General features: G+C 43.8%; 1 pseudogene; it reads right to left on the bottom strand.

The window, feature by feature from the left end:
* Positions 1-12,740: 12,740 nt before the first annotated feature.
* Positions 12,741-65,522, bottom strand: LOC121531207 (annotated as a pseudogene).
* Between the last annotated feature and the right edge of the window lie 6,567 nt (positions 65,523-72,089).

Raw genomic sequence — 72,089 nt, 5'->3', positions numbered from 1 at the left:
TGGGTGGTCCCGGGGATCGAACCCACTACCCTGGCATTACAAGCGCCATGCTCTACCAATTGAGCTACAGGCACCATCCCTACGGTGAAGCATGGTGGTGGCAGCATCATGCTGTGGGGATGTTTTTCAGTGGCAGGGACTGGGAGACTAGTCAGGATCGATGGAAAGATGAACGTAGCAAAGTACAGAGAGATCCTTGATGAAAACCTGCTCTAGAGCACTCAGGACCTCAGACTGGGGTGAAGGTTTACCTTCCAACAGGACTACGACCCTAAGCACACAGCCAAGACAATGCAGGAATGGCTTCGGGACAAGTCTCTGAATGTCCTTGAGTGGCCCAGCCAGAGCCCAGACTTGAACCCGATCGAACATCTTTGGAGAGACCTGAAAATAGCTGTGCAGCGATGCTCCCCATCCAACCTGACAGAGCTTGAGAGGATCTGCAGAGAAGAATGGGAGAAACTCCCGAAATACAGGTGTGCCAAGCTTGTAGCGTCATACCCAAGAAGACTCAAGGCTGTAATCGCTGCCAAAGGTGCTTCAACAAAGTACAGAGTAAAGGGTCTGAATATTTATGTACATTTATTATTTCCGTTTTTTATTTTTAATACATTTGCAAACATTTCTAAAAACCTGTTTTTGCTTTGCCATTATGGAGTATTGTGTGTAGATTGATGAGGGAAAAAAATAATTTAATCAATTTTAGAATAAGGCTGTAACTTAACAAAATTTGGAAAAAATCAAGGGGTCAGGATCTAGGTTAGGCTACCATGGTGAGCGAGTTTTGCGCCTTTTCATTTTCAATAAGTATGGATTACCCATTTATTTGTCTCTGCCTGCAAATCGTCCTCCTAAAAGGTAGGCTATAACCTATAGGACTATGCAAAACGTAGCAAGTGTCACTCTCATCATTCTTGCTGCTTCCAGTTCAGTAACCATACCTGCAAGATCAGGTCTCAGTTAAATAGATTAGACTATAGCCTATGTATACATGGGCGGAGAAGCACGGGCAGTTATCTTTCCAAGGAAATGTACTTACTAAATAGGCCTAAATATTGATCACCCATATTTCTCCATCTGAAAATCTTCCCATTCCTAAAAGGTAGGCTATAAAAAATTGCTCAAGAGAAACTGCAAGTCTTTAAACTACATCTAGCATTTTGGCTGATATAGCCCAGTAATACAATGTAAGGGCCGTGTGAGAATCTCTGGTAATTTAACCTATTTCTTAAGTTATTATTGCGCATTTGATATTGCCTATAGGGCGCAAAATTGCTGGGACCATGGCTGGCAACTGAGCTCCGTCACATACGCCTAAAATAACATTGGGGACTGTGGTTGGGTTTGGGACCAGTTCTTGCGGTAGCGGGTGGGAGTCAGACAGAAAGCCAGCGAGTGCTGGCGGGAGCGGGATGAAGAAATCGGTCCCGCGCAGACCTCCACTGTGTACCATGACAGTGAAGCCTGTAACGTTAGAGCTGTTTATTACTCTGTCAGTGTGAAAAGTAGGGAATTAGCAGAGGTGGGACAAAGTCATTGTTATGCAAGTCACAAGTAAGTCTCAAGTCTTTGCCCTCGAGTCCCGAGTCAAGTCGAGTCAAAGATGAGGCAAGTCCCAAGTCGAGTCAAAAGTCAAAGCCATCAAGTCTCAAGTCGAGTCCAAAGTCCTACCATTTTAGTTTCGAGTCATTTCAAGTCCTCTTACCACAGAAATAAAATGTATACAAATCATGTATGTCTGTAAGATTTGTATTTATTTAAACCTTTTTATACAATAACATTAATCAAATACAGCAAAAAACATAACATTTAATTTTCACAAAAAAAAATGCTTGTATTTGAACAGCATATTGCACTAGAACAATGCGAGAGAGAGAGAGAGAGAGAGAGAGAGAGAGAGAGAGAGAGAGAGAGAGAGAGAGAGAGAGAGAGAGAGAGAGAGAGAGAGAGAGAGAGAGAGAGAGAGAGAGAGAGAGAGAGAGAGAGAGAGAGAGAGAGAGAGAGAGAAAATGGTTTACGGGGAAGGACAAACACCAAAGCTCTGGAAGTAAAAACAGTGTGGGAACCTGCACTGCAAATGAACAGATCTTACTCCATGTGAAACTCCTACCACAGGAGAGAGAGAGCTGTGTGGACAGGTGATGAGCAGAGAGTGAGTGTGTGTGCGCGCATGCGTGCTGTGGACAGGTGGAGGGAGGCCCCTATACTGCATTGCATTTGCAAAGATCAAATTGGCCAAAAGTCTGTCAGTCATTTGTGCACGATGGGGACGCAGAATGATGCCACCATGGCTGAAAACTCGCTCCACTGGAGCACTAGAAGCAGGCACTGCCAAGACTCGGATGGCTACTTGAAAGAGTGAAGGAAGAGTCTTACTGTTCAGTGCCCAGAACAAAAGGGCATTCTGTCCTTCTGCCATGTCAATGTAGTGACTTAGCTGTACTGCTGGTGGGGTCCCAACATCCCTTTTCTGCCTCTTATGGTATGCAGCAAACAGCCCTTCTCCTTCCATGTCCTCTAGTTCTTCTTCAGCAGGCACCGGCACAGGCTGCTCTGTCTCTGCAGCATCTTGCAGGATCAATTCTAAAAATAAAAATAAAACGTGTCACAACAGCAGAAACAAAAGAGCCCTTATTTCTGATGTTGATGATACTGTTCAAGACTGAATTTTTTTATTATTGTTAAAGTCAGATTAATATCACATTAGATCCTATATCAGATTAAGATCAAATTATTGTACGTTGCATTTAAGTTGCATTGCAAGTCAATAATATTTACCTTTAACTCGTTGTGCCACCTCTGCCTTGATGTCACGGTTGACCAGCACATGGGGCTCAATCCACAGCAGACAAAAGGCTGGATCCAAGGCAGCTGCTTTCAGGTAGACTGTGTCTGAAAAGGGGGCAGTGATCCCTTCTTGAGACTGGGCCATTTTTACATTAATGAAGATCCCAAGAAATCTTTTTTTCAGGGATGCCTGCAGACCTCTGACCAGGCCACTCAGGAAACGAACTTGAGGCTTCAGCTTCTCAAGATGGTGATTGAGGGACAAGATGGATGGAACAACTGCACTGATTGTAATGACTTTCTCCCCCTGTGTCAAATCAGTTGCTTCTCCGAACGGTTTTAAGATGTCCACCAACTCCTTCAGCAGATTCCACTCTCGTGGTGTGAATGACAGTTCTTTATGCCCGGCCTTCTCAAGAACTGCGCAGAGCTTTTGCTGATCACAATGAAGGACTGCTTTTACCTGCCGCAGTGTGGAATTCCACCTCGTGCTCACTGCAGCAGGGATGCCTCTGTGCTCCCCAAATTCACCATCGAAGATGTCTTTAAACGTTGTGCTTGTGTGGAGCAGGGAGCTAAGTTTTGATAACTTGGAGAGAGAAGGACATGCCGCTTTTGTTTCTTTCAAACCGTCTCCCACAACCAGCTGCAATGTGTGTGCAAAACACTGCAGGCGCTGTTTCTTTGCCATAGCAGCATCGACGGTTTGCTGGTCTTCTTGGGTTAAGTCATGCCATAGCTCAGGATCATCAAGATTATCTCCAGCATCTTCATCTTCCTCCTGTTCGCTGGGGAAGCAGACTGTAAATGCCTTGCGCATGTTAGCAGCATTGTCACTAATTATATAGTCCAATTTAGCTTTGATGTTGTATTAATCACATATTGCCTCAAATTGGTCACAGATTCGCTCTGCTGTGTGAGAGCCTTTGAAGCGGTTGCAGGCCAAGAGATTAGTCTTTAGCTGTACCCTCTCTGCATCTCGCTCCATCCAGTGCACAGTGACACCAAGGAATCCCCTCATCTTTCGATCAGACCAAATGTCCACAGTGACTGAAACATGGTCAGTGTTGCTCAATTGAGTTTTTAACTTTGACCGTCTCTCCTCAGCAAGGCTCTCTGTTTTTGTGGTCAGCGTTCGGCGACATACTGGGGTATACTTGCTGTCCAGCACAGCCAGAAAGTGACGAAAGCTCTTATTTTCCACAATAGACAGAGGGAAATTGCAATCAATAATCAAGTCAGACAGTATCGCATTGGAGATGGCCTTCTGCTGTGGGTGGGTCAGGCTGTAACGCCCTACACGAGTGTCAAGGAATTGTGAGATTGAAGGCTGTTGTGGTTCATCTACGATGATTTTGTTCATCTGGTATTCTTCATACCTGTAACAGAGAAGAATATGAAACAGATGTCAGAAAATCCTTTACAGCCACACATGTTGTATTTGAAACTACTCTTTACTCATATCAATGTTGTTGTGTTAATATTCATTGCCTATTGTACACTACGGTTTACGATAATACATTTCAGTTTCAGTGTATGCAATATTAAGAATATTTTCACTGCTTCAAAATTCATAAGAAAGCCCTTTCCCTCAAGAAACTGAAGTCATATGCTTTATAGCAGTGGTTTTCAAAGTGGGGACGGGGACCCTTGGGTGCCGCGAGGGGGTTCTAGGGGGCCATGGCAAGTTGGCATGAAAAGTATAGAAAAACAAAATAATTGAATAAATTAAATAACTAAAGTAAACCAAATTAAACCAAAAATAAGCTAAACAATATTCCCATTAGTTAAGAACTGCACTATAATAATCTATTGCATCTCTGAACATTACTACTATAATCGTTATTATTTTATTATATACTGTATATATCCCAGTGGTGCGCTGCCTCACAGACCTACTGTAGACTACGGTAGCACTCTGTCCATGCGCTGTCTGCTGTTTGGGCATGATATGAAAAGGGAAGGCTAATGGTGGATCTACTGTGACTGTGTTATCATTTTCCTCTTTACAATGTATACGTCTTACTATGTTTCCTGTTGTACTTGGATGGGTTTAGGGATGCACCAACTACATCCGAGTTGTGAAAGGGGGGTGCATTCATTGTTTAATTGTGATATTTTGTCTTCAGCGACAGTTCTGCTTAGTTGTGATTAACCAAAAAATTACATAAACGACCTCAATGAGGCAGCACACCAGCAACTCTGAAACTGAATTCTAAAACGCTTAACGTGAAAAAACGCTAACGTTGCTTAATGCTTAATATACTAAGACAGTAATATTATAAGACCAAACTCTGCAAATATCATATTAATAAAAGCATACTATGTACAAAACATCAGATGAGCCCAGAATATGAAGCAAACACGTTTAATAACACGTTGCGTTTCCCTCCCATAGAAAACCATTATAAGAAAAGGCTTAACGTGTCTTATGTACTAAGACAGTGTTATTAAAAGACCAAACTAAGTAAATATCATATCAATAAAGTATACTATGTACAAAACATCAGATGAGCCCAGAATACATAGTAGCCTACATAAGACATGTTAAGCCTTTTCTTATAATGGTTTTCTATGGGAGGAAAACACTTAACGTGTTGTTAAACGTGTTTTGCGTTCATATTCTGGCCTCATCTGATGTTTTGTACATTTAGTATACTTTATTAATATGATATTTATAGTTTGGTCTTTTTAATATTACTGTCTCAGTATATTAAGACACGTTAAGCCTTTTCTTATAATAGTTTTCTATGGGAGGAAAACGCAACGTGTTATTAAACGTGTTTGCGTTCATATTCTGGGCTCATCTGATGTTTTGTACATAGTATACTTTATTAATATGATATTTACAGAGTTTGGTCTTTTAATAACACTGTCTTAGTACATTAAAGAACGTTAAGCGTTTTTTCACGAAAGCGTTTTAGAATGTCCATATAATAGCAGTTCAAAAATCCATATTTTTGTAAGCATGAACCAGCAAGGGAGACGTACGTTGTCTCGTTGATACAGTAAATATGCAGCAGCTAGCTAGTAAGTTACGGTACATCCGATAAGGTGCGTAGCATTCGTTCAAAACTTACCTTTCTTTGTGCAACTTCAGGTGTCGAACAAAGTTGGACGTTGTGGCAGCTCCGTCTGTAATCTTCGATCCGCATGTTTTGCAGATTGCAACTCGTTTTTTTGTCGACTACCTCGTAATTTTTATAGCCAAACCAAACTATCTTCGGTATCATTTTGACAACTGGCGCGTTGTTGCTTGATGTGCTTCATTGGTTGTCTTGCAATGTGCCTGCTTAGATGCTGTCGAATCAAAACAACGTGGGACTACAGTGATTGGATAACGTGCAGGCAGCGCGCGCTCTCTGTATGCATACAGGTGGATGGTGCACATTTTTTTCACAGATGCAGATAAACGGAGAGCGGCGCGGCCGTGTGAAAAAATTTTTCCCCAGTTTTCATGGGAAGTAGCAAGTCTTCTCGAGTCATAAGGCGCAAGTCCAAGTGAAGTCACGAGTCATTGATGTTAAAGTCCAAGTCGAGTTGCAAGTCTTTGTACATTTTGTCGAGTCGAGTCTGAAGTCATCAAATTCATGACTCGAGTCTGACTCGAGTCCAAGTCACATGACTCGAGTCCACACCTCTGGGAATTAGCTAGGGAAACTGAAAGATCAATAACGTTACATTGTCATACTGACTAATACAACTCACATTGCACTGAAAAAACGTCAGAATATCAATCGTCAGTCGTTTGGGCCGATTGTTTCATTGTTTGATTCAGGTCTAGTTTGATTGAGGCAAAAATAATAGCTAATGTAAGCCACATTTTGCCCAGCTCTCTCTCTAAGGGTACAACAACTGGTGAAAGCTTGCCTAATTCATTTACTTCTGAAACGGGACAAAACAAAGGCTACAAACATTTCCATATAAACAACTGCTATTATATAGTAATAATAGCCACCTCATATCGCTATCTGACACATAACTAGAGGCTAGAGCTGACCTGGCTGTGGTAGCTACTCACTAGCATAGCTTATTCATTCCCCTCAGTCGAGACGGGATGAAACATTAGCTAACGTTACATGTTAGTTACAATACTCGCTCAGCACTGAGAATAAACACTAGTTTGACCCATTTCCACTTTTAAGTTGTCTAAAATACTAGTTAACCTCTCTTTTTCTCCATGAAATTAAATGACTTTTCCTCATTTAGGTTCATGAACCTAACTGCAAAATGTGGACACACTGATGTGTTGTGGAATGTCTGTGTAGATGTTGTGGGTCATTTTGACCCGGAGGCTTTCATGTGTATAGATATTTGCATAGGTCCAAAATAAACAAGTATCTTTTATGTATTGTGATTTGACTGGTTCTGGTTGCACTTTTGTAATTATGTTTGGGTGAAAAGGAGCTTTCGCAAGCTTCTCCTTCTCAGTGCGAGAGCAGCAGATCTCTGACACAGACACTCAAAAATGGGCTCCAAAAGATTTTCAGTCAATGAAGCCTCATCACAAATTCTGGACTGTGACAATGAAATAGAAGAAGAGGTTTCAGAGACAGAGGACATTTCAGAGATAGAGGACACTGCTGTTGATGATCCAGATTGTGCATTTTTCTTTGGATTCAGAGGAGGAGTCTGCCATACCATCCCCTCTATCAGATGAGAGAGAGAACATGCAACACCCATCATCCAGAGACGAGAGGACATGGAAGTCTAAAGATGGTAATATAGAATCGTCACCGTCACCACAACAAAGTCAAAGTAGACTGTCATCTGCAGAAAGCACACACGTACATTGTGTTCAACATATGGAGAGAAAGACTGAAGGGATAATTCTGACCAATAGGGTAAAATCACACCTAAGTGTTACTGTTACTGGGAAATACAAAAAAAATGCCTACTTGGGGATACAGAAAATGCTTGTTTGTGAGAAAGGAAATATGTTTAGCAAATCATTCTTAAATATAGAGTTTTTAAAATCAAATGTTCTGGTATTTCTTCTTTCTGAAAGGTCTGACAAGACAAAATAAAGTTTTGGCTGTTTTTATTTGATTATTTGACTGTCTTGAGTGTGTTTAAACTGTGCGGGTCAATCTGACCCATACCACAATGGACGTATTTTTTTTTCTGCTAAGCACCAAGGTTAAGTTAAACAGCAGTTACCTTGCCAGCTACATCCGTCAACTAAAGAGTAGCCAGTTTTGGTTCTGCTTCCTTTTACAACTATGTGAAAGAGCACAACAAGTATACTATGTTTAACTCTCCCGTGCTGGTCCAGCCAGCCTTCCAGAAGCGTTGCCTTCACACAGCCTGTCAGCCCGCTCTGTGGTGTCCGCTGGGTCCTAAATCCAGTCATAAACACCCCAAACAGCCTACCCGACTGGTCGGAGGTGTCCGCATGGTCCTAAAGCATGGTTCCGCATTTTGTATCACATTCCAATGTTAAAACTGTGGGGGACAAAAATGCAATTTCAGAATGTGGGGGGGGGCCCTGTCCCCAGTGAAAGTTGCGCCCCTGTGTGTGTGTGTGTGTTCGTGCAAGTAGAAAAACATGTTGACTCAACCTACTTCTATAGAAACGCCAATGCCATCCTCCTCTCTTTCATATTTACGAAACAGTCTACCACTCTGTCATACAGTACACGCTTTTATTTTTTGTTGTCCTAGGCTACCTGGCAAAAATGCTTGCTCGCTAGCCTATCTTCCATTCATGGGCAACATTAGCTAGTTAACATTAGCCTTCTACATCTAGCTACATACTGAACATCCATCCTCTCAGGCCAGGGGCACAACAATGTATGAATTAATGGTTGGATCAGAATCGACATTATAATCATTGGCCAACGCCTCCCGAGTGGCGCAGTAGTCTAAGGCACTGTATTGCAGTGCTTAAGGTGTCACTACAGACCCGGATTCGATCCCAGGCTGTGTCACAACCGGCCGTGACCGGGAGTCCAATAGGCCCAGCGTCATCCGGGTTAGGGGAGGGTTTGACCGGGGGGGCTTTACTTTCCTCCGACACACTGGTGCAGCTGGCATCCGGATTAAGCGGGCGGGTGTTAAGGAGCGCGGTTTGGCGGGTCATGTTTCGGAGGACGCATGACTCGACCTTCACCTCTCCTGTTGGGGAGTTGCAGCGATGAGACAAGATCGTAATTGGGGAGAAAAAGGGGGTACATTTTTTACATAATAATAATTCAAAAAAAATTATTGGCCAGTATGGAGAATTGAGTGAAACCACAAGTCCAAATCCCTATCTCCATCCATGGCTAATTTAGGAAAGGGGCAATTTTAGCTAGCTAGCTAGCCACTGGAGGACAACAACACAACGAGATGCAACAATTCAAGTTTTCTGTCAATGACGTACGCTCTCAGTAGGATTTGATAGGAGTGACGCCAAAATCCAAGTTGGCTTCTCTTCACACTTTTTTTGGTGCGCCAGGACCATTCACAGTTGAGCTCGCTCAGTTTAGCTCAACGCTGATTGGCTATTTTGTATTTATTGTTTTTATCAAGGGAGGCCAGATGCTCGCTGAAAGGACAGCATGCACACATCAACATTCCACCACAAAGCAGCTTCAAAATGCTCTCGATTTCGCGCGCCAGACAGTGAGGATGTTCTAGTTTGTATAGGCTTATAATACAGGCTAAATCTTTTCACAAAGGATGGTAGCCTTTATCCCAGAGTGCATTTTAAGTGTTCTAATAATCGTATTAGCCTAATAACCAATCGTTTGTTAAATGCGTATTTATATGTTATTGAGAAGTAAAATCTGTAGGCCTGTGCACACATAATTGAGTAAAATTAAATAAGGGATTGTGAGAAAATAATTTATTTGAAGAAAAAAACACAGTCAACAACACTTTTTTGTGCAGAAGGATCATTTATTTTCTGAATTATGAAATTCAATACTTCGTTAGTGCAGCCGTAAAAGGTAGATTGTGGAGCTTATTATAGTCTCTCCAATGGGTATGCTATCTCCAGTTGCAATTTTACAGTGATATTTCACTGCCTACATGAAAGACATGCAAATATACCAGCTGTTACATGTTGGCATTATGAAACATTAGCCCCCGATGACAGATATAGTCGGGGGTAGGCAAACATATCCCTATATGATGTATAGCTGCTGTAGCATAGCTGCCGTTTATTTGATGGATTCTTTCAACCTGTTTCAAACCTGTTATTTCTGTTAGTTATTTTCCTAGACAGTGGCATTGTATAGTCACTGTATGTAAGTTTATGGTATGGGAAAGGGCTCTGGCTTTAATGGCACAGGTAGTAGTGCACTTGCCCCATAACCACAGGGTTGCTGGTTCAAGTCTCGCACCAGCAGTTCTCTGTTAATCGCTACATTGCTGGCAGTAATGGGATAGTCCTCTCTCAGGCCGTGTTACCTTGTTTTCATTGTGTTTTGTGCACAGAACTCTTCTAGGGAGAGGGATAAAAGTGTAGCTTTCTTGTACATGCGTTCAGTCTACTATTGCCTTAGCCAAGAGACCTGTGCTTTTATAATAATAATAATAATAATAATAATAATAATAATAATAATAATATAATAATATGATACAGTAATACACTTACAGTAGTACAGTAATACACTTACCCCTTATCCATAGGGTCACTGGTTCAAGCCCTGTCTTATCCTCAATAACTACAATAATTCTGTACTTCAACTGTTGGATTTGGGGCTTGCGAGAAAGACTTTAAACGTTCTACGTCAGGTGCACTGAACTCGAAATTCAGGGTTTCTCTGCCTTTTAAAAATGGTAAGCTACTGTTAATCTTTTAATTTAACTTTTGTATTTTCCTTTCTCTAAAGCATTCAGACTACTATAAGTATTTTAATGAGAAAATAATATTAATCAAGGGCAGCATGTTCCAATCCTGATACCCAATGTAGCTGATAAACAAGCCTTTGGAAAATGTGAATTTGTTAACTGCTCATGCCTCACATGACTTCCTCCAGCTAAATGGCATTTGTGTGATAAGAAAAAGATAACCCAATTCAAATAGAGCCCATGGTACTCCCCTTTCATAAGCCTGTGTGTTACTTTGTGTCTGTAACACAGACACAGGGAGTCAGGAAGCACGTGCAGTTAGTGAGTTTAAGTTTAATGACAAGGAACATGAACATATACAAAACAAGATAAGCGTACTGGACATGAAAACAAAACCAATACTGCCTGAAGACTGAGGCTACTGAGGGCTAAATAAAGGGAGCGTAATAAAGGTGATGATGAAGTCCAGGTGTGCATAACGATGGGGAGCAGGTGTGCATAACGATGGGGAGCAGGTGTATGTAATGTGGGTTGCCAGGACCGGTGGTTAGTAGACCTGCGACGTGGAGCGCTGGAGCGGGAGTAGGCATGACAGTGTCCTTGTGAATAGCTTTATCTTTAGAGCTTTTCAGATGCCATGTTATCTTACATCTTACATAAATACAAAGCAAAATGAATGCCTACACTTTCCTGAATGACTGAAGATCACATCCCAAGGTGAAATGCATTAGTCCCCTTTTTGCATCTGAATTGTGCTCTCCTCTTTGTGATGAAGAAAACATTGTACTGTTAAAAAATTACCCAGCTCTGAGTATGAGACAGCTATTTGATCCACCGCTCTGAGCCGCGTGTTTGAGATTATTAGGCCTTTGGCCTACACACTGTTGATTACCCAGAATGCACCCCACCTGGCATTAAAACAGTTATAAAGGACTAGAGAAGTAAAGAAACAAGATACGTGATAAGGGGAATGTTGTGTAGCCACAAAGGAGAAAGGGGAACGTGAACCACTCTCTGGAAATATAGATTGCAACCCAAAAGTCAGATGGAAAGAGAAAGAAAGATGAACAACAACAAAGTCAGAGAAGAGTTGAGTTAGAATTCAGACCAGCTTTTATCTCAGTATGAATAATTTCTGTACAAGATGAAACGAAGGTTACGTATGTAACCACGGTTATGTGAGCTATTGGATCACTCCAATATGGTATCCTTCTGCTCGGCAGGATACATTCCGAGTAAGAATTTCAAATTAGTCCTGTGTACCGGGTAGTGCTGCGGCTGACCCCCTTAAATAGCTGCTGCTGCACTACTCCCACCTTGTGTCCTTTTCAAGGCACCGTAGATCACAGACAAGAGGATTGGAGTGATCCAATAGCAGCTGCCATGGGGTCCCAGAGTGGAGGGACAACAGGAGGCTGAACCATGGTCGTCTCGGCTATCAGGAGCAGCCTGTGGCCCTTCAAACTAACCTGTCTAGCGTAGCTGTGATGGAAATGGTGTGCATGGAATGCATAAAGTGTTGTTGCCGGCCAATCGTGAGTGAGGGCGTCCAAACCCAGAGGGCCTACAGGGTCCAACATCGAGAAACAGCTGGGACAATGAGTGTTCTCCTGAGATGCAAACAGGTCCACCTGCGCTCTCCCAAAACTTTCCCACAGCTGTAACACCACCTGAGGGTGTAGACTTCAGTCCCCCTCTGGCAGGCCATTTCTCGAAAGCATGTCCGCTGCCCGATTCAAGACCCCGAGGATGTGCACAGCCCACAGTGATGCGAATTGGGTCTGAGCCCACAGCAAGAGCTCCCGAGCCATCTGGTGGAGGTGCCGTGATCTCAGTCCCCCCTGGTGATTGATATACGCCACTACTGTGGGGTTATCTGATCTGACCAGGACATGCTTCCCCTCCAAGTAGGGCAGGAACTGTTGGAGTGCCAGGCGAACTGCCCTGAGCTCCAGCACATTGATGTGCTTGCCACTCCATGGGGGGTCCAGCGTCCGCTCGCTGCCATGCTTCTGAACACTTACCCCCAACCCGCTAGCGAGGCATCGGTGCACACTAGCTCCCTGCTGGTGAACTCTGTTCAGTATCACTCCCACCAACAGGAAGGAGTGAGAGTGCCATTTCAACAGAGTCCTCACACATGCATTTGTCACCGATAGCTGACGATGTCTGTGTCATCTCTGGTGTAGATGGTGAGAGTTGAACCATCGCTGGAGTAGCCTGAGGTGAAGAAGGCCCAGCTGAATCAACAGAGAAGCCGACGTGAGTAGGCCGAGTGACTTCCGGCTCGTCCATGCCGGAAACGGTCTAGGTAGGCCTGTATCTTCTCCAATCTCAGCTGAGGGAGACGTGCTGTCATAAGAGTTGAGTAGATCAACATCCCCAGGAAGACCACCATCTGTGAGGGAGTCAGGTTGCTCTTCTCCCTGTTTAGGGTGAGGCCCAGGTCTTGAATGTGCTTCAAGATGATCCTTGTGTCTGCTGTAGCTTGCTCTCTTGAATGAGCACACACCAGCCAGTCATCCAGGTAGTTCAGCACTAGAATACCCTGGGACATGATAGGCGCTAGGACTGCGTCCATGCACTTTGTGAATGTACGCGGCGCTAATGAGAGGCCGAATGGGAGGACTTTGAATTCAAAAGCCACTCCTTTGAAGGCAAACCGGAGGTACTTCACGTGATCTCAATGAACAGGAACGTTGAAGTACGCATCCTTCAGATTGAGCGTGGTGAACCACTGGCCGCTCGAGACTGCCTGCAACACCCACGCTGGCGAGAGTATCTTGAACTTGAGCTCCTTTAAACATTTGTTGAGGCCGCACAGGTCCAGGATCGGTGAAAGCTGCTGTCCTTTTTCGGAACAATGCTATACGTGGAGTAGAACCCACTTAGCCGTTCCAGCGGCGCTACCTTCCTGATTGCGTCCTTGCTGAGGAGCGAGGCTATCTCCAACAGAAGCGCCTCCTTCCTCACCCCATCTGCCACCGAGGTGACCCAGATGCCCCTGTAGGACGGCGGTCGGCATCGGAACTGGAGTTTGTATCCCCCCAGGACTGTGCCCAGTACCCAGGGAAACTCCACCTGCCTCTCCCAGTTTGCCCTTTGGGCCTGGGAGAGACTGATGTGGATTTTTACATTGATATGGATTTTTTTAATTGGTACATCTCTGTTGCTAGGCAATAACTTTATTAGTTCCTCTCACTAGGTTTGTGTGTGTGTAAAATGGGCATCTGACCTGTCATCGGGTCAAATTCTACAGTTGTCTTATCTTATCAGTGACTGAAACCAGACTGTGACCCTGTGGCTCTCCTTAGGCATATCCCTGGAACGAGCCAGGGTTGAACAGAGTTCGGGCTAATCCCTTTGTCTCTCCTTGGGCGTCTTCCTGATTAAGTACAGCATGACGGGGTGGGAGAGAGGGGTTGGGCTTGGGTATGTTTGAGAGATTGATTGTGGACCTGCCATGTCCACAATGAATCTCCAGGTCAAGCCAGGGTGAGCCGGGGTTGAACAGAGTTCAAACTGAACATGATTATTTTTGCATGACAAAGCTTGGTTGGTCGCACCACCATTGTTTCCAAACTGAATACGTAGAAGGAGGAGAAGTCAGATTTTGCCACTATCATAAACTAGGGAAGTGGGCGGAGTGGTCAAGAGGTGAAAACTGGAGACTGTGGTAGTGGAACCAAAGAGGGAGGGGTTAAACTAAAATGTACACTACTGTTAAAAAGTTTGGGGTCACTTAGAAATGTCCTTGTTTTCGAAAGAAAACATCAAATTGATCAGAAATACAGTGTAGACATTGTTAATGTTGTAAATGGCTATTGTAGCTGGAAACGGCTGATTTTTAATGGAATATCTACATAGGCGTACAGAGGCCCATTATCAGTATGAAAATGTATGCACTCACTAACTGTAAGTCACTCTAGATAAGAGCGTCTGCTAAATGACTAAAATGTAAAAATATAAAATGTAACAGCAACCATCAGTCCTGTGTTCCAATGGCACGTTGTGTTTGCTAATCCAAGTTTATCATTTTAAAAGGCTAATTGATCATTAGAAAATCCTTTTGCAATTATATTAGCTCAGCTGAAAACTGTTGTGCTGATTAAATAAGCAATACAACTGGCCTTCAGCATCAGCAATTGTGGGTTAGATTACAGGCTCAAAATGGTCAGAAACAAATAACTTTCTTCTGAAACTCGTCAGTCTATTCTTGTTCTGAGAAATGAAGGCTATTCCATGCGAGAAATTGCCAAGAAACTGAAGATCTCATACAACGCTGTGTACTACTCCCTTCACAAAACAGAGCAAACTGGCTCTAACCAGAATAGAAAGAGGAGTGGGAGGCCCTGGTGCACAACTGAGCAAGAGGACAAATACATTAGAGTGTCTAGTTTGAGAAACAGGCGCCTCACAGGTCCTCAACTGGCAGCTTCATTAAATGGTACCCGCAAAACACCAGTCTCAACGTCAACAATGAAGAGGCAACTCCGGGATGCTGACCTTCTAGGCAGAGTTGCAAAGAAAAAGCCATATCTCAGACTGCCCATCTTAATCTTTTATTTTTATTGGCCAGTCTGAGATATGGCTTTTTCTCTGCAACTCTGCCTAGAAGGTCAGCATCCCTTACTTTTAGTATAAAAATTGTGTGGTTTGTTTGGCTGATTCTGGAATGTCAGGTACCGGGGGTCTCTCCAGTATTAAAGGCTTAATTTAGGAAAAGTACTGAGTTTTTGTTGGAATGAGAAATAAGCATGCATGCAATGTTGTTGATTATTGATTTTTTAAGCAGGCTGGCAGACAGGCAGGCCAGTAGACAAGCAGGCTAGCAGACATGCAGGCTAGTAGACAAGCAGGCTGGCAGACAGGCAGGCCAGTAGACAAGCAGGCTGGCAGACAGGCAGGCCAGTGGACAAGCAGGCTGGAAGACAGGCAGGCCAGTAGACAAGCAGGCTAGCAGACAGGCAGGCTAGTAGACAAGCAGGCTAGCAGACAGGCAGGCTAGTAGAAAAGCAGGTTAGCAGACACGCAGACTAGTAGACAAGAAGTCTAAAAGAGTTCTGCTCATCCTGTGGTGGTGATGCAATAATTAGATAGGGCCGTTAGGTAAAAAGTAGCTTTGATCATCCTGAGTAGGTGATGTAATAATTGGAAGTAGCGCTGGTCATCCTGAGTAGGTGAACAGTTGTGAAATAGCCACAAGGGCTGCACTATACAGAAAATGGCAGGTAGAGTAGGGCTGCTCATCTGTGAGGGTGATCAGAAGAAAAAAAAATCCTGTGAATATAGCCGTTTCTGTGTGAATCAGGAAGGGGCTGTGTTTGAGGTCGTTTGAAGTTTCTGTCTCTGATGGGAGGGGGTTACACATCTCCTTTGGATCGTTGCTTAAGTGCAGCCTGGCAGAGAGGATGCACCCAATCTCGCGTTTAGGAGGAGAATAATAAATGTTGTATGAATGTTCATTGACATACTAAATGTGGGAAAATTCACGTTACAAGGAGGGTTATGAAATATGTTGTTAGAGGAACAGGTCGCGTGTACCGGTGTGTGACGTCTAGACATTGTATTTCGGCCAGTCATTCAGGGTGGGGTCAGGCTATTATATCTCGGTGAGACCGATCCCTGCACGTTTCCCAAATTTGGAAACCTTATGGGTGATTTATGATTATGGTAAAATTGGTTATAGTAAAATGTTAATGTGATAGAATTGACATTCCAAGTTTGGGCCCTTTATAGAAGAAAATATTCCTGCAGGTTATACAAATATTGATTAAGTGTGTTTGGAAATAGCATTGTGTGAATGTGATATGAGAGTTGTGTGAATATGGGAATTAGTTTTAATCTGAAGTTTGGATAATAACATATAGAAATATGTATAATAAAATGATTGAGATTTGGATAATAAGCTTTTGATATAACGTTATCTTGGGGTTCCGTATATCACTGCCCATCATAGAATATCACAGGGAGGTATTGAGAGCGTGATGTTATCTTAGAAAGTAGTGTCAAGTCTGTATTGTCTGGGAGGATCCCATGACAGGCCGGGCAGTGTCCGGGAAACTACAGTTGTTGTTTTTTTTGTTCCGCTGGGAGTATGTTTGAAGAAGCAGATTTGTGGCGATTGAGAATCGTTAAAAACATGGTTGATGTGAATACCTAAGAATTTCTAACATTCTAAATGGATTCTGGGAATGTATGAAAATATGATTAATTTTATGTGTGTGTAATCGATTACTAGAGATTTGATAAAGTAATAATTGGAATAATATTCATATACTAACTTGCGCACCCAAACGTAGACGAACGTCAGGGGTGGGAAACAATAAATAAACGTTTTCTGAGGTGATGCAGTTTATGGATCACTTGATAGAGATAAGGTTAAGGTAAAAACTGCCAATAAGGCCTAGAAATTATCGACATAACATATAACATAGTACAAAGCCAATTTAGGGTTTCCATTGAACTAATTATCATTGCGAAGCTAAGGTGATGTAGTAAAGGAATTTCATTATGTCACAAGGGAAAACATAATCTATTCCCAAAGCAATCAATGTGAATTTGACTCGTTGACTGTTAATTTATTCCCTTTGAGCATGTGAGATCTTTGCAAAGAAACACTTGGACGACCTTTAAGGCTAGTTTATGATAATTGTATTATGTGCCAGATGTTAAAACTACAAACCATTGTAATTGGGCTATTTGCGGGAGTTACTTGTCATTTCAATAGGCATAGGTTCTGCAGTACTGACTGAAATCTGGGTAGGAGAATTTAGGATATGGACTAGCCGTCCAGATATAAGCAAATAAAAGAGAAAGCTAAAAAGGAAAAGTTAGGGAATAAATATCAAGACGAAGATTAGAACGAGAACTAGCCGCATTCAGGTAGAGGATAAGGGGATGTACAATAGTGGAATACATCGTGACAACAAACCTACAAATAATAACATATGATGTGGACATACCGAAAGACAGGAGAAGCAGGTATAGGAATTTAGATACGAAAAACCTAGATTACGAAAATAGTGACCCAAGGCTGAATAAACCATTGGGAAAATACCTAAGCACAGGAGAGCGAAAGTGGTTTTATACATTTGAGATAAGATAATGGAACAAAGAAAAATAAGAATATAATACCGAAGCACAGGAAAGCGAGGGTGTTATCTTAATGGGAAGTGAAGCAAGGGAACAAAGAGAATAAAAATAATATTAAAAGAAACACAAGGGATAAAAATGCATTTTTGGAAAGAAGCAGAGTATAAAGATATATTAGGGAGAAGGATACCATTAATTGAGGAATTTAAAAACTTTCAGCTGAGATCGCTAACAGAAATAACAGATTTAGCAGGGGCAAGGGAAGAGTGGCCATATATAGATTTGTCAGGGGTGCTGAAGGTGGGTGTGGTGCAGGAATCAAGCGCAGGACGCAGAAGCTTAGTCCAAAATACTTTAGTGAGTTATTCACGTAGTACACGAGAACCATAAGCCCGGAGGCGAAATAAAGGCGCACACAGGCGTCAAACAAAAGGCGCACTAACATGTGCGAAAACCTCTCCAAACAACGGAGGGAAGATACGTAGCTCAGAACACCAAACAGAGGAGCAATCACACACAACACCAAACACACACAACGAGAACTAAATAGGACACTAACGAGGACTAACTAGACACAGGTGTACAACATCAAGACAAAACCAAATGAACATGAAACATAGATCGGTGGCAGCTAGTACTCCGGGGACGACGACCGCCGAAACCTGCCCGAACCAGGAGGAGGAGCAGCCTCGGCCGAAACCGTGACAGTACCCCCCCCTTGACGCGCGGCACCAGCCGTGCGCCGACCCCGGCCTCGGGGACGACCAGGAGGACGCGGAGCAGGGCGCGCGGGATGGTCCCGGTGGAACTCCGACAGGAGAGATGGGTCTAGGATTTCCCTCCGCGACACCCAGCACCGCTCCTCCGGGCCGTACCCCTCCCACTCCACGAAATACTGGAGACCCCCCATCCGGCGTCTTGAGTCCAAGATGGACCGAACGTGTACGCCGGAGCCCCCTCGATGTCCAGTGGGGGCGGAGGAGTCTCTCCTATCTCACCTTCCTGGAGTGGACCAGCTACCACCGGCCTGAGAAGAGACACATGGAACGAGGGGTTAATATTCTCATATTCAACAGGCAGATGTAACCTATAACACACCTCGTTCAATCTTCTCAGGACTTTAAAACGCCCCACAAACCGCCGACCCAGCTTCCGGCAGGGCAGGCGGAGGGGTAGGTTTCTGGTAGAGAGCCAGACTCGATCTCCGGGTGCGTACACCGGCCCCTCACTGCGGTGGAGATCGGCGCTCGCCTTGTGACGACGGATGGCCCGCTGCAGGTGGACGTGTGCAGCGTTCCACGTCTCCTCCGAGCGCCTCATCCAATCATCCACCGCAGGGGCCTCGATCTGGCTCTGCTGCCAAGGTGCCAGAACCGGCTGGTAACCTAACACACATTGGAAGGGGGTTAGGTTGGTAGAGGAGTGGCGGAGAGAGTTCTGGGCCATCTCGGCCCAGGGAATGTACCGAGCCCACTCCTCAGGCCGGTCCTGGCAATACGACCTCAGAAACCTACCCACATCCTGGTTGACTCGTTCTACCTGCCCGTTACTCTCCAGGTGGTACCCTGAGGTAAGGCTCACCGAGACCCCCAAACGCTCCATGAACGCTCTCCATACTCGGGAGGTAAACTGGGGGCCTCGATCAGACACTATATCCTCGGGTACCCCGATGCCGGAAGACGTGGGTAAATAGGGCCTCTGCGGTTTGTAGGGCAGTAGGAAGACCCGACATAGGGAGAAGACGACAGGCCTTAGAGAACCGGTCCACAACGACCAGGATGGTGGTATTCCCCTGAGAGAGGGGAAGGTCTGTCACAAAATCCACCGAGAGGTGGGACCATGGTCGTTGTGGAACAGGCAGGGGTTGTAACTTACCCCTGGGGAGGTGTCTGGGCGCCTTACACTGGGCGCACACCGAGCAGGAGGAGACATAAACCCTCACATCCCTGGCTAACGTGGGCCACCAGTATTTAGTGCTAAGACAATGCACTGTCCTGCCAATACCCGGATGTCCAGAGGAGGGTGACGTGTGAGCCCAGTAAATGAGTCGATCCCGAATCTCGAGCGGAACGTACTTCCGACCCTCAGGACACTGTGGAGGGCTGGGGGTCGGTGCACGCAACGCTTCGCTCGATTTCGGCATCGACCTCCCACACCACCGGTGCCACAAGACAAGACTCCGGTAGTATGGGAGTAGGCTCAACGGACCTCTCCTCCGTGTCATACCGCCGGGACAGCGCATCTGCCTTACCATTCTGGGATCCAGGGATGTACGTGATTTTAAATACGAACCTGGTGAGAAACATACTCCATCGAGCCTGGCGAGGGTTCAGTCTCCTCGCTGCCCGGATGTACTCCAGGTTCCGATGGTCAGTCAAAATGAGGAAAGGGTGTTGAGCCCCCTCAAGCCAATGCCTCCACACCTTAAGGGCCTGAACTACAGCTAACAGCTCCCTGTCCCCGACGTCATAATTACGCTCCGCCGGGCTGAGCTTTTTAGAGTAAAAAGCACAGGGGCGGAGTTTAGGTGGCGTGCCAGACCGTTGAGAGAGAACGGCCCCTATACCGGCCTCAGACGCGTCCACCTCGACCTGAAAGGGTAATGCGGGGTCCGGATGCGCCAGCACCGGAGCCGACGTAAACAGGTCCTTCAGTCTCCTAAAGGCCCTGTCCGCATCAGCTGACCACTGCAGGCGCACCGGACCCCCTTTCAGAAGGGACGTGATGGGAGCTGCCACCTGTCCAAAACCCCGGATAAACCTCCGGTAGTAATTCGCAAAGCCCAAGAACTGCTGCACCTCTTTGACAGTGGTTGGGGTTTGCCAATTACGCACAGCGGACACACGATCCACCTCCATTCTCACCCCTGACGCGGACAACCGATAACCCAAAAAGGAGACCGACTCCTGGGAAAACAGACATTTCTCTGCCTTGACATATAGGTCGTGCTCCAACAGCCTCCTCAATACATGACGCACCAGGGCTATATGCTCGGCTCGGGTAGACGAGTACACTAGAATGTCATCAATGTACACGACCACCCCTTGCCCCTGCATATCCCGGAAAATGTCATCTACGAAGGATTGGAAGACTGATGGAGCATTCATCAACCCATATGGCATGACGAGATACTCGAAATTGACCTGATGTGGTACTAAACGCTGTTTTCCATTCGTCGCCCTCCCTAATGCGCACCAAGTTATACGCGCTCCTGAGTTCCAGTTTTGTGAAAAACCGCGCTCCATGCAATGACTCCGTCATGGTCGCAATCAGAGGGAGTGGATAACTGTATTTCACAGTAATCTGATTGAGACCACGGTAATCGATGCACGGGCGCAACCCTCCATCTTTTTCTTCACAAAAAGAAGCTCGAGGAGGCGGGAGAAGTGGAGGGCCGTATGTATCCCTGTCTCAAAGATTCGGCTATGTAAGTTTCCATAGCTTTTCTCTCCTCTTGAGACAAAGGATACACGTGGCTCCGTGGGAGCGCTGCTCCTGCCTGGAGATCAATCGCACAATCCCCCTGTCTATGAGGAGGCAACTGCGTCGCCCTAGCTTTACTAAACACGAGAGCTAAATCCCCATATTCAGGCGGAATGTGCAGTGCGGGCACTTGGTTTGGACTTTCCACCGAAGTCGCCCCTACGGAAACACCCAGACATCGCCCCTCACACTGAGCAGACCACCCATTGAGAGCCCTCTGTTGCCACGAAATAGCAGGGTTATGGGTGCTTAACCAGGGAATTCCCAGCACCACCGGGTACGCAGGAGAGTCAATCAGATACAACTGTATAGTCTCTTCATGACCCCCCTGCGCACACATCCTAAGTGGCGCTGTGACCTCCCTAATCAACCCCAACGGGCGGCTATCTAAAGCATGAACGGGAAAAGGTTTGTCAACAGGTAGGAGAGGGATCCCTAAATCTAAACAAAACTTCCGATCAACAAAATTCCCAGCTGCGCCTGAATCTACTAGCGCCTTATGCTGGGAATGAGGTGCAACCTGTGGAAAACAAACAGGTATACAAAAGTGCGCAACAGAGAGCTCTGGGTAAGTGGGAGGTGCGTGGCCTGTTGTCTCCTCCCTCGGGGAACCCTCCCCAGCACCTGGCCGCAGTGTGCCCTCCACGACTGCACTTGGTGCAGGGGACAGGCCCCCTCGGGCTCCTCCTCCTCCTTTCTCTAGCGCCAGCACCCCCGAGCTCCATAGGGCTCGGCTCGGAGGTGCCGGAGGGTGGAATGGACGGACCCCACTCGGGACGTCCACGGGTGGCCAGCAGGGTGTCCAGACGGATGGACATATCGACCAACTGGTCGAAGGTGAAATTGGTATCCCTGCAGGCCAACTCACGTTGAACGTCCTCCCGTAGGCTACATCGAAAATGGTCGATGAGGGCCCGTTCATTCCACCCTGTGTCTGCCGCTAGAGTCCGGAACTCCAGCGCGAACGCCTGTGCGCTCCTCCTCCCCTGTCTCAGGTGGACTAGACGCTCCCCCGCCGCTTTGCCCTCAGGTGGATGGTCGAACACAGCCTTGAAGCGACGGGAGAACTCGGCGTAGGAGATGGTGGTGGCGTCCATCCTCCTCCACTCGGCGTTGGCCCATTCCAAAGCCTTGTCCGTGAGACAGGAGATGAGGGCGGAAACGCTCTCATGTCCCGAGGGCACCGGGTGTACAGTGGCCAGGTAGAGCTCCACCTGCAGGAGGAACCCCTGACACCCGGCATCTGTTCCGTCATACGCCCTCGGGAGCGAGAGCCGAATCCCACTGGGTTCCGGACCTGGGACTGGTGGACCGGCCGATGGGGGTGGCAGGGTAGGTGGAGGTGTGGGTACCCCTCTGGACTCCCATCGGTGCAGGGTGTTGATGACGTCCTGTAGAGCGGTCCCCAGTTGTCGTATCTGGTCATCCTGGCCGCGGACATGCTCCTCCAGCGACTCAGGCGTGACTGTTGCTCCTGCTGATTCCATTCATTAAGGTGTGTGATTCTGTCAGGGGTGCTGAAGGTGGGTGTGGTTCAGGAATCAAGCGCAGGACGCAGAAGCTTAGTCCAAAAGACTTTAGTGAGTTATTCACGTAGTACACGAGAACCATAAGCCCGGAGGCGAAATAAAGGCGCACACAGGCGTCAAACAACAGGCGCACTAACATGTGCGAAAACCTCTCCAAACAACGGAGGGAAGATACGTAGCTCAGAACACCAAACAGAAGAGCAATCACACACAACACCAAACACACACAACAAGAACTAAATAGGACACTAACGAGGACTAACTAGACACAGGTGTACAACATCAAGACAAAACCAAACGAACATGAAACATAGATCGGTGGCAGCTAGTACTCCGGGGACGACGACCGCCGAAACCTGCCCGAACCAGGAGGAGGAGCAGCCTCGGCCGAAACCGTGACAAGATTGGGCTGGGATGGAACAATACAGAACATTGGAGAAACTCTTGAAGAAGTTAGCAGATCAAAAAGGATGTATTTTCTAATAATCCCAATAGATGAACAGGTTGAAACTTGTCTGACATTAGGGGAAGAGCTAAGGGCACAAGAGGGAAAGGTCAGACAGGAGAACAATAGGAGAACCTCAATTAGAAGTGACTATAAGTATTGAGAGAAGTTCAGTGGGTTATTCCAAAATGAGCGACAATAATAAGGGAACAATTAGGCACGAGGAAAACAGTAAGGAAAATATTGTTGGCCTACATCCTAACAGAGACACTGAACCAAACATAAGGCTACAACAGCAATCTAGTATTGTGCAAGTTGTTTTTAACCTTACGATAGAGGTAAACACAGAACATTGTTTGAGAATGTTTTTTAAAAAATCTACTAGTAAGAGTTTCCATGTTTATGTATGCGGGTGTTAGCGACTGGGGCTCGCTGAACTCGAGTGGGCTGTAAGGGACATAATGGGTTAAGTTTGGTGTAGTGTGATCACTGGTTGCTGCGGAAAAGGAGGAAGTCAAAGGGGGGTGAGTGTAACCGGTATGGAATGGCTAGCTAGTTAGCGGTGCGCGTTAGTAGCATTCCATCAGTGAGGTCACTCGCTCTGAGACCTTGAAGTAGTTGTTTCCCTTGCTTTGCAAAGGCTGCGGCTTTTGTGGAGTGATGGGTAATGGTGCTTCAAGGGTGATTGTTTTCGATGTGTGCAGAGGGTCCCTGGTTCAAGCCCAGGTTGGGGCGAGGAGAGGGGCGGAAGCAAAACTGTTACATTGATGCTGTTGACCCGGATCACTGGTTGCAATGATTAGATTATCCGAAAGGGGTTATGAGTTTGTTTATTTTATAAGGTGTCTTTTTCCCTTAATTGAACACTGTATTATCTGATGTGTCTTGTGTAGGATTCTTTCTTCCAGGATTGATGGAAGTCCCCTACAGTATGTATGTGTCACGCCCTGGCTCTGGGGACTCTTATATGTTGAGCCAGGGTGTTAGTTTCTATGTTTAGTGTTCTATGTTCATGTTCTAGTTCATGTGTTTCTATGTTGGCCGGGGTGGTTCCCAATCAGAGGCAGCTGTGGCTTGTTGTCTCTGATTGGGAACCATACTTAGGCAGCCTGTTTTGCACTTGTTATTTGTGGGATCTTGTTCCGTGTAAGGTTTGTTTTGGTGTTTAACCTTGGACTTCACGTATCGTTTTTGTTGTTTTGTAATTGTTGTTTAAAGTACTCATTAAAAGAATGTACACATATCACGCTGCGCCTTGGTCCGGTTCTTACGACGATCGTGACAGAAGATCCCACCAATTAAGGACCTAGCAGCGTGTCCAGGAGCAAACGCCGGAGGTAACGCTAGTGGATGTCCTCCTCGGTTGGGGGAAGATCACCGAGGAGGAGGCCGTCCGCTACCGGAGGGCGATGAGGGAGGATGTCCAGGCAGGAGAGGAGAAGCGGCGCCAACCGGGCCGTCGTCGGACAGGCGAGAGGCAACCCCAATAATTTTTTTGGGGGGGCACACGGCATGGACGACGGGGCTGCTGGAGGCAGCTAAAGGGCGAGTGTGTGGACAAGGAGAGGAGGCCACCAGGTTACGGGGGCCATTGGTCAGGAGGGAGAAGGAGAGTGTGGAGGCACGGCGAGAGGAACTGAGTAGGCAGCAGAGGGAGCAGAGGTTTATGAGGAAACCCAGTCCCACTCCTCGCACCAAGCGAGTGGTGTGTGTCACCAGTCCGGTCCGGCCCGTTCCTGATTCCCGCACAAGGCCAGTGGTGTGTGTTCCCAGTACGGTCAGGCCCGTTCCTGCTCCCCGCACTAAGTTAGTGGTGCGTGTTCCCAGTCCGGCCTGATCCGTTCCCGCTCCCCGCACTAAGTTAGTGGTGCGTGTTCCCAGTCCGGCCCGACCCGTTCCTGCTCCCCGCACTAGGTTAGTGGTGCGTGTTCCCAGTACGGCCCAACCCGTTCCTGCTCCCCGCACTAAGTTAGTGGTGCGTGTTCCCAGTACGGCCCAACCCGTTCCTGCTCCCCGCACTAAGTTAGTGGTGCGTGTTCCCAGTACGGCCCAACCCGTTCCTGCTCCCCGCACTAAGTTAGCGGTGCGTGTTCCCAGTACGGCCCGGCCTGTTCCTGCCCCTCGCACCAAGCCTGTGGTGCGCGTCGCCAGCCTGGCCCGGCCCGTTCCTGCTCCCCGCACCAAGCCAGTGGTGCGCGTCATCAGCCCGGTCCGGCCCGTCACTGCTCCCCGCACCAAGCCAGTGGTGCGCGTCGCCAGCCCGGTCCGGCCGGTTCCTGCTCCCCGCACCAAGCCTGTGGTGCGCGTCGTCAGCCTGGTCCGGCCTGTTCCTGCTCCCCGCACCAAGCCAGTGGTGCGCGTCGTCAGCCTGGTCCGGCCTGTTCCTGCTCCCCGCACCAAGCCAGTGGTGCGCGTCGTCAGCCTGGTCCGGCCTGTTCCTGCTCCCCGCACCAAGCCAGTGGTGCGCGTCGTCAGCCCGGTCCGGCCCGTTCCTGCTCCCCGCACCAAGCCAGTGGTGCGCGTCGCCAGCCCGGTCCGGCCGGTTCCTGCTCCCCGCACCAAGCCTGTGGTGCGCGTCGCCAGCCCGGCCCGGCCTGTTCCTGCTCCCCGCACCAAGCCAGTGGTGCGTGTCGTCAGTCCGGCACAGCCCGTGCCTGTTCCACCGGTGCCTGGTCAGGTACCGGTCAGCTGCTCCGCACCGGAGCCTAAGCAATCCGCTCCACTGATGTCCAGTCCAGCTCCAGCCAGCGGGACCAGATCAGGGGCGCTATGGGGGGGTAGCTAGAGAGTGGTGGTCACGCCCGGAGCCGGATCCGCCTCCGAGGCGGAATGCCCACCCGGCCCCTCCCCTGTTGGGTTTAGTTGGCGCGGTCGCAGTCCGCGCCTTTGGGGGGTCCTGTCACGCCCTGGCTCTGGGGACTCTTATATGTTGAGCCAGGGCGTTAGTTTCTATGTTTAGTGTTCTATGTTCATGTTCTAGTTCATGTGTTTCTATGTTGGCCGGGGTGGTTCCCAATCAGAGGCAGCTGTGGCTTGTTGTCTCTGATTGGGAACCATACTTAGGCAACCTGTTTTGCACTTGTTATTTGTGGGATCTTGTTCCGTGTAAGGTTTGTTTTGGTGTTTAACCTTGGACTTCACGTATCGTTTTGGTTTGTTGTTTTGTTCGTGTGTACTAGAAAATAAAGAATGTACGCATATCACGCTGCGCCTTGGTCCGGTTCTTACGACGATCGTGACAGTATGTTAAGGGAGATGTAGGAGACCACGTCTCAAACAACCTTTTAATAGATGCTTGGGGACAAATATCACTGATTCCTTACGCTGAGAAATTGACCATATTTGCGACAGGAAAAAGTATTACATTTAGTGGGGTTGGAGAATCCTTGCGAGAGTCAAAAACAGTGGATTCTGAAAGGTGACGTTGAAATTGGCAGTATGTATGGGCGAGAGCACGAATGATGGTTACAAATAGTCAAACGTTGTATCACGCTGCATTTAAACAATTGCTGAAGGGTGTGAATTTGAGGATTTTGTGTTGTAGTGAATTGTTATGGGCGTTTAATGACGAGAACACTGATAGGCCAGACCATCATCACATTAGTAAACTATTTTGGTAGAGAGGAGCCACAAGGCATGTGGGAAAGTTAGATTTTGGAAGTCACAAAGCATATTAAACGAGCAGGAACAATGCCACTCAGGAAAAACCTAGGGGTTTTAATCTCATGAGACTAGACTAGACTAGATTATGGAATTGACAAAAGGGAGGAGGAGTCACGAGTAATGTTCTTGAGGGTTTTCAGAGTTTAAAAAAACAGAGATTTAAAGGGGCACACACATGGAAGGTTCTGAAGTTTTATTTTCCGAGTTTTAATTGAATACATATTAATTATTTTGATAGGAACTGTACTGCGGATTAGTGCCGAAGTATCTTAAAGGGGCACACACATAGAATATTTGGACGTTTTTATTTTCTGAGTGAGTTTTAAGTAAACACGTGATTTCTTTTGAAAATAACTGTAATAAGGACTTACTGTACACTTGGGATACGAAATGTATGAAATGTTTTGACTGTTGTTAATGATTAGTCTACTATAGAATAAAACTCCTTTGAAGGATTTGAATGACCTCTGACCTCATGTTCTGACTTTCTGGTGAGGCATGATCACCCTCACTAGAGAGCCTAGAAACATTGGGTGAGATTTAAATGTAATATGTAAACACTGATAATTATGAAGGAGGTTATAGTTCATAGCCCTATTTGTGATTCAGACCATGACAAGGACAGAGAGAGAGCGCTAGCCCTGAATTAGGGAAATTAGTCAATTTTACTATTCCTGAATTACCTTATGGGATACAATTAAGTTAAGATATTATCAAGGGTTGTCATTCTAATTTCATTTGTTATTTTGGTTTAACAGGCAATGTTGTTATTACATTTTTTGGCCGCATGATTCACGATGTGAGTCATGTGTCCAAAGGGGGGAATTACCGGTCCCCTGGGGCCTTTTGGTAAATATGCAAATTGTATTAAGAATATGAGCAGTAGTAAATAATGTGTTATGGGCTAGATGGAATATGTTATGTGCAAATGTATTTGTGGCCAGAAACAAAGTACAAAGGGGGCCTGTCTCTGAAACTAGTGTACTACAACAAGCTACAAGAATGTGCACTTCCTAATCTCAGGGCTTCTCCTGACTGATGGGAAGACATGGTACAGTAGCATACTGTGTCTCACCTAACAATGTTCTTAAGACTTTCTTCCCACGGGTGAAGTCTTCTCTGCCCAAACTAGCAGGAGAATCTGAGCACTGTCTGCGCCCTGGAGATGTGTGGCGGTAAAACACTACAGAAGAAAGAGCTGGAAAGACCCTAGGTGGAGGGGCCCGTACCAGGTGTTGCTGGCTACCTCGATGACGGTGAAAGTAGCAGAGACAGATACCTGGATCCATGTGTCCCACTGTAGGAGAGTTCCAACGCCAGAAGAGAAAGATGGCCCCGCCACTGCGTAGCATTGTTTTATTTTGTGTCTGTCTGTGTCTGTGTGTCTTTGCAGAAGTGACTCTCAGCTTCCCTATTGGTACACTGCCAGAAGGACACTCTCTGCAGACCAATGTTGATGGATTGAGAGGGACTCTGCATGATCCAGAGACCCTAGTGACGGAAGAAGGTCCCGAGCCAAAGAGACCATACATCGTCACCAAGGCTACACCAACGGCTGTACGGATAGAGGGGAGCTCGACCTGGTATCATCTAAACCACTGTAGCAGAGTACCACGAGGAAACCGATGATCTAGAGATGAGGGAGCTGAGGATGCTGGAGCTGGCCAGAATCAGGAGATGGGGGAGGATGGCAATGGGAATGCTATTGATGAGCTACGTGCTCTGGCTGATTCCCTCGGCGGAGGGACAGACCTCCAAGAGTTCCAAGATCCTACTAGACCTCCAAGAACTTCAAGATCTTCCAGACCTTCAAGACTCACCTGACTTCCCACCATTGATTTCTCTGTCTTTGACTAGTTCCCCTAACAGAAATTGAGATCTAACTTGCTGATCCTGTGACTCTGCGGTGAAGTCGACAGTGGGATAAGGGGAGCATATTAGAAATTGGTATTAAGAATAATTGGTCAAAATAATTGTCATATAGTTAATGCTTATCTGGATTTCCTGAATCAGAAACCAACATCCAATCGAAGCTATCGACTGCCTTTTATCTCATGCCTTTTCTCTCGGTAGTGTGACAGGAGTCCACGTGGAGTATGAAAAATGTATGCACTCACTAACTGTAAGTCGCTCTGGATAAGAGCGTCTGCTAAATGACTAAAATGAGTAAGCATGAAGAGAGATCCGTTCCAAAACATCTCTCATGATGCTGGTATACTGGTTGGCAAATGGACAAAACATAATGGTGGTAGAGGTGGTGGCGGCTCAGGTGAGACATTAAAATTGGGACATTGTCATGAGCAATCCAAGTTGATCTATGAAGCTATCTGAAGAACATAATGAAGAGATGCCAGAAGATTGAGTGCCGGGGAAGGAAGGGGTTGGTCAACTGTGCCCGTAATTGATTGGACTTATCTAAAATTATTATTTGGGGTATCAGGTTGATTAAGGAGGTCTACACACTGCTACATTTATAGTAACTTAGAATAAGAATGCATTGAGATACTGATCTGTAGTTATTCTCCTTATGAGGAAGCTAATGCTAGGATTATGGATAATTATACTGTATGTTAATATAAATGTACATTCTGCCAGTGTCAATGTGTACTGAGTTGAGGGTTTTTAACTTTGAGTGATAGGACCAATGTGAATCACTAAGAATTCTTTAAATTTGTTTTGGATAATTCATTTGATAATGATTATGAGTTGTAAGCTGACTGATTGATTTGAGTAAGTTATTAATATGTTAATAACTAAAGATGTTGACACTGCAATTAATGTATTAGATATTGATATTTATTATTTTGATTGTTATACTACTTGTGATATGGGTAAAGAAGTTATGTGAGCTAAAGATGTTGACACTATTCTCAACATGCCCTGGTATTGCGTATACAATCGCAAGATAACTGCCTTAAATAGATATTATGGTTAAAACAATGCTACGTAATGTGTTAGGATACACGTATATGGTTTATTTTGAGTAGAAACGTTTGAATCTTACTGTTTGAAAAATATAATGTTAATGCAAGGATTGTGCCTTATATCATGAACATGTTGATTTTTATGTCACAGTATTCATATATTAGTCCCTATATACATTTGAAGTATTTGGATGTATTGATATGGGACTATTAAGTCCCAAATGGGGGATTGATGTGGTTTTTTACATTGATATGGATGCAAGAACTGAATTAGTTCCTCTCACTAGGTTTGTGTGTGTGTAAAATGGGCATCTGACCTGTCATCGGGTTAAATTCTACAGTTGTCTTATCTTATTAGTGACTGAAACCAGACTGTGACCCTGTGGCTCTCCTTAGGCATATTGCTGGAACGAGCCAGGGTTGAACAGAGTTCGGGCTAAACCCTTTGTCTCTCCTTGGGCGTCTTCCTGATTAATTATAGCATGACGGGGTGGGAGAGAGGGGTTGGGCTTGGGTATGTTTGAGAGATTGATTGTGGACATGCCATGTCCACAATCAATCTCCAGGTCAAGCAAGGGTGAGCCGGGGTTGAACAGAGTTCAAACTGAACATGATTATTTTTGCATGACAAAGCTTGGTTGGTCGCACCACCATTGTTTCCAAACTGAATACATAGAAGGAGGAGAAGTCAGATTTCGCCACTATCATAAACTAGGGAAGTGGGGGGAGCGGTCAATAGGTGAAAACTGGAGACAGTGGTGGTGGAACCAAAGAGGGAGGGGTTAAGATAAAATATATGTATAATGACAATATAAACTGAGAGCTGGGAGGTGGAAAATCAGATTCTCTGCAGACCACCACGGCTTTGTCTAATGGTAATAAAGTATATCTTAATTCTACAAAAATTATAGAAATACTTTGGTTCTTTGATAAGTATAAGGACGAATTCGCCACAACAAGACAGCCGAGGCCGACTGGCAGCACTTCAGGAGGACTGCTGGGGCCCATCCTTCTTAGCTGCATGCCGATGCTTGTAAGGGCGGTCACGATGCCTGTCCTTGTGCTGTAGGGGTGTAAAACGCCGGTTCCCATTTCCCTGCCCCTGCTGTCTCGGCGGGGGAGGAGGGAGGCCAAGATGTTGCTGGAGCGCCCTCGAGACATCCTGCCCTGTCTTCCAGCTCCTCCGAGGGGCGGCGGTAGGGCGCGCAGTTGCCAAGAACTCCTGCAAAGTTTCTCTGTCTTTGCACCGTTTTGAAGTCTGCTGTATGATGTTGTCGACCCCTGGCCCAAAAGTGGTGTGAAGGGGAGCTTCAAGAATGTTTTCTGAACTGGCGGTGGCAGTTTAGACTGTGCCAGCCAAACATGGTGGTGTGAAGTCACCACTGAAGCCAAAGCTTTGCCGTAGGCACGTGCCATGTCCGTCTGGAGCATAGTGAGCAGCCTTTACACCTCTTTAGCTTCCTTAAGAAGCTCATCACCACTCCCTGGGAGGTGAGGAATCAGCAGGGCGAGGTATGATTGCAGCATCATAGCCGCATTTACGAGGCGCGCCATGATGGAGAGGTCCCCGAAAGTTCTTTGCAGCCATTCATCGCTTGCTCTTTCAGGTCCTGGTTTGAGGCGAGGCACCTTGCCAACGATCTCCTTGTCAGGGAGGATCATGGCAGCCACCATGTCATCCATCACCGGGGGGTGTCAATGAAAATAGTCTGGGTAGCCATTTGATTAGATGTTCAGGAGTCTTATGGCTTGGGGATAGAAGCGCCTCTTGAACCTAGACTTGGTGCTCCAGTACCGCTTGCCTTGCGGTAGCAGAGAGAACAGTCTATGACTAGGGTGGCTGGAGTCTTTGACAATTTTTAGGGCCTTCCTCTAACACAGCCTGGTATAGAGGTCCTGGATGGCAGGAAGCTTGGCCCCAGTGATGTACTGGGCCATACGCACTACCCTCTGTAGTGCCTTGTGGTTGGAGGCCGAGCAGTTGCCATACCAGGCAGTGATGCAACCAGTCAGGATGCTCTCGATGGTGCAGCTGTAGAACCTTTTGTGGATCTGAGGACCCATGCCAAATCTTTTCAGTCTCTTTAGGGGGAATAGGTTTTGTCGTGCCCTCTTCACAACAGTCTTGGTGTGCTTGGACCATGTTAGTTTGTTGGTGATGTGGACACCAAGGAACTTGAAGCTCTCAACCTGCTCCACTACAGCCCCATCGATGAGAATGGGGGCATGTCGGTCCTCTTTTTTTTCCTGTAGTCCACAATCATCTCCTTTGTCTTGATCATGTTGAGGGAGAGGTTGTTGTCCTGGGACCACATGGCCAGGTCTCTGACCTCCTCCCTATAGGCTGTCTCATCGTTGTCGGTGATCAGGCCTACCACTGTTGTGTCATCGGCAAACTTAACGATGGTGTTGGAGTCATGCCTGGCCATGCAGTCATGAGTGAACAGGGAGTACAGGGGGGGACTGAGCATGCACCCCTGAGGGGGCCCCCGTGTTGAGGATCAGCGTGGCGGATGTGTTGTTACCTACCATTACCACTTTGGGGCGGCCCGTCAGGAAGTCCAGTATCCAGTTGCAGAGGGAGGTGTTTAGTCCCAGGGTCCTTAGCTTAGTGATGAGCTTTGAGGGCGCTATGGTGTTGAACGCTGAGCTTTAGTCAATGAATAGCATTCTCACATAGGTGTTCCTTTTGTCCAGGTGTGAAAGGTCAGTGTGGAGCGCAATAGAGATTGCATCATCTGTGGATCTATTGGGGTGGTATGCGAATTGGGGTGGGTCTAGGGTTTCTCGGATGAGGATATTGATGTGAGCCATGACCAGCATTTCAAAGCACCTCATGGCTACAGACGAGAGTGCTACAGGTCGGTAGTCATTTAGGCAGGTTACCTTAGTGTTCTTGGGCACAGGTACTATGGTGGTCTGCTTGAAACATGTTGGTATTACAGACTCAGATAGGGAGAGGTTGAAATTGTCAGTGAAGACACTTGCCAGTTGGTCAGCACATGCTCGGAGTACACATCCTGGTAATCCATCTGGCCCTGCGGCCTTGTGTTTAAAGGTCTTACTCACATCGGCTACGGAGACAGCTGATGCTCTCATGCATGCTTCAGTGTTACTTGCCTCGAAGCGAGCATAAAAGTAATTTAGCTCGTCTGGTAGGCTCGTGTCACTGGGTAGCTCGCGGCTGTGCTTCCCTTTGTAGTCTGTAATAGTTTACAAGCCCTGCCACATCTGACAAGCGTTGGAGCCGGTGTAAGGAAGAATCCCGGAACATATTCCAGTCTGTGCTAGCAAAACAGTCCTGTAGCGTAGCATCTGCTTCATCTGACCACTTATTTATTGACTAGTCACTGGTGCTTCCTGCTTTAGCTTTTGCTTGTAAGCAGGAATCAGGAGGATATAATTATGGTCAGATTTGCCAAATGGAGGGCTAGGGAGAGCTTTGTACGCATCTCTGTGTGTGGAGTAAAGGTGGTCTAGAGTTTTTTCCCCTCTGGTTGCACATTTAACATGCTGGTAGAAATGAGGTAAAACGGATTTAAGTTTCCCTGCATTAAAGTCCCCGGCGACTAGGAGCACCTCCTCTGGATGAGCGTTTTCCTGTTTGCTTATGGCCGTATACTTTTCATTGAGTGCAGTCTTAGTGCCAGCATCGGTTTGTGGTGGTAAATAGACAGCTACGAAGAATATAGATGAAAATTCTCTTGTTAGATAATGTGCTCTACAGCTTATCATGAGATACTCTACCTCAGGTGAGCAAAACCTCGAGACTTCCTTAGATATCCTTAGACCGCCACCCCTTGTCTTACCAGAGGCTGCTGTTCTATCCTGCCAATACAGTGTATAACCCGCCAGCTGTATGTTATTCATGTCTTCTTTCAGCCACGACTCGGTGAAACATAAGATATTACAGTTTTTAATGTCCCGTTGGTAGGATATACGTGCTTGTAGTTCATCCACTATATTATCAAGCGATTGTAAATTGTCCAATAGTATCAATGGCAAAGGCAGATTAGCCACTCGTCGCCGGCTCCTTACCAGGCACCTCAATCTCCTTCCGCGATATCTCCTTTTCTTTCTACTGCGAATGACGGGGATGAGGGCCCTGTCGGGTGTCTGGAGCAAATCCCTCTCGTCCAACTCATTAAAGAAAAATTATTCGTCCAGTTCAAGGTGAGTAATCGCTGTTCTGATGTCCAAAAGCTATTTTCGGTCATAAGAGACGGTAGCAGCAACATTATGTACAAAATAAGTTACAAACAATGCGAAAAAACACACGAAATAGCACAGTTGGTTAAGAGTCCATAAAACGGCAGTCATCCCCCCAGCGCCATTGAATCAGTCTGAAGCAGGGTGAAATAGAAATATCTCATTTGTCAATTCACGTCTATATTTATTTGCTGCACAAGATTCCAATTTGAGATGTCACCATTGGATGTCACCTTGCTTTTGTTCTTCACAGCATTCCAATTTGAGATATTAATCCTATAATTGCACATGAATAGAATAGCTTGTCACTCACAACAGGCAACTCTGAAGGAAAGTGGTCGCTACTACGGCCCTAACCGTTGAGGCAAATTTTTGTCCGTTTACATTATTTGCAAGTAAATGTCTGTATCACAGGCAGATCATTGGCTGCAACGTATATCTATTAAATGAACCACAGGACAACGTTATATCATGCGAAAGTTGAAGGAGATTTATTACAGCTTCAGATGGCACTCAGGCTGAAAACAAAAAAAAGGCATGGTACGGCAGCCTGTCCTCCGAGTCATACGAAACATACTTTACATACTATTTCTGAGCACCTCCAAGACATATAATACCTAGTTACTTTATACAGAAAAGAAAGTAGGGAGGTTGGTCGGGAAGGATGGGTAGGCCTAGGCGTAATCCACGACAGTCTAGCGGGGATAACTGTAGCATTTTAGCTAACCCTTATTCTAAACTTAACCCATTTCACATAACCTTTTTCTTAAATGATCCTAATATTTGTCGTTAGATCCCCCTAATGACCAATTCTCCTTTGTTGTTACTGCGCAACAAGCAACCTGGTCTCAGAGAAATACGTGTAATACAACACGTTCTCCAAGATGTATGTTAAGGCACATCATCCAATTCGTATGCTATTGTACAAACGAGTAAGTACTGCATGATACTATACGTACTATAATTCATATGATATTGTACGACCGCTATTCCATTAATAATATAACCTAACGTAACGTAATATATCATACTAAATGGTGTGTCAGATTTTTGTACAGAACAATATGAATTGCCTTGAGACCACGTTGTACTGGTGGCAATAAAATAAGGGCTCCTCGCAGAGACACCTTCTCACTGTTTTCCCAGGCCCGGAACCTAGGAGTCTGGAAGCCCCACCCCATAGCACCCCACTATATATACATTTCCCCTTTGTCACAGGTGCAGCTCATTACCTGTGATGAGGGATATAGAGGGAGGAGAGAGAGGGAACAAGGAGAGAACAAATGATAACACAACATAATGAGAGAACGTACTTATAAATAACGCATATGTATATAACTGTAAATTGATGGCAAATGGATTGATGATACTGGCCAGTAGAATTAAGGATAAACACATAAACATAAATATTCACACACCCGCTCTCTCATGTTCAGCCCCCCTTTAGATAGAGATGGCAGGCACCCCTGAGAGATGCAAATCTATTGAAGCCTGGTCATTGGTCATTAGTGTTGCATGGGCTACACATGAAACTGGTGGGAGTGTATGACATATAATAGCCAATATTGGCCATGCTGAGACTATGGTGCTAGGCTGTGGACAGTAATGGGAACATTGTTTGCTTCTGGCCTGTTTCCCCATTGCTGTGCCCTCTAACTAAGACAGATGTTGGGTTGATGAAGAACAGCTGTGGCCTGTGGGCACGAATTCTCTCAGTCTTCCCACTCTGTCCACATCCACAACTTTAAGCATCAGACTGAGAGCCGTGAGGCCCCCAACGTTCAATTCAATCAAATTGCAAAACGTGACGTCCAAAAACAAAATGGTAAAAACTGCTTGGTCAAAACATAATTTGTCCTCCTGAAACTGAATAACAGAAATAGGACAGCACTCCGGTTGACATATTTTCATTGCCGCACAAATGTTTCGGGTATAAGCCCAGAGTGCTAGGCAATGGCAATCAATGCCACAACTCCTGAGACTGAGCAAGAGTGGTGGTAATAAGGCATATATTCCCAGACAATGTAGGCTAGATAATGCTGCGTGTATCAAATAGGCATTACCATTATCCTCTGAGATAAAGATATCTCACTTGACCATTTTCACTCTCTCCATAATAAATTAGCAGGCGCTCCCTGTTGCGTGTTTTCAATTCCAGGCAGTGGAAGGAAATAATAACAGGATGATTTGTATATACATTCGTCCCTACATTTAAAGATAATAATATTTTATAGGTGACATTCGAGGGCACTCAACGTGCCCATACGCATCCAACAGCTCTCAGCGAGAGACTGTTTAAGTTGTCGGAGGAGTAATGCTTTTAATATGCCTCTGGAGAGGCACAATTTAGCAGTGAGGAGAAGAGAGAGCAAGGGGCACAGACTATATTCTTAACAGTGTCAGATTAGTCTATTCACACTGAGCAGACAATCTAAAACTTTGTCCATTTGTAAAAGTGTAAAACTACCAAACTGTAGTCTGACAATAACAGAGGCCCTTGTTATAACATATGTACCTCCAGACCAGTGAGTGAATGCTGGGACTTGACTCTAGAGAGGAAAGTGTCAGGGAGAGAGAACATACACATTCCTCTGTTGATACACACAAAGACCTGACCCCAACTAGTTAAATTATCACTGACACCTCCCCTAAAATCTCATAGCAGACAAAAGGCAAAATCGATTATTTGCATAAATTGCATTTAGAGCTCACACAAGACTAAGGGTTAGGTGGCTTGAAGAATATCCATTAACCAGCCCACAGGCTGAATGTCATGGACAAATACAGTACATAGTTGAATGTCCCTAGATTAAGGGTGCTTGAATAGAACAAATCAGCTTGTTTCCACTAGCTTTCCACTATAACAAGAAGGATTCTGGACTTCGCTAAATAACCAGCAAACAAATTTGAAAATGGTTCGGAGGGAATGACAATGTCCTACGGAAGTCAAAAATATGCTAAAACTTCAACAAATGTAACTTTAATGCCAGAGCTTTGAAATCAGGCAAATACTGTAGTGGCAAAGCAATAATTCATTTTTCTGGTTCTAGAATTACAAAAAGAACACAATCTTAAACTATGGGAGCTCTGCATACTCTACACTTAACTCAGACATGAATCATGTTTTTTATGGTGGACAAAGCATCACTTCTATTGAACTAGCCCAAGCATGCTGCTGGCATTTTAGACAGAGAGACGGCCTTCAGAAATTATTCACACCCGTTTACTTTTTCCACAATTTGTTGCGGTAGTCTGAATTTTAAATGGATTTAATTGAGATTTTGTGTCACTGATCTACACACAATACCCCATAATGTCTACGTGGAATTTTGTTTTCAGTATTTTTTACAAATTAATAAAAAATGAAAAGCTGAAATGTCTTGAGTCAATAAGTATTCAGCCCCTTTCTTATAGCAAGCGTAAATAAAATGTGCTTAACAAATCACATAATAAGTTGCATGGACTCATTCTGTGTTCAATAATAGTGGTTAACATGATTTTGTAATGACTACCCCATATCTATACCCCACACGTACAATTAACTGCAAGGTCCCTCAATCGTGTAATGAATTTCAAGCACAGATTCAACCACAAAGACCAGGGAGGTTTTCCAATGCATTGCAAAGAAGGACATCGATTGGTAGAAGTGAAAAAAAGAAAAGCAGACACTGAATACCCTTTTTGAGTATGGTGAAGTTATTAGGCTTTGGAAGGTGTATCAAAACACCCAGTCACTACAAAGATACAGGCATCCTTCCTAACTCAGTTGCCGGAGAGGAAGGAAACCGCTCAGGGATTTCACCATGAGGACAATGGTGACTTTAAAACTGTTACTGAGTTTAATGGCTGTGATGGGTGAAAACTGGTTTCCGAGCTGGTCATGGGGGCACCTCAGCCACGCTCAAGGTCCTAAACGATATAATAACCGCGATCGATAAAAGACAGTACTGTGCAGCCGTCTTCATCGACCTGGCCAAGGCTTTCGACTCTATCAATCACCACATTCTTATTGGCAGACTAAATAGCCTTGGTTTCTCAAATGACTGCCTCACCTGGCTCACCAATTACTTCTCAGATAGAGTTCAATGTGTCAAATCGCAGGGCCTGTTGTCTGGACCTCTGGCAGTCTCTATGTGGGTGCCACAGGATTCAATTCTCGGGCCGACTCTATTCTCTGTGTATATCAATGATGTCGCTCTTGCTGCTGGTGACTCTCAGATCCACCTCTACGCAGACGACACCATTTTGTATACATCTGGCCCTTCATTGGACACTGTGTTAACAAACCTCCAAACGAGCTTCAATGCCATACAACACTACTTCCGTGGCCTCCAACTGCACTTAAACGCTAGTAAAACTAAATGCATGCTCTTCAATCGAACGTTGCTTGCACCCGCCCGCCCGACAAGAATCACTACTCTCGGCGGGTCTGACTTAGAATATGTGGACAACTACAAATACCTAGGTGTCTGGTTAGACCATAAACTCTCCTTCCAGACTCACATTAAGCATCTCCAATCCAAAGTGAAATCTAGAATCGGCTTCCTATTTCGCAACAAAGCCGCCTTCACTCATGCTGCTAAACATGCCCTCGTAAAACTGACTATCCTACCGATCTTTGACTTCGGCAATGTCATTTACAAAATAGCTTCCAACACCCTACTCAGCAAATTGGATGTAGTCTATCACAGTGCCATCCGTTTTGTCACCAAAGCCCCATATACTACCCACCATTGTGACTTGTACGCTCTCGTTGGCTGGCCCTCACTACATATTAGTCACCAAACCCACTGGCTCCAGGTCATCTATAAATCACTTCTAGGCAAATCCCTGCCTTATCTTAGCTCACTGGTCACCATAGCAACACCCATCCGTAGTATGCGTTCCAGCAGGTATATCTCACTGGTCATCCCCAAAGCCAACACCTCCTTTGGCCGCCATTCCTTCCAGTTCTCTGCTACAAATGACTGGAACGAACTGCAAAAATCTCTGAAGCTGGAGACACTTATCTCTCTCACTATCTTTAAGCATCAGTTGTCAGAGCAGCTTACTGATCACTGCACCGGTATACAGCCCATCTGTAATTAGCCCACCCAACTACCTCATCCCCATATTGTTATTTACATTGTTATTTATTTTTCTCATTTGCACCCCAGTATCTCTATTTGCACATCATCTTCTGCACATCTATCACTCCAGTGTTAATACTAAATTGTAATTATTTTGCACTATGGCCTATTTATTGCCTTACCTCTATAACTTACTACATTTGCACACACTGTATATAGATTTTCTATTGTGTTATTGACTGTACGTTTTGTTTATTCCATATGTAACTCTGTGTTGTTGTTGTTTTTATCGCACTGCTTTGCTTTATCTTGGCCAGGTCGCAGTTGTAAATGAGAACTTGTTCTCAACTGGCTTACCTGGTTAAATAAAGGTGAAATAAATAAATAAAAAAAAAAAAAAAAAAACACGAGGCCTAATCTACACTCGAGTTGCTTACCAAGAAGACAGTGAATGTTCCTGAGTGGCCTAGCTGCAGTTTTTACTTAAATCTATGGCAATACTTAAAAATGGCTGTCTAGCAATTACCAACAACCAGCTTGACAGAGTTTGGAGAAATTTGAAAAGAATAACGAGCAAATATTGCACAATCCAGGTGTGTAACGCTCTTGGATACCTACCCCAAAAGACTCACAGCTTTAATCACTGCCAAAGGTGTTTCTAACATGTATTGACTCAGGGGGAGGAATAATTATCTAATGAAGATATATTAGTGTTCTATTCTTCATTTTGTTTTTTATATGTTAGAAATGTCTTTCCACTTTGACATTATGGAATATTTTGTGTAGATTGTTGACAGAAAATGACAATAAAAAAATCCCACTTTGTTACACAAAACATTTGAAGAAATCCAAGGAGGGTGAATACTTATGATAGTCACTGTAAGCACTCTGAATTGTCACTCCTAAGGAGATAGGAGGTTCAGTGCATTATTAGTATTTTTTAAATTAATGTTTTATTATATTTATTTGACAATTGTAATACACAATATAACCACAGTTGTTGATACAACGCATTTAAACATCATTGAGAACACAAAAAGGTTTTAAAACGTATTTTCATTGTGGTCCTCTTGTTCAAACATCAGACATGTTACACATTCACAACTAAAAGCTGAATTGCAGTAAACATCACATGGCCAAAGTAATTCAACTGTGCAACGACCAAAACAATAACACATTTCAATAGTCCTCCAGATGACAGTGGTTGCTGTCCTTGGGAATAGCTCGTAGAATTAGCCAGTCAGCCAGCATCCTTCACTGTCTAACACCTTTGGTTGTGACAACTTGCGAATACCATGTATGACTCCACTTTGCAAATCTTTCCACTGCCTCGCCATCCTTGCTGAGTTTAGTCGCCCCCTTCTCAGTTGCCAGGCTCTGCACTGAACCAGCTCGAGTGATCTCCAAGCTGAATTGTCTCCCATTCCCCGCGTAACAGGTTGCCTTTACAGAACCACAATTCAGCAGTGTTGAGGAGTAGTTAACTACAGTACATGTAGTTCAACTATGAATGTAACTACATTTTGCAGTAGTTTGGTGGTAGTTCAACTAAATTCAACTCTTGGTAGTGTTTTTAGTAGTTAATTATTATTTTGCCATGTAGCAGTGTAGCAAACTACTGGAACTACACACTACGTTTTTAGAAAAAGAAAAGAAAATTGGGGGCAGGTATTTCTTTTTTTGGCATCAGACCTTCCTAATTTTCACTTGAAACATAGGTTTTGTGTTTAATAGGTTAACATTTAACATTCTGTTAACACTTGACTCCAGAGTGGTCTGTTCTTGCAATTTGTAGTCTATGATACACTAGGTATGTGGACACCCCTTCAAATGAGTGGATTCATCTATTTCAACCACACACGTTGCTGACAGGTATATAAAATCGAGTATATAGCCATACAATCTCCACTACCGAGTTCCAAACTGCCTCTGGAAGCAACGTCAGCACAAGAACTGTTCGTCGGGAGCTTAATGAAATGGGTTTCCATGGCCGAGCAGCCGCAAACAAGCCAAAGATCACCATGCGCAATGCCAAGTTTTGGCTGGAGTGGTGTAAAGCTCGCCACCATTGGACTCTGGAGCAGTGGAAACGCTTTCTCTGGAGTGATGAATCACGCTTCACCATCTGGCAGTCCGACGGATGAATATGGGTTTGGTGGATGCCAGGAGAACGCTACCTGCCCGAATGCATAGTGTCAACTGTAAAGTATGGTGGAGGAGGAATAATGATCTGGGGCTGTTTTTCATGGTTCGGGCTAGGCCCCTTACTCCCAGGGAAGGGAAATCTTAACGCTACAGCATACAATGACATTCTAGATGATTCTGTGCTTCCAACTTTGTGGCAACAGTTTGGGGAAGGCCCTTTCCTGTTTCAGCATGACAATGCCCCCGTGCACAAAGCGAGGTCCATACAGAAATGGTTTGTCGAGATCGGTGTGGAAGAACTTGACTGACCTGGACAGAGCCCTGACCTCAACCCCATCGAACACCTTTGGGATGAATTGGAACGCCGACTGCGAGCCAGGCCTAATCGCCCAACATCAGTGCCCGAACTCACTAATGCTCTTGTGGCTGAAGGGAAGCAAGTCCCTGCAGCAATGTTCCAACATCTAGTGGAAAGCCTTCCCAGAAGAGTGGAGGCTGGCTCTTATAGCAGCAAAGGGTGGACCAACTCCATATTAATACCCATGATTTTGGAATGAGATGTTCGACGAGCAGGTGTCCACATACTTTTGGTACTGTAGTGTATTTCAGATTTAGATATGATGTATCACAAAGTGGTTTGGATGTAGTGAAATACTTTTTTGTCGGGGCATGGACTCAACAAGGTGTTGAAAGTGTTCCACAGGAATGCTGGCCCATGTTGACTCCAATGCCTTCCACAGTTGTGTCAAGTTGGCTGGATGTTCTTTGAGTGGTGGACCATTCTTGATACACACGGGAAACTGTTGAGTGTGAAAAACCCAGCAGCATTGCAGTTCTTGACACAAACCGGTGCGCCTGGCACCTACTACCATACCCCATTCAAAGGCACTTACATCTTTTGTCTTGCCCATTCACCCTCTGAATGGCACATATACACAATCCATGTCTCAATTGTGTCAAGGCTTAAAAATGATTATTTAACCTGTCTCCTCCCCTTCATCTACGCTGATTGAAGTGGATTTAACAAGTGAAATCAAAAAGGGATCATAGCTTTCACCGGGATTCACCTGGTCAGTCTGTCATAGAAAGAGCAGGTGTTCTAAGCCACCCGAAACATCAGAGTTTATATTATGATGTTATGAAAAAATTAAATAAAACAACAAACAAAAAATGTAAATGATGGAGATTGAAAGTCTCAGTCGGCTTGGGATGAAGTTGAGGCAGTTTGGGCTGGAAAGGCAGTGGAGGTTCAGTGGAGGTTCAGTGGAGGGGGCATCAATGGGACAGCCAAGGATGAAACAAAAACGGAAAAAACTGGCCCGGAGCTCTTCAACAGCGTTCCACACCTGCTTCTCTGAATGGTCAGTCACTCCATTGGAGCCGCTCCTTTGGTACTGGTTCCTACATTGCCAGGAATGTAGCACCCACCTGGGTGATGACACGACTAGAGCAGTCAAAACCCCCTCAAAATAAATACAAAAATGCACACACAAAAAACACTTCGAAATAATACAAATATGTACAATATTTACAGAGCTCTCTGCCTAGGCTACCTCATGTCGCTATGGCAACGACGGCAACCACAATGTTCATGGAGGTATGAACATTATCAGGTAGTTGAGTAATGCAAGAGGGGGGAGAAAACAAAACAATGCTAAAGCCCATTTCACGCTTGTCATTTGTCAGACTGCAGCAAGACTGGGTTTTCTAGTGCTGACTCCAGGATGTGTGTGCCTGTGTGCCTGTGTGCATTTATCCTCCTGAATAAGAGGTATTATTTCAGAGCCTGCAGGGAGGAGATAAGCTTGGGGAGTCCTCCGCTGTAGGCAAGCCAGCATGGCACATCCGGAGGGCGGAGAGGGATAGGAGGTTGTGTGTGTGTGTCCAAGAACAATTTGTGAAGTGCCTGACAAGTGCAAAAGTGGCTGTGAACCACAGGTCTGAAAGGAAACAGCCACATATCCTCCTTGATTATGAAAAAGTAACTTTTCACCATATTTCTGATTCTTTTAGCTCCTATCTGAATGTAGATCATGACAATAATCATAGGACTAAAAGGAAAGAGAAACTCTGTTTACAGCAGTGCGTCTAGATTCAGGAACTGTAATGGCAGGAACAACCAGAAAAAAAGAGTAAAACTGTACTGTCTTCTCTAATGTGCGTTTTTTACACCTGTTGTTGAATACTAGATGTGGCATTGTAAAAATGTATTGTCAGGAGCTAACAGATTGCAATGGTATCCTTGGTATGTAATACAAAATAATTTGGTTGGTGCTTTTTTGGTCCTATTTTACACATGTGAATTTTAAATGTGTTTTTTTGCCTTTCCCAACTCCCCGAGACACACTCGGAATTGTCCAGCCCCCTGCAGCAATTAGGGTTAAGTGCCTTGCTCAAGACTACATCAACAGATGTTTCACTTTGTTGGCGATTCGATCTAGTGACCTTTAGGTTACTGGCCCAACGCTATAACTGCTAGGCTACCTGCCATCCAATGTAGTAGCCTACATTATACCATTGTGCTTAATAGCACTGAACATAACTATCAGCCCTTGTACATACAGTACCTGTATATGTCATTGTCATTCATAATTTTCTTCAGAAATAACACATTTCAAGAGTATGGGACAATATAATAATAATAATAAAATAAATAAAGTTAGTAACAATATAATTACAAAGAAAAGTTTTCATCCAACAATAGATTTTTTTGTTTGGTTTCCAAAGAACTATCAAGAGAACAACCTTGAAAAAGAAATGTACATTCCATTGTATTGATATACAATGGACAGATCCTTGGGTGATTACCCTACAATTCCCAGGCCAATCCATTGCAAATGTTATGTTAGACTGGTTATTAGCTGGGGGTAGGTTTTGAAAGGGTCTATTGAGATGTCCCCAGAGTTTGGTCACCACTCACCAGAAACTCAGGATTACAAAGCCATTTCTAATTTAATGGAGCTACGTGTAATACTTTAGCCATAAATTGAATTTATTCTGGTGCTTTTTTAAGGTCACCGCTTAGAAACACCTAACATGGCTTAGTACTGCTTATTACCTTATCATAATCCAAAAAACATCTGCTGTAGTGCCACACACTACAACAGCCGGACCTGCTAGTCACGGTAAAAAAAGCAAATTTCAGTTTCAGACGTTGGTCTAAAAGGCGGCACTCTAAAAATGATTTATATTATTTTGTTACTAATGGTATGTTATTGACATTTGGCGCTAGTATCAAGTGGACATTTTACATGTATAACCTTTAAACTAAGACTCAGCGATATTGCCACAAGCAGCAGAATGAACAGCAGATATTGCAGATGAACGACTTTGTATTCACAAAGAATATATGTGCATGTGCATGGGTGTGCTTCACCCTGCTGCAATGTGATAGCTGCGGAACCAATACAGTAGAAGTTAGTTCCATACTTATTCAGTTGTTGCAGAAGTCGGCTCGATATTGCTGTTAACTTTGAGCATCGCTGACTCTACCTTCAATACTCCATGTTACCTCGTAATATGCTGCTGTATCCCATTTTTACAGCATGCTGTTAAAATATGATTGTTTTTAGCCAGCCATTTACACCGCAACACCGACAATAATATTGAGGCACTGTGTGGAGCCCAATTATGACTAATGAACAATGAAGCACCCGAAAATGGATTGTGCAAGTGCATCACTTTAAATGCAGGTTGGCGTTTATTGTCATGAATCTTGCCCTGGAGGCAGCACTGCAGTGGTCACTAGCTGGCACAGCCACAAAGTCATAAAATCAGATTTTAAACCTAACCCTAACCTTCACCCTAACCTTAACCAACAGCTAACCCTATTGCCTAACCCTAACCTTAAATTAATACCTTTTTTTTCATACATTATTTATGATATAGACAATTTTGACTTTGCAGCTGGCCCATCTAGCGGAAATCGCTCAGTTCTGCCTCCAGGGCAAGATTCATGACAATAAACATCAACCTGCACTTAAAACCCTCGAATGATGCAAGATGAGTGGCCTCTAGTCTCGGAATTCCCAGATTTGGAGCAAAAGCACTAGGTCTGGGAATCATGCTGGATTCTCTTGAACACTTCGAAAGGGGAAAAAAAAAGTTAGAGGAAGGGTCCTCTTCAAACTTATAACGCATGCAAACTACTCACTTGCAAAATACACCCATTGAAAATGTCCTCCGCGAGCTCCATCTAGCTAGCTTTTGGGAATGTTTACGGCAGGACATGAATGGATAGGGCTCTGGACGCATTTATGGTACGCGTCCAATTTCCACCTCTGTCCCAACTGACGCAGGTACTTGTACAGACGTGTATGCCACAGGAGGTAGGTGGCATCTTAATTGGGGAGGATGGGCTCGTGGTAATGGCTGAAGCAGAATAGGTGAAATGGTATCAAATACATCAAACACACGGTTTGATGCCATTCCATTCGCTCCATTCCAGACATTATTATTAGCAGTCCTCCCCTCAGCAGCCTCCACTGGTGCATGCTGGAACATTGGTACATTGTGGGAGGCAACCAGTACACTAGAGAGATTTAGTGGCCTCTGCAGTGACTCATCCCTTTAACAACTACTCACAAAGAAACCCAGCATCATTAGCTAAAGGCTAAAAGTATGTGTGTTTTTCTATGGAGAGCCTTGAATTCCATACTGTCTTCCATGAAAACATATTGGGTTGACTCTATAAACACATACAGGCTTTTATTGGAGAGGTCCAATCTCTCCAAGTAATTGAATGATTTTTCTACTTCCCATTTAATATGTTCCCATCCCATTCCATACACACCTAATCATAACCCTGACACTTTCCTTCCTTGTTATACTCCAGGAGTCGAAATACACGGAGGAGCAAATTAATTGTCAATTTAGATTGAGCACGTGTGACCATTTTGTACACTGTGGTTAGTCACTCCTCGAAATAGAACTCTTTCTCAGTGCAAGAATAGAACAGGTTGTTATGATCCCTGGAAAGCCATAGAGGAGAAGAAGGAACACCTCAAAGTACAAACACCTACAGAATATATGTGATGGCACAGCTCTACAATATGTGAGCTTAAAGGGGAACCACACCTGCTGATTTGGCCTTGTTTTTGGGCTTGCTACTCAAGAAATGTTGGCACCCATGACAGAAGCCAAACGTGAGTTGGCTTAGGGGTGTGGTTTGATGTGGGTGTTTCTTGGATGTGTCCTTGGCACCACCAAGACACACCATATGTCAGAACCTTGCCCGCAGCTGTTTCACCCCACTCAATCACAACAAACAAACCTCCTGCAGGTTGAGTTCAGTAACTACAGGCAGATGTATGGTGAGATGCCAGAGTTCCCTGATCCTGTTGCAGAATACACAGGGTGATACGATTCAATTCAAGAATAAAAAAAGACAATACAAGTAAAAGTTGTGTCTAGTAAAACATTTATGCCGAGTAACAGGGATCTCTCCATTCAGAGACATCAGAATGAAACCCGTCTGTCAGTCTGGACTTCATCACATCATCTTGCAAGTCTCCATGTGCTGGCTCCATACATGTTTTTAGTTCACAAAAGTAATTCATTTTATTTTGGGACCAGTTGAACCAGTGGACTCAATAGGCTGAGTGAATGAGGAGTGGATGTCGTCAACCTTCTTTTCAAAGTGGTTGACAGTCGTCCGCAGAGAGGGAGGAGAGAGGGGGAGGGGTGGAGGATTACTGAGAGAGAAGGTAGAAAATAGTTTCCTATGGTTAGAGGCAGAAGCTTAAGATTTTGAGCGATAGAAAGTGGCTTTAGTAGTGGATACAGAGGAAGAGAAGGTAGAGAGGAGTGAGTGAAAGGATGATAGTTCCTCCGGAAGTTTAGTTTTCCTCAATTTTCACTCAGCCCTGTTCTGTAAGCTCGCAATGAGTCACTCAGCCATGCAGCAGGAGGGGATGGCTGAGCAGGTGGGGAGGAAAGGGGACAGTGCAAGTCATAGGATCCGAAAAGGGAGGAGAGTAGGGTCGGAGAGGCAGAATCAGGAGACAGGAGGGAGAAGGATTTTGCAGAAGGGAGAGATGATAGGATAAAAGAGGAGGGAGTAGTGGGAGGTATATAATATAATATGCCATTTAGCAGACGCTTTTATCCAAAGCGACTTACAGTCATGCGTGCATACATTTTTTGTGTATGGGTGGTCCCGGGGATCGAACCCACTACCTTGGTGTTACAAGCGCCGTGCTCTACCAGCTGAGCTACAGAGCGAAGATTGTGACGGCACATGACCATCTGGGTAGGGGCTGAATGGCTACGGTTGGAGGAAAGGGACACAGAATAGGAAACAAAGTAGTGATCAGAGACCTGGAGGGGGTTGCAGTGAGATTAGTAGGCAAACAGCTTCTAGTAAAGATGAGGTCAAGCTTATTGCCTGCTTTTTGAGTGGGAGGGGACTGGGAAAGGGTGAGGTCAAAAGATGCAAGGAGGGGAAAGAGAGTTGGAAATAAATTAATCAAAGGCAGACTTCGGGAGGTTGAAGTCGCCAAGTACGAAGAGCGGTGAGCAATCGTCAGGAAATGAGCTTATCAAGGTATCAAGCTCAGTGAGGAACTCTAAGGACACCTGGTGGGCGATAGATGACAACAATGTTAAGCTTGAGTGTACAAGTGACAGCATGGAATTCAAATGAGGAAATCAAATCAAATCAAATCAAATCAAATCAAATCAAATTTTATTGGTCACATGCGCCGAATACAACAAGTGCAGACATTACAGTGAAATGCTTACTTACAGCCCTTAACCAACAGTGCGTTTATTTTAAACAAAAAAAGTAAGAATAAAACAACAACAAAAAAAAAAAGTGTTGAGAAAAACAAAGAGCAGAAGTAAAATAAAGTGACAGTAGGGAGGCTATATATACAGGGGGGTAACGGTGCAGAGTCAATGTGCGGGGGGCACCGGCTAGTTGAGGTAGTTGAGGTAATATGTACATGTGGGTAGAGTTAAAGTGACTATGCATAAATACTTAACAGAGTAGCAGCAGCGTAAAAAGGATGGGGTGGGGGGGCAGTGCAAATAGTCCGGGTAGCCATGATTAGCTGTTCAGGAGTCTTATGGCTTGTGGGTAGAAGCTGTTGAGAAGTCTTTTGGACCTAGACTTGGCACTCCGGTACCGCTTGCCGTGCGGTAGCAGAGAGAACAGTCTATGACTAGGGTGGCTGGAGTCTTTGACAATTTTGAGGGCCTTCCTCTGACACCGCCTGGTATAGAGGTCTTGGATGGCAGGGAGCTTTGCCCCAGTGATGTACTGGGCCGTACGCACTACCCTCTGTAGTGCCTTGCGGTCAGAGGCCAAGCAGTTGCCATACCAGGCGGTGATGCAACCAGTCAGGATGCTCTCGATGGTGCAGCTGTAGAATTTTTTGAGGATCTGAGGACCCATGCCAAATCTTTTTAGTCTCCTGAGGGGGAATAGGCTTTGTCGTGCCCTCTTCACGACTGTCTTGGTGTGCTTGGACCATGATAGTTCGTTGGTGATGTGGACACCAAGGAACTTGAAGCTCTCAACCTGTTCCACTACAGCCCCGTCGATGAGAATGGGGGCGTGCTCAGTCCTCTTTTTTTTCCTGTAGTCCACAATCATCTCCTTTGTCTTGGTCACGTTGAGGGAGAGGTTGTTGTCCTGGCACCACACGGCCAGATCTCTGACCTCCTCCCTATAGGCTGTCTCATCGTTGTCGGTGATCAGGCCTACCACTGTTGTGTCGTCGGCAAACTTAATGATGGTGTTGGAGTCGTGCCTGGCCATGCAGTCATGGGTGAACAGAGAGTACAGGAGGGGGACTGAGCACGCACCCCTGAGGGGGCCCCCGTGTTGAGGATCAGTGTGGCAGATGTGTTGTTACCTACCCTTACCACCTGGGGGCGGCCCGTCAGGAAGTCCAGGATCCAGTTGCAGAGGGAGGTGTTTAGTCCCAGGATCCTTAGCTTAGTGATGAGCTTAGAGGGCACTATGGTGTTGAATGCTGAGCTGTAGTCAATGAATAGCATTCTCACGTAGGTGTTCCTCTTGTCCAGGTGGGAAAGGGCAGTGTGGAGTGCGATAGAGATTGCATCATCTGTGGATCTGTTGGGGCGGTATGCAAATTGGAGTGGGTCTAGGGTTTCTGGGATTATGCTGTTGATGTGAGCCATGACCAGTCTTTCAAAGCACTTCATGGCTACAGACGTCAGTGCCACGGGTCGGTAGTCATTTAGGCAGGTTATCTTAGAGTTCTTGGGCACGGGGACTATGGTGGTCTGCTTGAAACATGTTGGTATTACAGACTCGGTCAGGGACATGTTGAAAATGTCAGTGAAGACACTTGCCAGTTGGTCAGCACATGCTCGGAGTACACGCCCTGGTAATCCGTCTGGCCCAGCGGCCTTGTGAATGTTGACTTGCTTAAAAGTCTTACTCACATCGGCTACGGAGAGCGTGATCACATAGTCGTCCGGAACAGCTGGTGCTCTCATGCATGCTTCAGTGTTGCTTGCCTCGAAGCGAGCATAGAAGTGGTTTAGCTCGTCTGGTAGGCTTGTGTCACTGGGCAGCTCGCGGCTGTGCTTCCCTTTGTAGTCTGTAATAGTTTTCAAGCCCTGCCACATCCGACGAGCGTCAGAGCCAGTGTAGTATGATTCAATCTTAGACCTGTATTGACTCTTTGCCTGTTTGATGGTTCGTCGGAGGTCATAGCGGGATTTCTTATAAGCTTCCGGGTTAGAGTCCCGTTCCTTGAAAGCGGCAGCTCTACCCTTTAGCTCAGTGCGGATGTTGCCTGTAATCCATGGCTTCTGGTTGGGGTATGTACGTACGGTCACTGTGGGGACGACATCATCGATGCACTTATTGATGAAGCCAGTGACTGATGTGGTGTACTCCTCAATGCTGTCTGAAGAATCCCCGGAACATGTTCCAGTCTGTGCTAGCAAAACAGTCCTGTAGCTTGGCATCTGCGTCATCTGACCACTTTTTTATTAACCGAATCACTGGTGCTTCCTGCTTCAGTTTTTGCTTATAAGCAGGAATCAGGAGGATAGAGTTATGGTCAGATTTGCCAAATGGAGGGCGAGGGAGAGCTTTGTATGCGTCTCTGTGTGTGGAGTAAAGGTGGTCTAGAGTTTTTTTCCCTCTGGTTGCACATTTGACATGCTGGTAGAAATTAGGTAGAACGGATTTAAGTTTCCCTGCATTAAAGTCCCCGGCCACTAGGAGCGCTGCATCTGGATGAGCGTTTTCCTGTTGATTAATGGCCTTGTACAACTCATTCAGTGCAATCTTAATGCCAGCATTGGTTTGTGGTGGTAAATAGACAGCTATGAAAAATATAGCTGAAAACTCTCTTGGTAAATAGTGTGGTCTACAGCTTATCATAAGATACTCTACCTCAGGCGAGCAAAACCTCGAGACTTCCTTAGTATTTGATTTTGTACACCAGCTGTTGTTTACAAATATACAGAGACCGCCACCCTTTGTCTTACCGGAGCCAGCCGTTCTGTCCTGCCGATGTAGCGTGTAGCCTGCTAGCTGAATGGTATCATTGTTGTCGTTCAGCCACGACTCCGTGAAACATAAGATATTACAGTTTTTAATGTCCCGTTGGTAGGATAACCGTAATCTTAAATCGTCAATTTTATTCTCAAAAGATTGAACGTTGGCTAATAGTATTGATGGGAGAGGCAGTTTACTCGCTCGCCGTCGGATCCTTACAAGGCACCCCGACCTACGTCCACGATATCTCCGTCTCTTCCTCAGGCGAATGACGGGGATCTGGGCCTTGCCGGGTGTCTGTAGAATATCCTTCGCGTCCGACTCGTTGAAGAAAAAGTCTTCGTCCAATGCGAGGTGAGTAATCGCTGTCCTGATATCCAGAAGCTCTTTTTGGTTATAAGAGACGATGGCATAAACATTATGTACAAAATAAATTACAAATAACGCGGAAAAACACACATAATAGTACAATTGGTTAGAGGGCTGTAAAACGGCAGCCATCTTCTCCGGCGCTGTTTATGTAGATGGACAAGTGAGAGGGAGAAAAGAGAAAATCTCCACACAGGAGAAATTAGTAGCCCTGTGCCACCACCGCGACGACCAGATGCTCTCGGACTATGTTTTTTTCAGACTACATAGAGACCCAGAGCTTCAAAATGGTATATCATAAACTGTAGTTGGAGTAAACATTATGCTGCTTTGAAAGATGATAAACTTGTAAAACCACTTGGAGACAAGTTGGAGAAAAGTCCTTGAAAGAGTTTGCTGAGATTTTCACACTTGCTAGAACATTTTCACACTTGCTTTGTTAATGCCTATTCAGCATCGTTCACACCCTCTTAAGCCTTGCTCCATTAATCTCTTTAAGAATTCACATGTAAAAGTTTGTAAGTCAACATGGCATTGTCCTTCAGAAAGTAATCTTTCAACTGAAATTTTCTCCCACTGAGCTTTGTTGATAGCACCAGCTAAATTCAGGGCAGCAATGTTATTGAGCTGTAGCAACACTTTTGCAGTTGTCCACAGGGGAAAGGGGGATCCCTAGTCAATTGTACGACTGAATGCCTTCAAGTGAAATGTGTCTTCCGCATTTAACCCAACCCCTCTGAATCAGAGAGGTGCAGGGGACTGCCTTAATCGACGTCCCGGTGAACAGTGGGTTAACTGCCTTGCTCAGGGGCAGAGCGACAGATTTTAACTTTGTCAGGTCGGGGATTCGATCCAGCAACCTTTCGGTTACTGGCCCAATGCTCCTACCCGCCAGGGTACCTGCAGCCCCATACTCTCAGCCAAAGCCCCCCACCCCCATTCCGCTCATTTCACTACACGTACAAAGCAGTCGAAGTTTAAGCACCGCCTTTGCCCAATCCTGGTAAATCCAAATAATCAGTGACGAAAATACAAAGACCGGAACTACTGCTGCTCCTTATCGTACGCATTCCATCCTATCAAGACAGATTATTTGGTTTACGCTCAGAATCTATCCATGAGAGATTAAGAGCAGTCCATAGACCTCATACGAGGTAAGGAAACAAATATCTGAATACATTATTTCGCTGAACTTTCCCATTACGTTCAAAGAGTTACTACTTTTAAAGGCCCAGTAAAGGTGCCGCCAAACAAAGCCATGTGTGAAAACAGTCTGTGATTAAAAGACTGAAACACTGGAAGCATTTAAAGGTTATACAGTTCTACCTGCAAATCATACATATTTCTACCTCAATCACATATCAGTAGTAATGAAGGAATAAAAATCCACTAGACAAAAATTGCCCGTTCCAGCCAGCTTTGTGTGTAGACAACATTAGCAAAACATTGAAATTACAACACTTCCTAAACTCCTTGCAACAGTTGTTTCACAACAGTTTTTGTAATACAAATGTTTATATATTTTGTTTAAAGGAGGCGTTATGTTTTTTGACAAACAAATCTCTATTTTTGATATAAATGGAATGTTATAGAAGTGTCCGGACACCTTTTTTGTGATTTCACTTGTTTTTTAGAAACTTACCCCAAACAGCAAATCACTTCCTCATCCTCGTTGTGTAGTATGAAAAAACATGAACAAAAAACATGAACACCCAAATACGTCCTTTTAGAAATGGCAAAGCTCTCAGTATAGTGATGCAGGTCTTTAGGGGTCGGTTTCGCGGACACAGATTAAGCCTAATCCTAGACAAAATTACACTTTTCAACTGGACAGTCTGATTTCCAGAAGGACGATTAGAGCTAATCTAGATCTAAGTAAAGGCTTAAATTAAACCTGGCCAGAGGCAGGTTTAACTTCAGATTAATGAATGCTGGCCCCCAGGTTGACGTTGGCAATGGAGGAAAATTGATTACCTGGACTATTTAAATTATGATCAAAGAGCACCACCAAGGCCAGACATAAGGGCAGTTATAGACAGGAGCAACCCACAGAATGATTTTGATGAAATCAATTTCCGTGACAGCTGACATTTGTTTGCTTGATCCGTTCATCTGACTCTCTTCGGGGAAGGCCCATCCCTCCTTCCCTATACAGTGGGGAGAACAAGTATTTGATACACTGCCGATTTTGCAGGTTTTCCTACTTACAAAGCATGTAGAGGTCTGTCATTTTTATCATAGGTACACTTCAACTGTGAGAGACGGACTCTAAAACAAATATCCAGAAAATCACATTGTATGATTTTTAAGTAATGAATTTGCGTTTTATTGCATGACATAAGTATTTGATACATCAGAAAAGCAGAACTTAATATTTGGTACAGAAACCTTTGTTTGCAATTACAGAGATCATACGTTTCCTGTAGGTCTTGACCAGGTTTGCACACACTGCAGCAGGGATTTTGGCCCACTCCTCCATACAGACCTTCTCCAGATTCTTCAGGTTTTGGGGCTGTCGCTGGGCAATACGGACTTTCAGCTCCCTCCAAAGATTTTCTATTGGGTTCAGGTCTGGAGACTGGCTAGGCCACTCCAGGACCTTGAGATGCTTCTTACGGAGCCACTCCTTAGTTGCCCTGGCTGTGTGTTTTGGGTCGTTGTCATGCTGGAAGACCCAGCCACGACCCATCTTCAATGCTCTTACTGAGGGAAGTAGGTTGTTGGCCAAGATCTCGCGATACATGGCCCCATCCATCCTCCCCTCAATACGGTGCAGTCGTCCTGTCCCCTTTGCAGAAAAGCATCCCCAAAGAATGATGTTTCCACCTCCATGCTTCACAGTTGGGATGGTGTTCTTGGGGTTGTACTCATCCTTCTTCTTCCTCCAAACACGGCGAGTGGAGTTTAGACCAAAAAGGTCTATTTTTGTCTCATCAGACCACATGACCTTCTTCCATTCCTCCTCTGGATCATCCAGATGGTCATTGGCAAACATCAGACGGGCCTGGACATGCGCTGGCTTGAGCAGGGGGACCTTGCGTGCGCTGCAGGATTGGCGGCGCACAATTGGCCCAGCGTCGTCCAGGGTAGGGGAGGGAATGGCCGGCAGGGATGTAGCTCAGTTGATAGAGCATGGCGTTTGCAACGCCAGGGTTGTGGGTTCGATTCCCACGGGGGGCCAGTATAAAAAAATAAAAGAAAAAATTGTATTCACTAACTGTAAGTCGCTCTGGATAAGAGCGTCTGCTAAATGACTAAAATGTAAATGTAAATGTAATCCATGACGGCGTAGTGTGTTACTAATGGCTTTCTTTGAGACTGTGGTCCCAGCTCTCTTCAAGTCATTGACCAGGTCCTGCCGTGTAGTTCTGGGCTGATCCCTCACCTTCCTCATGATCATTGATGCCCCACGAGGTGAGATCTTGCATGGAGCCCCAGACCGAGGGTGATTGACCGTCATCTTGAACTTCTTCCATTTTCTAATAATTACGCCAACAGTTGTTGCCTTCTCACCAAGCTGCTTGCCTATTGTCCTGTAGCCCATCCCAGCCTTGTGCAGGTCTACAATTGTATCCCTGATGTCCTTACACAGCTCTCTGGTCTTGGCCATTGTGGAGAGGTTGGAGTCTGTTTGATTGAGTGTGTGGACAGGTGTCTTTTATACAGGTAACGAGTTCAAACAGGTGCAGTTAATACAGGTAATGAGTGGAGAACAGGAGGGCTTCTTAAAGAAAAACTAACAGGTCTGTGAGAGCCGGAATTCTTACTGGTTGGTAGGTGATCAAATACTTATGTCATGCAATAAAATGCAAATTAATTACTTAAAAATCATACAATGTGATTTTCTGGATTTTTGTTTTAGATTCCGTCTCTCACAGTTGAAGTGTACCTATGATAAAAATTACAGACCTCTACTAGCTTTGTAAGTAGGAAAACCTGCAAAATCGGCAGTGTATCAAATACTTGTTCTCCCCACTGTAAGTACTGATTAACTGAGATTCCTACTGCAGCCCTCATCCTCAACATACAATGCCCGTTCTGCCAGTCACATTCTGTTAAAGGTCCCCAATGCACACACATCCCTGCAGCTAGCGACTGGAACGAGCTGCAAAAAACACTCAAACTGGACTGTTTTATCTCCATCTCTTCATTCAAAAACTCAATCATTTTAGGCGAAAATTTAAAAAAAGGGTCCGAACCTTATTAACAAAGTACTGAGTCTGAATACTTATGTAAATGTAATATTTCCGGGGGGGTTTTGGTATACATTTGCAACAATTTCTAAAAACCTGTTTTCGCTTTGTCATTATGGGGGATTGTGTGTAGATTGATGAGGGGGGGAAATTATTTAATCAATTTTAGAATAAGGCTGTAACATAACAAAATGTGGAAAAAAGTCAAGGGGTCTGAATACTTTCCGAATGCACTGTATATATGGATGTCATATTCCCATCAAGTGTCCCTCTACAGCAGATACTGAGGAGTACAGGAATCTTAAAAACTGCTTCTCAATAAATGTACAAAGTGTGTGCACTCCCAATATGCAGTTCTCCAACATTGTTGCACGTTGGAAAGGTGATTTTCCCAAACTCCTCTTTGTCTGCTCAGCTTGAAGGAGGACAACATAGTGGAATCATACTTGGTGACAGTGGGTATAAACAGACCAACTTCTTGTTCACCCTCTATCATCATACAATTACATTTACATTTTAGTCATTTAGCAGACGCTCTTATCCAGAGCGACTTACAGTTAGTGACTGCATAAATGTTTCATACAATAGAACCTGAGCAAGAACGGTACAACCAAGCTCATATCCACACCAGAGGTGTAGTGGAGCGCATGTTTGGAAGAGTCGTTTCCAGTGTCTCAGAAACACATTGCGCTTTCAACCAAGAAGATGCTGCATTTTCATAATTGCAACAGCAGTGCTTCACAATCACCATGGCTGCCCAGATCCTCACATGGAGATGAGGATGACCCAGATGTTCCCATGGTTGAGGCAGACAATGACAGAAATGGACAAGGCTGCAGAGGCTTTTGCTATGCAGCACTTCTCACAACAAAGATAGCTATTTTTATTTATTTATTTTTATGTCATTTAGCAGACGCTCTTATCCAGAGCGACTTACAGGAGCAATTAGGGTTAAGTGCTTTGCTCAAGGGCACATCAACAGATTTTTCACCTAGTCGGCTCGGGGATTAGAACCAGCGGCCTTTCGGTTACTGGCACAACGCTCTTAGCCACTAAGCTACCTGCCGCCCAAGTGATTGAAGCAAATAATAGCCGTGGATTGGTAACAAAAAGGTTTTTAATTCACAAATGGAAATATCGGGACCCCGAACTGGTACTGGATCGAGAAGAACATTGGTACTGCTGCTGCTTCATGTTTCTCTCCTCCTCCTTCATAGCCAACTCAACATGAAGGATTTGCATCTTCAAATCATGCTCTTCTTTTAAATACATTAGTTTGCGCTCATGAAATTCCATGTCCAGTTTCTCATGAATGCTCAGCATTTTTGTCTTTATCCTCTGGCCTGGCTTAGTTATACAATCTTCCCTCTTGGCTGCTGCAGATGTAGCGGGCTGACCTTCCTCCTGTCTTATCCCCTCCAAGCTATGGTGATCATCTGCCTCTTGAAAATGATTACATTGCTGCATTAGAGAACATTATCTCTTCAAGAGTTGAGTTCATTACATCATTTTTATTATGGGAGTGCAAGAGATGACTGACAACATTACATATTCCCTGCAGTCCGGGGATGGCACATGTTGAATGAATGTGTCCTACCAAATGAGGATCAGAACAGTCCCCCATCTGAACTGTCCAAACGGCCATCAGGGATACCTTCCACGGGTTTGCTAGTGTCGTATCTGAAGATTATGCCTTTGTTAAATGTTTTTCATGACGAAATGGAATGTTGGTTATGTTAGTATCACAAGACAATGGTTAGTATAATGTAACATATAATAGACAGGAAGTGTATTGTAAACTGGCCAGAAGAGGGAGCCCATCTTGTTGCATTGGTTATAAATAGGGGTGAACGAAGAAGATAGGACAGAGCAGACATTAGAATTGGACGCCACTGCTCTCCGGACCACGCGTGTCTGTAAACTCATGCTGAAGCTTGTGGTCTGAATAAACCTTATGATCAATGTTCAGTATGAGCAGACTCCTTTTGTTGACAGCAATAATTGCCACCATTCATCATATACTACATAATGGCGAGCTTACCAGGAGGGATGATGCAATCCTTCTTTGCTGCATTTGGAGTCGCCAGGCTAACTCAGGCTGACTTTGGTCTGGAGTCATGACCCGACTAGATACAGCTAAGTTGTTGGTTTTGTTACTGCTTATGTACATTGGAGGAGTGTACCCGTACGACCGTGTTTCGGGTGGCGTTGTTGCTGGTCGACTGGAGTCTGCTAAAATGTTATTTCATTGGTAACTATAGACAATGATAATTTAGAGTGATAAGTTTATATTTCATTGGTAACGGATGGCAATGAGGATTTAGAGCATACATTTATATTTCATTGGTAACTATGGGAGATGACAAATTTAGAGCAAACGGAACGGTAGAGAGTTATATTGCATTGGTAACTATAGACAATGATGGGGTTATTTCATTGGTAACGTTGGACAATGATGGAGTTATATTGCATTGGTAACTATAGACAATGATGGGGTTATTTCATTGGTAACGTTGGACAATGATGGAGTTATATTGCATTGGTAACTATAGACAATGATGGGGTTATTTCATTGGTAACGTTGGACAATGATGGAGTTATATTTCATTGGTAACTATAGACAATGAGGATTTAGTAGAGGGAAAATGATTAAGTTATATTTCATTGGTAACTATGTGCAAGGATATGGTTATGGTTATATGTTAAGGGGAAGCGCAGGATGTGGGATTGTGTATTAGGCCGCAGTTAGCTAGAGGCTAAGGCTGGATTGTTTTGGCCACGTGGTGCCTCGTGGCTAATGCTTGATTGTTTCAGGTCACGTGGTGCCTCGTTGCTAAGGCTAATCGTTGTAAGGCTAAAGTGTGAATCATGCTATAGTGTACCTTAGGCTAAGCTAAATGCTAATGCTACAGGCTAATTGTGTTGTGTGCTACATGTTAACGTATCCTTAGAGATTCCGTTACGACGGGTGAAAGTCTCTTAAACTTGTTTATGTGTTTGTAAGTCAGGTTATATGTTTTGTGAGCGCTGTTAAATGTTGTTTGACTATAAGGGGGAAATGGGGAATTACAGCTGGACTGGTATTCTGTTTGGAGAGAGAGAGTAGAGAATCTTCCTTTCACGGTGAAAGTGTAGTGAGGAATGATATTTGGGCATGTGTTTAATTTTGCGACATTACACTACAGAACGGGGGAGTTGGAGTTTATGGCACGAGATTAGGGAACGTTTTGTTTTACTGGCACTAGACGGCATCACGATGGGATGCTGCAACTCAAGCATGAGGTTAAAATGATATTTGCGCATGCGTGGGATTCTGTAAAACAACACATTGGTTAAACTGCAGGGGGAGACAGAGGAACACAGGCGACGGAACAAATACGCATAAAGAGATTTTAACACGAATCTTAGAAGTTTACAGCGGTGGGTTAAGATGAAACTTGTTTTGGGACCTATTGAATTTATAAATTAAATATATGGTGGCGGATTATAATAGAGTGAATTAAATAATTAAATGACGGATTAAAATCAAAATGTTTTTGGGCGATCTATAATTAGTCCTGAGTTAAAGTTTTAGAGTGAATGTAGAACGAACGAATATTGAATGGTTGGAAACACTCAGTGATGGCATTAACTATTAAAAGCTGTTTCTGTGTCTTTGTCCCTTGTCATGAGAGACAGGAGAGAGGGGAGTGAGGAGATACAGGAAGTGATCACGTGACGCGGTGGAGGGATCAAATCATCAAACAGGTTACTGTTACAAGATATGTGAGTTTATGACGATTTTGCATAGGCTTGGCAAATACTATTTAATTAAAAAATTGCATTTTGGATGTTCTGTGTATCATTTATTGAAGGGTTAGAGGCTTTGTTTTTGGGATTGCTTTGAAGTTGACTAATTTACTTGCATTTGATGGGTTGTGGTAATATAGTCAACACTAATGGATAAATTGGGGACATAGGAGATAGGAATAAAAATTGGTTTTAATTATTCATGATTTTTTAATTGACTTATTTGGATTTATTTGGAGTTGTTTAGGTTATATTAAGAATTACAGGGGGGAAGCCTACATAGGCTATATAATTTAAAATAAGATAGTTCACAATAAAGGAATATACAATGTTGTTACAATGGGGAAAAAGATATCAGGACTATGAAAGTCATTACACGGGTTGATATAGTGCATAGTGGTAATCCTTTAACTAAAGTGTTGCTAGGGTATCCGGCAAGTGAAACAAAAGTTGCCCTTCATTCTCAAACAGAAATTGATAAAATATGTCAGCGAGAAGATAGGTTTAAAAAGTAGAGCTTAGGGAGGTTTATTCTCAGCTTACAATAATCATTCAGGAGTGATTATTGCATCAGAAATATAGATTAATAATAGATAGGGTACCAGCAGAAACAACGATGAAGATGAATTCAAAACTCCAGAAGTAAGAAGAACCGACATGTCTGGAAACGAAGAGAAGGAGGTTCAGAAAGATGAAGATGAAGAGAAGAGAAGATGATGAAGAAAAGGATCCCAACAATAGGAGATGTCTGGAATGTGAAGGAGAAGGGGAAGTTAAAGAAGATGAGTGATGATGAAGAGGTTATGCATGGGTGGATATGACTCTGTGATCAGAGGGAAGTGGCAAGAGAGGAAAGAAGAAATGGATACTAGAGATTTGATCTCTGATGGAAGTTGAAGATGAAGAAAGCGATGAAGATTTGGAGATTAAAGGTGCTTTATTTTCAAGAGGAGTTTGTCCTACAAGGACTGGCACAGAAGAGAAGTAAGAAGATGATGGAAGATGATATTTCAAGAACAGAACTTAGAAGATAACCTGTTGAAGAATACTGATAGGTCCACAACGAGAAGAACTGGACGAAGAAAACTCAATCAAATACAACTTATAACTGGTGGTGGAGAAGAAGAAAAGTATGAAGAATCAGAGTGAACCAAATCAACAATCACTGTCACAGCTTCAACTGAACAATATCAAATGCAATTGTACCAGCCAAAGGGGGGTACCAGATGTTCCTTATCCACAGCAACAAGTCAGGAGGAAACAAGAGAACATTTTTAAGGAAGATACAGGGGCAATTCAAGATCACCTGTTCTCCAGGTGAACACTAAATATTCTAGAGTGCCTAGAATATCCAGAAGGGGGGTATCAGCTGATAGCATCGATTAGAGAAGAAGAGAAAATAGCCAACAATTGAAGTAAAAACAACCGACCATTAGAAGTGATAGTGAATAGGGGAAAAACGTATCTGGGTTCAGCCTAAAGAGGTTAAACATATCACTAATTGATAACGAATTAGGATAGGGATTTGAGGTAGTAAAACAGTTAATCAAAATAGACATACTAATATTAGAAGATACTGTTATTGCAGTGTTGGGAAGAGAATTGAATTGTACAATAAGATGTACACTAGACTGTCTAAGACAATCTGTCTGAAAACTTAATAGGGGTGACTGTTATTTTGGGTTATATTCTTACACTAAGAGATTTGAGGTTAGGCTAAAAAGGTGTTTAGTCGGTTTTGCCAAGTCTGTGTAAAGGAGTCAGGAGCAGGTGGGGAATTCCCAATCACGTATTCTAAAAATTGGTGGGGAAGGAATTTTGTCAATAAATCAGGGGAAAAGGTTTTAAATGTTATGAGAGAAAAGATTAGATTAAAATAAGTTAGGAGAACTAGGGGTGAAGGAACTCTGAGACAGTAAGCTAAGTTTCAAAGTTAGTAGTAAGACAGAGAGAGAACAGTGAGGAAGGACATTTTAAAGTTTAGTGGGGAGATATGGTAGGAGTTTAAATCGATTAGGAGCAGATGCATTGAGAAAGTATGTGTTGCTGAATGATTTGAGGGTGATTGAGTATCTATATTTACAGTTTCCAGCAGGAGATCAAGGTCATTATAGGTGTACTTTGTGTAATCAAAAGTTTGAAAGTCAGGGATTTAGAGATAGGACTGAGATTTGGGGAAAAAGTGACACTAGTGGTGATGGATGGAAGTACAAGGAAAGAGTTCAAAGTTTTAGGGGAAAACTGGGGGAAACTAGGAGTAAATAAGGACATTAACACTTCAGTCTATTAGAACAACAGAGAGAAGCAATTTAACTCTTTCAACATTGATAGGTATTAAAGTCATAAATATATTGCATTTGATTATAAGGGAACCAATACAGCACCAATTTTAGGGGAAAACACTTATTAGGGTTTAGGATGGGGACGTTTCTCCCATATGGAGAGATAATTATGGAGAATAAGTGTTGTTATCAGGACCAGGAGTAAAAGGAGGTATAGTTTAGAAGAGGGTTAGGAGTGACTGTTCACTTATGTTGTGTAATGTTACAGAGAAAGGTCAGGGAGAATATGTGTACTTATCTAGTGCAAGCATTAGAATTTGTTTTGGTTGGGAATTATTGGGTAAAGGGCTATGTAATTCATAAAGTGATGCTTATAATGGAAGAGTTGAGGTCTGTTGTAGCCTCCACAGTCATTGAGGGAGTTAAGGATAAGTTTATTACAGTAGTCACTCCAATAGGGAATAATCGAATAGGATGTTGGTAGTTTCCCACTAGAGGGAATTAAGGGTTTTAATTCATCAACTAAATCAACAACGTTAATGGTAACTTTGGGAAGGGATTAATGATACGATGGTAATAGCAAATGTAGGAAGGATGACAACAACTTTTCTGAAATTAAAGGAGGCAGCAAGAGAGACTCAGGGGTTTAGGTTACTACGAATAGGGTTAAAAAGTAGAGCAGATAGTAGTAGAGAGCAATATAGGTTAATCTGAAATGGAGAAGAGAGATTCATCATGGAAGCTGCAGGATGGGGTCTTTTGATTTTGATGACAGAGGGGGGCATCTGATCAGTGCTGCTCGTTCCTCTGTTGTGAAAATTAGAGATAGATTAACTCATTCGGTAAGAGTCAGTGAGGAATCTTGAGGGTTGATGTCTGTTGGGGATGCCAGCCCAAGACGTGTTAGACGGTCGCGCGGCCTCTGGCAGGTGTGGGTCAGGGGTTATGCTTTGTCATGACTGTGGTATCGGCAACAGTCATTGACAGATAAAATAATGTAGTTGTCAGAACAGTAGGGTTTAAGTGTTCTTGGGTAAATGAATTATCCTATGGGAATTGTTAGATGGAAAGTAAAGTCAGGTAACAGTGGAAACCTGAAGTATTCAGGTGAACCAGTGAGGATAAAAGTTGTTGTTATTCTAATAAAACATATGAGGTAAGGGGTGTGTTTATGGGAAGATCAGATTGGGATGTTATAGGATTACTTAGGATAAGTATGACCTTAAGGGTAGTAATGACAAATAATATGTTACTTAGGACTTTGATGGTTAAAATATTAGCTTTTGACTGACAATGTGACTATGGGAATTTTAGAGATATTTGGTAGGTTTGTGATGATAGAGTATATTCTTACCCTATGGGGGATAGGATGTTGTTACAGGTCAACGTTTAAGCTTCCATATGAGGTTTTTACCATTAAAAGAGGAGTGGTACCAATACAGAAATCTGAAGCTAGGGTTGAAAATGGGGTGAAAAGAGACATGGTTACAGGTCATAGTCTTCAAGCCTATCATTGAAGAATAAGTTTAAGGGAGAAGGGGGGACTTCATTCATGGTATGGTGTAACATTTGGGAAGATAATATTGATAAATATTAGTTATACTTTGAGTCCAGATAGTTCAGATAATATCACTGGGGTTATAGATGCATTATAAGGGATGCATTTGAAAGGATTTGGTTGCAAGATCAATTAGGCCAGTAGGGGCAGTGATGGGTTAATGACAGCTTTGATAGCAAGGTGTAATATGTTACTGACTTTTGAGGAAGCTATGAGATTGAAATAGGTTGGAGAATGATGCCGGTGTTGACTGTTCCGGATCTGGACGAAGACGGACGAGGGGGTCTAGATGGACTACTGAATGGATAAATATCCTTTTTGATTATTTGATCATTTTATTTTTATTGTTTCAAGGAAAACATTTTTTTTTTTTTTTGTATGATTTTAGTATGATTTATGAATCAAGGGGGGGATAGGTTAATGTGATTCATGCATCATTTATGTATCATTTTTTAAATTCTTAGGTGAAATGGAGGTTTAATTTGAAAGTGGTTGTTTTGCAAAGGATACTGTTTGGTCGTTTATTTTCTTGTCATTCCAGAAGCATTTGGGAGAACATGTGGAGATTGGAATACTCAAACAAAGACAATATGAAGGGAGGAGATGAAACAAGGAGGGTGTGGCTGATTCCATCATCAACAAGTCCATTGGAAGAGGACACTACAGGGAGATGAAGTGTAGTGGACTACATTCCAGTGTCTGCAATGAAATATAGACATATTTGATGTGTAATACATAATTGTGTCATATTCTTAGGTATTGATTTTAGTAGAATGATGTTTGATGTTATTGAATGCAGATGAGGATCTTAGATGCTTTTGTTTATTTCGGTGAATGTTTAGGGACAGAGAAGGTCTAGGAAGGGAGAGATTCATTGTACGATTCGATGGGTTGACCAGCCGTACAATGGATATTTATGGATAGGATTTTGTTTACATGTGTATTTAATTACATCATAGTTTCAAATGCATTTACATGGTTAATGAGGTTATCTGGAGTACCGACGGTGGTTGCCTGGGGCAGAGGGACCGTGAGAGAATTTTACTGTCTTGATTGATATGGATGGATGGCTGCTGGACAGTTTTTCGCTCTTACACTCCATAGAGATTTCTTCATATGTCATAGTAATGTATTCACACTTCATAAACAGGTATTTCATAGAAAGGTATTTACACTCTAGAGGAGAAGGTGTTTGGTTTAATGTTAAAGATACTCAAGGAGATAAATGGTTAATAGTCATAATCTTATTCTGTTTGTTTTCGAGACGTTTATTTCGTCTCGAAAAGGGGGGAATGTCGTATCTGAAGATTATGCCTTTGTTAAATGTTTTTCATGACGAAATGGAATGTTGGTTATGTTAGTATCACAAGACAATGGTTAGTATAATGTAACATATAATAGACAGGAAGTGTATTGTAAACTGGCCAGAAGAGGGAGCCCATCTTGTTGCATTGGTTATAAATAGGGGTGAACGAAGAAGATAGGACAGAGCAGACATTAGAATTGGACGCCACTGCTCTCCGGACCACGCGTGTCTGTAAACTCATGCTGAAGCTTGTGGTCTGAATAAACCTTATGATCAATGTTCAGTATGAGCAGACTCCTTTTGTTGACAGCAATAATTGCCACCATTCATCATATACTACACTAGCTATTATGATCCCGGTCAACAAGTCCCCCAGTTCATCTGTCTCTGGTCTTACCAGTCTTCAAACACTCCCTACGAGTAACAGCATTTGTCTTCTTTAAGTAGATTTTTTATGTTTTTCCACAGGACCTTAGAAAGAAAAGACAACATAAGAATGATATTAGTAATTATGTATGATATTGTTTGTGTTAAATTTCTGTCACACAAATACATTTGGCCTTGCCTACACCTAGCGACTTGTTTTTTAAATGATATGAGGAAAAAATATTCAATTTTATTTGGAACGGCAAGCCAGACAAAATTAAACAGGCCTATTTATATAATGAATATGAATTCTGAGGGCAGAAATGATTCAATATTAAAGCATTAGACCTCTCACTAAAGGCTTCAGTCATACAAAAGTAATACTTAAATCAGAACTGGTTCTCTAGCAGATTAGTAAGAATGTGTACGCTGGGAGTCGGGAAGCAAGTACTGGGAATGACTTTAATGATAAATGAAACACAAGTAGCGTACAGACATGAAACACAGGAACAGAATCAATAACGCCTAGGGAAGGAACCAAAGGGAGTGATATATATAGGGAAGGTAATCAGGAAGGTGATGGAGTCCAGGTGAGTCTCATGAGGCGCAGGTGCGCGTAACGAAGGTGACAGGTGTGTTTAATAATGAGAAGACTGGCGATCTCGAACGCCGGAGAGGGAGTATATGTGACACTCACCCTTGTTCAAGAATGGTCTTTTTCCCTTTATTTCAGAATACCTTCGGTTATTTGAAACGCCAGAGAGGGAGTATGCGTGACAGTACCCCCTCCCTGATGTGCGACTCCAGCCACAGGACGCCGACCAGAGGGACGGGCCCAGGGACCAGGAGCGGGCCAATCGTTTCTGCTGAGGCTAGGGAACCTGTCGATCCGGCTGGGGCATGAGAACCCATCGAGCCGGCTGGGGCATGGGAGCCCGTCGAGCCGGCTGGGGCATGGGAGCCCGACGAGAGGGCTGGGGCATGGGAGCCCGACGAGCTGGCTGCGGCATGGGAGCCCGACAAGCCGGTTTTATGTTTTTCTGCCATGCGTAATATGCAGTAAGCTATGTATTGTATAATGGCACAATCATAATTTTAATTCAGGTTTTTTTCGGGCTTGGGCTCATAAGCCTATGCATGTTTTACACTCTGTTGAACTCTTGATCATCACAGTGAGGTGAGTTTAAAAAGCATGATACTGTTTTGATGTTAAGTGTTTGATGTGATTTTCGATTACATTTGCATCAATGTCAGCGTGGTTAGAGGGACAATAGAGCCCTGAGTACCAGGCCATTAGGACCTGATGGTCATTAGCAAGTTGGGTACTACCAAAGCAGTGGAGGCTGGTGGGAGGAGCTATAGGAGGACGGGCTCATTGTAATGGCTGGAATGGTATTAATGGAACGGTATCAAACAGATCAAACATATGGAAACCATGGTTGACTACGTTCCATTTATTCCATTCCAGCCATTACAATGAGCCCGTCCTCCTCTAGCTCCTCCCACCAGCCTCCACTGTACAAAAGCATGTCCAGAGTGCATAAGAGGAGAGAACCGTGACTTAATGGTCAAGTGGAGTTTTACTGCAGTCATGGCTCATGACTGCCGGTGTGGTGGTAATAGGGTCACCGCAACAGCCCTAAGCCTATGGATTGTTTCATTATGCAGTGTAGCCTACTATCTGTAGCTGTATACATTTACATCATTTAGCAGACGCTCTTATCCAGAGCGACTTACAGTTAGTGAATACATATATATATTATTTTTTTATACTGGCCCCCCGTGGGAATCGAACCCACAACCCTGGCGTTGCAAACGCCATGCTCTATCAACTGAGCTACATCCCTGCCGGCCATTCCCTCCCCTACCCTGGACGACACTGGGCCAATTGTGCGCCGCCCATGAGTCTCCCGGTCGCGGCCGGCTGCGACAGAGCCTGGATTCGAACCAGGATCTCTAGTGGCACAGTTAGCACTGCGATGCAGTGCCTTAGACCACTGCGCCACTCAGGAGTGAGTATACAGTATTTATCTGCTATTTATAAACTTTCTAATAAAAATTACACATCAAATAGCCTAACAATGAGGAAAAAAGCAGTCAGCTTGAGGTTAAATTTAGCTACTATTTATTGTTGAACTCAGCAAGTTTTGTCTGGCTAATAGCCTACACAAATGGAATGCAATCAAGGTAAATTAAATTAAATCCAACTTGAGAGCCTCCCCTGGTCTTTTGAAGTCCTCCTTGTTGCTTCTCTCTCTGTGTCTCTTGTTCTCTTTCTTTCTATTAGAATAAAGTATATCTGTGTCTCTTGTTCTCTTTCTTTCTATTAGAATAAAGTATCTCTGTGTCACTTGTTCTCTTTCTTTCTATTAGAAAAAAGTATCTATGTGTCTGTGCTTGTCTCTTTCTTTTTTTTTCTATGTGGAGGCCTATAGTAGCTACAGTATGCCACTGCATCACCTTGTATTTTTGTGTGCAAATGTTTTCACCACAGCCTGTAGGTCCAGGTTGCAGGCCCAACTGTTTTCTATACTGAGTATTGACAACCCAGACAGTCTTTCCTGAGACATTGTGCATTATATGCCCATTGAGCTGCACCCAATTTAAACGTAGTCTTGAATGATCTATGCCAAGATACAGTATATCAGAGATAAGGGACTGTTGATATTGCAACCACACAACTCTAATGCTGGTTCACCAGTATGAACAAATCGCAAACCGCTTTCTTTGGTGGAGCCCTCAAGAACTGTTGTCTGCTAAAGATGATAATCTGGTTGCATCTGCCAATTTATAGGCTGTCCAGTATCCAGACGACCTGTCCCAGAGCTTCCTATACAGTTAATCTCTTTCCGTAATGTGTTAAGGCCGGCAATTAAGGAGAATGCGAGAGGCTCAATTAAAGATGTTGCACAACTGCTGTATTTGAAGCACCACTGCTGTATTTGAAGCACCACTGCCCAGATTCCCTGATGTTGCTATGGCAATCAAGCTGTTTTTAACTATCCCTGTAACTGTCTCTTCTGAAGAGAGACCGTTTTCTAAACTAAGGTTTCTATTCATTCCGCATCGCGGAAGTTCAGCTTTTCAGCGTGATTTAAATTTAAAGTCAATGTTCCTGCTTTAGCAGAGACTGCATTCCCGGTCAACACTGCATATGTTTGCTCAATCGGAAATGACCCTTACATTTCTATCGCGGAATCTAACGCTTCAGCTTTACAGATTGAATAGAGCCCTAAAACTCATAAAGAACTACCTTAGAAGCATACAGCTCTCGGTCTGATATGTGCTTTTGAACACCTGAGTAAGCCACTCATTGCACTGTCGCCGTCGTAGCCTTGACCACAGCATTTGTTCACCGATATCCCCTTACTTTCAATCAGTTCAGTTATTTATTTTTCAAGGTCTGAGGCACTTTGATTAGTCACATTCTCGAAGCCCAAGAAACAAATACTTAGCTACCTAGTACATATGGAAATTAAAAATGTTTATGAATTACTTTTTGGAGGTTACTGTCAAAATGATTTCTATTTTTAAAAGACATCGACGACAGTCACATGGGACAAGATTTGTGTCATATATTGTCCATAGACTGCTTACAGGGTAAGGAAACCAATATGTATTTTGTAATTTGGGTGAACTATCCCTTTAAACTTTTTCTCTGTCTCAAAATCTGTATTAGCCAATTTAAGTCGTTGACATTGTTGCACGTGATAGAACACTACATGTTAGATGTTCCCATAAAACAATCTGGCACACTTAGCCCTATGCTAACCTGACCAGCTGCTTCAGCCAATTACGAATGTTGACGTAGTTGGACGTGATTAAACACTTTTTCATGAAAGCGTTCAAAGTCAAACAGTGCCATCTGCTAATCAAAGTTACTAAAACACATTCAACAATTCAACTAGATGAATAGCTCATAGTGTAGTGAGTCTGGCTCCTTGTAATTTTCGCAGTTTGCGGCAAGTTCAAATCCCAGGTGAGATATTGGCCGTGTCCGAATACCCGAACTTGTGTTCTAAATAGTAGGCATTTTGGGTATGCAAAAAGTTGAGTATGCTTTAGGCATTTTGGGTATTTCAAAAGTTTAGTATGTTTTAAATGCCAAGATATCATACTCATTTCAGCTTTTCTTTTAGTAGAATTCGCTGCACACTATTGAGGAAGAGAATCGTCTTTCGAGACCGACGTGTTTGAGAACAGCTGATGATCAGCTGAGGGGACGCAGTGTATCAAAATGAACGAATAGCAGGAATTAGATGATGCATTTTCAGTAGGATGAGCCTAGTATGCTGATATTTGTTGCATACTGGATTCCTTTTTCTAAACAGTAAGTTCTAAGTAGTATGATCAGTACACAGGATGCAGTTTACATAAGTAGTAGGAAGCCAGATTGCGGACACGGATGTTGTTTTTCCTTTGAAATGTAGAATTACATTTATTGTGTGTGTGTGTTTTGTATGCACGCATGACTGTAAGTCGCTTTGGATAAAAGCGTCTGCTAAATGGCATATTATTTTATATTTTTTTGCGAAGGGAAGTGCAGCCAAAACCTTTTAAATGATTCCGAATATATTTAATAAGGAGCTTCTTGGAGTCCCTCTTGCAGACTGACACATAGGCTACTGCTACATAAATAATTGTCGCTATAATATGGGCTATATTACATAGACCTATACAACATTTTATATGCATTATTATAATCATCCACTTCGTCACATATGCTTACAGTATTGGTGCACGCCACCTGGAAGCAACAGTAATAGAGGTACATGACAGCTATTTGACAAGACCATAAGGCTTTTCAAATTGTTATTTTACGATGTACTATAAACTTAAATGTTGTATAGACCTCCTTTATCTTTTTTCCAGAAAAGCACATGGATGTGTGTGAAACGGATAAGGAAAAAGGTGGGATTTTGTCATAAATGCGAAAACGTGCATTTTGAATTTAGTCTAACATTAGTAGGTAGTAGCCTAGTCAAGGATGCATCATGCAATATTAGCACACTACTCTTGTGACAGACAAAATGGAACAAACATAAACCTTGAATTTGGAGGTTTATAATATCCCTCTGGTGGCCAAGTTGACCTATTTTAAGAAATGCCATTGGTTGGTGGATATACAGTCTAAGATCCTTGATTGGCTGATGCAGAATTTGTTACATGAAATAATAATCGCCAGCTGGTCAGGTTAGCATAGGGCTAATTGTGCCAGATTATCTAATGGGAAAAGCTAACATGTAGCGTTTTATCATGTGCAACAACGTCAACAATTTTAATTGACTGATGCAGATTCTGAGACAGAAGTTTAAACTTTTTCTAATGTTCGCAAATATGGACCCTTCAAGTCTTTAAGATCGCCGGACATGTTTTTTTTTTTTGTCTAAACGCTGACAGATTTTAGTTTGTATTGACTGCTACTGTATGTGAGTATAAAAACTTGAACATATCCTGTCACTGACATCCTGATAATGTGTTGAAATACCTAACACTGTTCACGTTACAATGAACTAAGATGTTTAATTCTGTCTGGCACAGAACACAACCTGCCTTTACCCAGTTTTTGGTAAGATAGCCAAGCCTTTGGCCAAGTTACTGTACACCAGCTCCATTGGAACTGCAATATGTAAACCACAGTCATCTGTCTCTTTCACTCAACAAAACATGCCAGCAGGAACTCCGAGAAGTATCTGCATGGGGTTCCAATTGAAGGAACTGTTCGATTTTGGTAGACTGACTGCCTACAGTTTATCTCCAATACCAGACCTGTCTTCTCTAGCCCCCCTCTCGGTCCAGCATAATGTTGCACTGTTTCTCTTGCAGACATTGTCCATCATTCATTCTTCCTCTCTACCTGTCTCTCACTCTCCCCCACACTTAGCACAATGGGCAGTGTCTTTTCACAATTCACTGCTTGTGTGTGTATCTTCTGGGGGTATTGTCTTTGTCTCAGGCTTCACAGCGTGAAAACAAAAATACATGTGAAGAAATGTCTGTGAGGATTGGATACCCTGTTGTTCATTCCCCAAGTTTACCAATTAATTTAATAATACGTGTGTGTGTGTGTGTGTGTTGGGGGCTTCTCTCTTGGCAAACACTACAGGAACCCAATGTGTTCAAGAAACCCAACCAATTAATAATTAACAGGGAAATACCACTGGATCAATTCTATCATGAGAATAAAACATGTTTTCTCCTGTCTCAGGATGTCTAAAAATGTGTCTTATAAGATATTCCATTCCAGTATTTGCTTGCTTTGTGTGTGATGTGTGCCACTGAAATATCAAATATTATTTCCCTCCTTTGAAAAGCAGTTGCAGAAATAATAGGGCCATAAATAGCACCACCAGGAGCATGTTAAAACATACACTTTGACCTTTAACCTCTATCCCCAATAAGGATTACAATTCTCCTAGCACCCATATTTCCAGGTTTCCTGTGGCCCTATATTTTAGAGATTAATTTTTTAGAACTCATTTACTGGTCTTCATCAAAAACATGCCCTGAACACGTTTTTATCTGGAGGTTGGGTTTGGTATTTACTCTGTATTTACCTGGATACCTGCAAAATGATCCATCTGATTGACAGGACTCCACCACAACTAATCTCCCTGTTTTCCTGTTTACACAGTGTAGACAGCTGGAATTACCATTTAATTGCTATACAATAGAGATTTGAAAATTCAAAGTACTGCCAATCAGGATTTCTTTAAGCTCAAAGAAGCTAATGAGAGAGTTGTGCCTATTAATTAAATATACTCAGGCATTAGTCACGTAAGCACGTTGCATTTCCCACACAAGCTGTTGGCTTTGTTATTGAAGTTACATTTATGATTAGTGGATGGTCTATTCAGGGGGGATTTTGGTTCCATACATGTTTTCTGCCATAGTTTGCCTGTTCTACAAAAACATTTTACATGGTTTGGTCTCGACAATGGGCATTGAGTTTTAATACCCACCCAAACACTCTCCTACTTCAGTCCCATTGTTCGAGTGAAACGTATGTCATATGTCCAAGCTCAACCAAACCCATTTCATATATCCAAACTCAATTAAACCAGTGTCATATGTCCAATCACATATGCAATTTGGCGTGACACGACTTGTACTGAACTGTGCCTATAACATGTCAACATTCCCTCAAACGGGAAATATCCATTGCCGACTGGGCATAGGGCACTGCCCATTTCAGCCCACGGAGCTCCGGAGCTCTGCGTTACCCGTCTCATGAGTGACAGCAGTGGCGCTTCCCATTCAGCTGCTGTGTACAGGCACGGCCTCAGCTCCCTTAAACATGTTTTATCCTTTGTACTTCCTGATTTTGCCAATTGTTTGGTCAAGTTTTCCTTGTCTGACACGCGTCTTTGACTATTGTAAGTAATCCCTTTTATTTCGATGCATTATGTCGTTTCGACAGCTGTTTGGTCCTGCATAGTCTGCATTCGCTGGATAGTTGTTTATGCTCCCATAACTTTAATTGTTTGATGTCGTCCTTGTTTGTGCATTGTAGCCTGTATTTAGTGGCTTTAACGTGTATATTTTCATTTCGTAACATTAAAGAGATGTTTGATTTATAAGCAATTCTCCTTGTTATGCACTTGATCTATATAA

This window comes from Coregonus clupeaformis, chromosome 19 (assembly GCF_020615455.1).
Source record: "Coregonus clupeaformis isolate EN_2021a chromosome 19, ASM2061545v1, whole genome shotgun sequence".
NCBI classification, from domain to species: domain Eukaryota; kingdom Metazoa; phylum Chordata; class Actinopteri; order Salmoniformes; family Salmonidae; genus Coregonus; species Coregonus clupeaformis.
The sequence above is the reverse complement of the archived record's forward strand: the minus strand, read 5'-3'. Positions and strand labels throughout refer to the sequence as shown.